The following is a 53,020-nucleotide window of genomic DNA, read 5'->3' as shown; positions in this document are numbered from 1 at the left end:
CCATCCAAAAATAAACAAATCAAAACATTATTTTTTTATAATTTCAATTTATTTTTACATTTTAAAAAAGTTTTTTTAAAAAATTAAAATTTTTTATTTTTTATTTTTTAATTAATATATTTTTAATATTTTAAAATATTTTAATGCGTTAATATTAAAAAGAATTTTTTTAAAATAAAAAAATATAATTTTTATATAAAAATTATTTTAAAATATAAACAAACATAAACACAGTATGAGAATACGGTATGGCTGATCACAGCTTACAGATCGCAGCCCTATTCTGAGCCGCTGGAATTTGGAAGGGGAGAATTACATTTCCTTTTAAGCAAAAATATCGCTAATTAAAAAAAGGGAAAAGGAAAACAAGAAAGCAAGCAAAAGATGGACCCACCTAGCATCCACGTGCTATCTCAGGTGCTCCCAGGCGCGCGAACATAGATTCCATCGTTTGGAATTGAAAGAGCCAGTAAAACTCAACTCAACCAGTTAAGCCCGCGCAGCACCAAACAAACAGCCTTGGGAATCATCAATCAAAACCCGCAAACTTTCCCCACCGAAACGACATCGTTATCTCACCTCGCATGCTCTCTTCTCCTCTCCATTCATCTCCCTTGCAAACCATAAAATCCTCACTATCTGCCTCCTCCACGGCAATGAAAGACCGGCCGCCGCCTTCCTCACACTGCGCCGTTTACGTCCCTCCACACTGCCGTCTCCGTTCCCTCGTCTTCACTCCCTGCTGTCACTCCTCTACTGCTCCTTCTCCTCCAATCAACTCCAAAATTCGCTACAATCACAGCGAGAGCATTGCTGTTTTAAGCCCTAGAAACTGTCCTCTTCAACAGCAACAGAGAAAAGGCGTCGCCGTCGCCGTCAATAATAAAAATGGTAATAAGAAATTGGCACCAATGTTAATATCAAAATTAGTTCTGTGTCAGGTTTTTCTTAAATTGGTTGTGATTTGGGATTTCTTTTTGTAGGAAAACAGAGAGTTACATGTATTTTATCAAATTTATCTCAATTTAATAGCCATCATCACTAATTTTTATACTCTGATTCCAATATATTCTCCACCTTCTTTTCACAAATAACATCTCCTAAGCTCGAACTTGTGTCAAAATGTTTGATTCGACCAAATACCCCTAATAACATATAGATACAGCTCGAACTTGTGTGTGTTTGTTTTAACACTAATGGATTTGTAATTTATTCCTAAAAAATAACCACACACATTATTCTTTCCTTGTTAAAGGTAATTGTTATGTTTTATTATGATGATATTTAACTTTACTGACATAAAATCTGTTTCACATAAATACTACCTTTGTTACCATGTTCATGATAAATACAATTTCTAATTTATTCCTAAAAAAAATAGGTACACTTTAGTTTTTACTAATAACCTAATTGTTTTTATTTTGATGACATTTATGATTTAACTTTCCTAAAGCAAAATATTTTTCACATAAATACTAAACCAAACCAAGAATATATATTTTTTTTAAAATTTTAACTATGTAAGAAAATTGTATGATATTTTTAAAATTATTGTTTAGGAGTTCTTAGGATAAATATAATAGAGTTGATTTATGAAAAAATTATAAAGACTATTAATTATATAGTTGAATATATACGTGCAAAGCACTTGGGATGAAAACTAGTTTAGAAAAAATATTCGTAATAAATATGATGTCCCAGGGATTACACTGGTAGACCCTCGTTAGACCTCTGTTCATGACACCACTTTATTGTTTTGATGTCAGAGTTAATTTTTAAAGATTTCCCTTTGTTTTTCCCCGTAGATAATATTTGGCTTATTTTATTATTGCATTGCTTAATATCTCAACTTAAAATTTGTTTCAAATTTATTCACATACTCTATTTACCTAGGAAGTCTTGAGAGAGCTATAATAGGGGGTCCTCCCATTGCACTGGAGTGAGTTTATTCCAGGCAAGAAGACAGAGAGTGACCTTGAAGTGTGCTTCTTGTTCGTTTTCTTCCCTTGGCTCCATTCCATCCTTTATAAAGTACAGGTCCCAGGTCCGCCCTTTCCTTTGAATATGAGCTCTTAGATAGATATCAGCATAGCTTCGTAATTAAACTTCTCGCACATCTGCTCTGAAAGCGAGAGCTCGAGATGCATTGCTTGGCTCTTCATTGGGCACTAGCACTCTCTCTTCGGTGTGAAGATAATTGTAGGTTCATTTTGCATTAAATTGGGTTGTTTATATGTTTGTCGGTGGAGAGGCTTTGTGTCCATACTGTTAACTAGCAGTCGTGGCGTGATAAGTTGTTAAAGGTCTGGAATGCACCTTGTCAATTGTCATGTGGGAGAGGTCAACTTGGCTTTTTTTTAACAATGTGGTGGACCACAAAGGAATTTTTGAAGTATCTGCCCTGGGTTGCGAATAAGATTTGGACAACCATATCATTAGTTGCAGCCCGTATTTGGAGCATCCTTGTGCTTGCATATAGTTTGTAAGTAACCCTACTATGGGGAAAAAATTGTCCCTCAAGCCCTTACTGGTGTGTGTTCATGCAGTCTATAATTAGGTATATAATATCCTAACCCAAAACCACTTCTTACAAGTGGATACTGGTCCAGACGTAAGACATGCTAACTCTCCTCTTCATTGGGGTTGTGAATAAGTCTGGATGATGCAAGGCCTCTGTTGCTCAAGTAAAAATATATGCAGAGAGTCAGAGTGCTTGCAAAGATTGTCCGAGATTCTAATGCACAATGCATTATTTATTATAATATAACTTAAGATGTTTAGATTTCTTTTCGAGGTCTGAAAGTCGGCAATTCTTTGTGGTATGTTTCTGTTTTTAAATTTGGAAAATCATTGAAGTGAATTTTGTTTTCTCGTTGCTTTTAGGAATCTCCAGAAGGCATCAAAATGCTTGAATTTTGTAAAACTCTTTCTGCTTACAAATAGAAGGATGCCATATTGAAAGCCATTTCACAAAATCAGGTTGGTAATGTACAGGTCTTTCTTTTCTTTTTCTTTTTCTTTTTTATTTCGTTATAAGTTGTTTGTTGGCAACTTCACATGGAAAACTATGGGCATTGATTAAGTTGAACGAAGGCATCTGTCTGTGTTTGTAAGCAATGAATGTATTCAGCATTATGGTTAAGAGCTCACACTTCGTTTATTATATTATTTTGAGTTTCCTTGTCTATAATCCACCTCTCCTAGTTAAAAACCACTTTTGAAGTTCATTGTAACAACTGAAAATGTGAGCTGCCTCGGTTGTGGATAAAATGCTATATTGGTATACAAATATAGGCAGAAACAGCACACCAAAAAGCCTTCAAAAAGTGATCATTTGACTTCTAAAACTCCAGGAAAGAGTTTGGCCACATGTCAAATGATGAAAGTCTGTTCAAATGGCTTTTAACTAATCAATATGTGCATATAAAAAGGTGCATTGTTTGGTTGAGTTGGTGCGGTATTGGGGTATTTCTATTGTTTATTGATCTTATGTAGACCTTTAATTTTTACCATTTCTTTCCCAAAAATATCTCCGAAGCAATGTAGTTATTTCCCAGTTGGCCTACTGGTTACTTGCTTGGGCTAGCCCACACTATTGGCTAAAGCAGAATAGTTATTCTATGGGCAACTTCTCGTTCAAGCCTGGGCACTCAATGGTTGAAGATAGTTTATCTAGCAGAAAGAATATGAAACTATAGCCTTTATAGTTAGTTCACGGTTAATAGAAAAAAAAAAGGGCAAAGGAACAAAATAATGGACATTTTTCATGTAAGTTGTAATACATAAAAGGAAGAATCTAGGAAAAGGGACGCTGGACTGTCTGCTTAAATATTTACAGTATGTCATATATTTGATCTGAGGGACGGGATGTGACTACTGGATCTTGGAAGAATGCTATTTTCTTGTTTGTTTAACTGATATTGCAACATTACCTTCAAATTCATGTTTACAAACCATGTTGGTTTTCTTTTATATTTTGTATAATGTAGTGAAGAGGAAGAGCTGGCTGTGTCCAACCAGGAAATTGTTATCACCTCTATCCTAGATGTAGATCTAAATTTCTCTATATTTTCTTTATCATTTTTTAAGATTTGTGTAACTTGTGCTAATGCAAAAAGATTTATTGATGGTAAGATTTAGTTTTATTCAATCTGACTATCTCCTGGCAGGTCGACATTTGACTATACTTCCACTGGAGCCTAAGCTTGGAAAGATGCTCATTTTAGGTGCCATTTTGAATTATCTGGATCCAGTACTGACTGTTGTTACAGGCCTTAGTGTTAGAGATCATTTCTTGATGCCATTGGACAAGAAAGATGTAAGTTAGCTTCCGAATCTTATGTTGTTCAATGAAAGTTGTATGCTCTGTGTGCTTTGATTAGGATAAAAGCAATTTTTTTTTCCTGAAGAGTCTTATTTGAAATTTTATGGTTGGGTCTGCTATTGGATTCAATGGGCTGCACATAAATGCATTGCACTTTTTTCTTAATAATTAATATGAATTGTGATTGAGCGCACATCTTTTTCCCTTAAGTTGTTTTGTCAAGATTGCACTTAGGCTCAGGTACTGCCAATTGGCATGCAAGTAGTTGTCACAATAGTGAAGTGGGAAACAAATGACACTGCTAAAATTGGAGTAAGTAAACATCTGCTCAGCTTCTGTCCTGATATAGATTTAGCATAGCAGTGACTGGCAAGGTAGCAGTTGGATTGCCTCCACTACTAATACTGGCTAGCAACCCTGCATCTTTGATGCTTTGGTTGCCTGAAGATATCTGAAAGCTCTCTGGAGCGTGTGACTGCAGCATAGTGATTCTGAAGTCTGATGTGCTTCTGATTATTTTTGCTTTTTATTCTTACAATTGGACATCATTTAATGTCTGTTTTGTGCTATGCAGCTAGCAGAGGCTGTGATTATAGTGACGAATTGGTGCTTGTCCAAGCCTATGAGGGCTGGAAAGATGCTGCGAGAGATCTTTCTGGTTATGAGTGCTGCTGGGAAAATTCTCTCAGTACAATCTTTGAAAGATATTGATTCTTTTCGGAAGGAGTTCTTCTTGCTCATGGATACCGGCCTTGTTGATGGCAACCCAACCACATGCAATTCATGTAGCCATGATGAGCATCTGGTTCGAGCAGTTCTTTGCTATGGCCTCTATCCTGGAATTTGCTCCATTATGGTGAGTCATTTAATCTATTTTTGTCTTCTGGTTTTTTGAACTTTTATATCATCTCCATGAATAATGACTGTATAGGTCACAATTTGTTTTTGTTTGAAATGGCCTAATTTTATAAATATGCTATTTAGATGATGTCGCGAGGAAAGAAGGATGATTACCTTAATTTTGTGTTATTTTCACAAATCATGTGTGCTGACTTAATTTCATGTGCAGCACAATGAAAAGTCATTTTCGCTGAAAACTATGGAGGATGGCCAGGTGCTTATGCACTCTGTAAGTTCCTTCTTCCTGATTGTTTCTCTTCTCTAAAGAAATGAGTGCAAGGTGCTCCGTGTCTTTTTTCTCTTGTAATTGCCTGGTATTTTCTCTCCTCAGAACCCTGTTAATGCTCCAGAACAAAAAATTCCCTATACATGGCTGGTTTTCAATGAGAAGATAGAAGTCAATGCTGTTTTTCTCTGGGATTCAACGACTGTTTCTGATTCAGTGTTGCTTCTATTTGGCGGGAGCATCTCTAAAGGGGATTCTGTGAGTTATTCTTAATCTTTTTAGAATCTCATGTTTGCTGGATTTGCATCACTGCATGTGGTGGTTCTCATCAACTGACTGTTTATCTATGCATATTTCTCCAACAGGATGGGCACTTAAAAATGTTGGGAGGTCATCTGGAATTCTTCAGGCAACCTGCTGTAGCAGAAATGTATCAGAGCTTGAGGAGACAGCTCGATGAGCTGATTCAGACCGAAGTAAGCTAACGCTGGATGGAAACTCGTTCACATATTTTTACATTAATTTTGAAATGTTTTGTGCTCATACTGTTCTATGGTGCACATTATTGTTTTATCACTGTTATCCATCCTCTCATGAAAAGTGACTCTTGAAGGGTTTGAGATTGTGAATTTCTGTTAATTTTTCATGGTGAATATGGACAGCTACTGAATCCCAGGATGGACATACACATGCATCATGAGCTTCTCTCTGCAGTGCGGTTATTAGTTTCATAGGATCAGTGTGATGGCAGATTTGTATCTGGTTGCCAAGTCTTTAAACCCTCAAAACCAACTGTTTTGGCAGCACAGCCTGCCTTAATTTTGAGGAGCAATAGTGGACCTGGAGGTGATAATTCTAAAGTCAGCTCCAGACATTGCTCACCAGGGCAGGATATGCTGCACCATCGTACAAGACAAAGCAATCGAAGAACAACCAATTTCGAGCCACCGTTGAATTCAATGGAATGCAAATTATGGGACAGCCTTGCAAAAACAAGAAGAGTGCAGAAAAGGACGCAGCAGTGGCTGATGGGTGGGACCCAGACAAGTCAAGAATACCAAGCACATGTCAATGTTGCTGAAGAAGAGCAAAAAGGATCATTACTAGAAAGCATTGTGAAGCTGCCTATAGACTGCTTTTTTGGAGAGCCACTAGCTGAATTGTTGGTGCCTAGCAATTCTGGAACACAAGGAAATGTAGTCTTCCTGTTATGTAGGTCCAACTACCCTTCTTCCTTCTTAAAGATGAAAAAGATGGTCGAACAACAATGTCACTTTAATAAACCTAATCTTATCTTGATAAAGGGTTATGGCCATTAGCTGTTGGACAGATTCTTCACTCCACCACAGGAGCTGCATGCTAATGGTGATAACTTGTGGGTGATTTGGAATATGAAAGAACCTGCATTTAGACATGGAGTTGAGCTGGATAGTTAACATTGAGAGGACTGGTATGGATTTCTCTACTCTACCCAGTTTATGCTTTTGCTGTTGGAGCCGCATGATTGATGGTGACTGAAAGCGTGATCTGAGACTGAATACGGTTGAGTGGTCTCACTACATCAATGAAACTACACACCGACTTTAGATTGGAATCAGAGCCAACCCCTATTTCGAGTCCATTATTCATTGTGATTGATTTGTGTATAGTTAGATGAAAAAAAAATTAGGATGTCTGGAACATCTTGGGGGTTGTGTATACGAATGGGTCCATTTTTTATACATGGTACCAAGCAACTTTCCTTGCTATGAAAGGATCCAGTGTACACAGACTTGTTATTCTGCATACATCATATTGTTCGTTTGCATGTCTGTTGTCTTTAAGTTGAAAGCGGAAGGATCCGGGTTTGTACTACAGGTTTGGTTTGTGTTGATAGGAATGAAGCCACCTTGTGGGGTCCTTAAAGCCTCCCCACCTTACTCAAATTCTGCGCATTCGAGGAGATTTTAGGTCGTGGTTGCTTGATCAATGCTTTGTGTTCGGTTCATTTAGGTAGATTGGATTTCTATTTGGAAAGGGTGGCTGTGGTGAAGTTCTTCCAGTCTCGGTGCTCCATTGTACACGGAGAACCGAGTAAGGGGGGAACTTGACTGTCATTATAAATGCTTTTTTGACTTGACAACAGGGGATTTGAGTCTTGAGATGACGATTGGTTACACAGCTGTAATTAGATGTTTTGAGTTTCGATTTGAATGTCATTGACTTCTTTGTCACCAGTCATCTTAATTTGATCGTTAATGGGTGACCACTACAATATCGAAGACCTCCTGTCTGGATTTTATAACGACAAGAAGGTACTGATAAGGGAATCTAAAAAAGAGATTAAGACTAATACACCGTCTATTATTTCTTTACATGTCGCAGACGTGCCATGCTTTTGTGGAACTCAGACCAGCGACGGACTGAGCTTGATCCAAGTCTCATTCTAACTGATCAAAACATGACTGCCTCGGCGCCTAAGCTTCCAAGTGAAGCCAGCACAGACTATTGTTAGGGAGGTCCTGTACTGGGGTCTGGCTTGCATGTCCGTGACTATAATAAAAATATCCTCCACACACACGTGACACACCCCACGGCATCTGTTGCATTTGCATGTGATATTGGAGATGAGCTGTTTACTGGGGACTCTTTGAGACCATCGACAGATCTGTTGATTCATATAAAAACTGTATTCTTTTCAGCGGGCATCACTAGAGATAAAATTAACTTTCCCAAATCTAAGCAAAAAAAACATAAAATAAAAAAGGAATCGTTCTTGACTTTTTTCTAAAAGATAAAAGGAAAATAAAAAATAAACCTGAAGCTCATCATCAACCGATTATTCTCCACCACTTGTCATGGGATCGATCTCTTGAATTGTATTATAAAATTACATGACCGTCCTCGAAGGGCGACATTGATTTTATTGTCGGTATAGGCCAAGGTTGATTAGGTAAAATAATTTTGAAAAGAGTGGAATCTGACAGCAAGACTACGAGACAGGTTGGGCGAGGTTTGCTCTTGATGTCAAGATGCTTTTCTCATCAGAAAAATTATTTTTTCCTTTAACTTATTAAATTAAATTTTGTTGGGCATTACAGGGGGAGGAAACTGGAAGTCAGAAAGTGGAAGCAAAGAAGTGTTATTGTCTGGAATCGCATCATCCTCAGAGAATGCACTTTGTTACTACAACTTAAGAGGTCTTGGTAGGTTAGTGCCCCAATTGACCCTATTGAATGTGACCCAAACCATGTGATGAAGCATCCTCGTCGTTACGCTGTAACGTTGCCGGGGTGTCGGGCCATTCGAAAATTGACAAAAGTTAAATGCCCGAAGGAACTGATATAAGTGTTAGGGGTCCCTCGATGTTTTGTTCCATGTCTTAAATTGTGTGGATCGTTTTCAATGGTTGCAAGAATGAGGAGCTCCTTGGGCCACATTTTGCTAGTTTGAAATCACAATCACAATCCCATGGCATGGCATTTTAATAGGCCGAGAAAGAGTTGGGATCATGCATGTTTCTTCGAAACTTTTAACATACGGGGCAGGGCAAGTGGGGAAGTTTGCTGGTAGATGAAAATATCGACGGTGATAGTATGGCCTCGTCTGTCCTCGGAAGGATGTGACGTTCTAGTTCTGGTTCCACATTGTTTAGCCCAGCTTTGCCAGGGGTGAAGAACTCTTTTCGTGTTTGTTTTGCTTTTCTGCGTAGGCGTAGTTTTTGGTGTAATATCAGAGCATTCTCTCTATTTTTGTGTGTTCCGTGAGGTTCTTTTGAAAAATTATCGATGACTTGCAGCCACTTTTTTAAAGATACACACACACACACCATACAAAATTTATGATTTTGTTTTTACAGAAATACGTGATGTTCTAATGAATCTAAATTTCAATTCAACTAACACTAATTCATCGGCACCTCTATAAATGTTATAAGCAAATAATCATAAGATATTATCCTAATGATCAGTGTGATGTGGTTTTTATTTGGATTAAAAGATGTTAACGAGTAAATTATTTACACGAGTCCTTCGATCCCTCATACCCAATTTTGTGCCCTTTTTTTTTGTAGCCTCAGACCCGACCTGAAAGCTATCCTAGCTTGATCTCTACATACACCGGTCCAGAGCTAGCATGGATTTTGTCTCGGCCTCACCCATAGGAGCTTCGAACCCAATCTTGACCGTCTTGGAATCGATCTCGGCTGCATGTAACCCCAGGTGGTCTGGTTTTGGTCTTGGCTCTACCTCCGGGTGCCTTGCATTCGATCGGTTGGAATCCAACCTTAAAAGTCTCAGAATCAATATTCATATTACCTTGATATAACTCCTAAATCACATGTTAATAGTGTAAAAAGTCAGTTTTGAATATCATTTTTTTTATTGAAAATAAATAAAAAACAAAAAGCGATACCAAAACATTATTGCTGTACATTATCTGGGTTCTTTTAATATATTTTTGTTAACTAGAATCAAATGAAGATCAAATTAAACATTTAAAACTAGGTGGTGCATGAGAAGTAAATGTTGAACTTAATAAAAGAACATTTTTAGTTTATTTAAAAAAAAAGAAAAAAGAGAGAGCCTTTAGAAGATAATGAGAGTTATTAATTATTGCTTCTAAAATGTGACGTTCTTAGAAAGGTTACTGCAATTCACTCAATTTTTGTAATTAGCATAATGGACTTAATTAGGACTTTGTAATTAGAAATTCCCTTCGCTGATTTCATTCATCTCGTTTTTTAGCATAACTTAATTTCACCTCAGATCATGGCCATAAATGCTAAGTAGTTTATTAATTAAGCTAGTTACACAACACATTTATGAGTTTTGGATGAAGATTAGACAAACCTTCTCAAGCATGGGGCTACTGTAGCTATGTCAGTATTTGTAACTTACGATCTAACTTTCGAGACAAAAGAACATGGAAGAAAATGCAAAGAAGCTTTAATTGCCGCGCCTAAGAAGGTTTCATGTAGAGGGTCATGGAAATAACAACAATAATAGTAATAAAAAAAAAAAAAAGTAGAAGAAGAAGAACTGAAGAAGGTTCATGGTGTAGGGGAACTCACATGTTAGGGACGCCGCAAATCCATGGGAACAGTCATGTGCTCTTGCATGGGTTGGAGGAACCTCCTTTTTATCCCATGCTGTCCTAGAGAGTTTCAAGAAAAATACGTTTCTTTTTCATTCATTAAGAAAATAAAGGAAGAACTAGTTTAATGGAAATGGCTCCTCGAGCAACCGGCTCTCCATATGCGATGCCGTAAAGTATTTCTTACAGTTAATTATAACTTATTGTCCTTAATTAGTAAAAAAATAATCAATCAATCAATCAAAGAGCTTTCTGTCAATCACAGACATCTCGTCCTTTAAACCTAAAATATATTCAAGATTTATACAATCTCTTTAAAAATAAATAACATTATTCAGGTAAAATGGCTAGATTATAAAACGTGGCACATTGTCTTGTTAAGTCTTCAATTAGATTTTTAACGGTCTAAATTCCTGAAGTTACGCTGCAGGTCTTTTTATATCCTCAAATAAACATTGATGTTTAAATTAAAGTACTTCATTAAAATAAAATCAACCAATTACTGTACCAACCTGAATAATCAGGGATGCACGTAGGTTTAGTTTCAAACGTCTGATTCTTAGACTTTTTTATTTTTATTAATTTAATTCAAGTATAATTGATATTTTTTCAACTTATTTATTATAAACTAGACCCGAGAAAAGATCGAGTGCCTGTTTAGCTCAGTGCAAGACCATGAACAAGACTCAAGCTCCCCGGATCTATTCCGTGGGTGAACCAAGGGCTACCGCACCACCACCAACTAGGTGGATTTTCTCTTCCTGGACTTGCTATATCTCTCACAGTGACATTCAAACCCTCTGAAAATGTATCAGGTCTAGCCGTCTAGGTATAGAATCAACAGTAAAAAGCTCCAGAATTATAATTGCTTGTGTAGGGTTAGATGGGAATTTATTGATATAGGTTTCTGATGCCTGGTAACATGACCAGCCTTGCCAGGCTATGGAAACGCATTTCTCTATCGAACAAGATTCTCAATTCCCGATATATGGTTCCTGTTTCTGGAAAGAAAAACATAATGGAAAAATATTCCTATCATGTCAAATCCAAAGCATTGAACTTATCATGCATCTTACAAGGCGAGAGTTAGCAGCACAATCATGCATGATCTCTAGCTGTTAAAATTAAGTTTTCATGGGCAGACGTGTGGTAAATACTGCGAAATCAGCAGACGAGTCCTGGTGAGTTTTTCGATGGAGAGGGAAAAAAAAGAGAGGATTATGTACAAGGAACCTTACCTAAGTGGAGGCACGTACCAAAATTGACCTGCGGTGGAGCCCCTTTCTATAATTACAGGTCAGTTTTTGATGCACAACAACTCAAGATTTCATTCTCACAGCTGGATTATTCTACCAACAATATGCTTTTTCTTTCTTCCTTCTCCTACCTTTTCCCCCCCCAATAAGTATTATCATATATTTTCAGGGCCGGAAGCCCCACATAAAAACACCGGACAGAGCTGCACACGGGTACTGTTCTCCTGGGAAGGGAGAGTGAGGGTGAGGAGTTAATACAGGAATACGTGTGGGAGCAATAATACAGTCTTAATTGGTGACACTAATTGTGGATGAGACTCTTGTGTTGACCAATTTTGTCTGTATGTGTGTGTCTTTTGTTTGGCATCTCTCTCGTGAGTCTTGTTGTCTCGGCAGTACTTTGATGCCTCCATGCCCCCCTGTCTTCAAGGTTTATTTTTTTTACTTTTTATTTTATTTAAAGTTCTATAGAAGTTATTATAAAAATTTATTAGTTTCTTGGATTGTGTTAAGTCAATATAGGAGATGTGTTTTTGAAATTATTTAAACAAAGAATTTAATATTGGTTGGTGTGTAAATTGATCTAAATATACTTCTTATTGTTAAATAAAAATAATTTAATGTCTTCGTTTCAAAATAGATACTACTGGTTCGCTAAAGAGTTAGTAAAAATAGTTGATGGAGTAGGATAAGTTAATTAAGGGATTGTTAAGTATTATTTATGGTTTTCATTTTTCATTTTTTATAGTTTTTTTTACATAGAAAAAATCTGTCTGTTTCGAATTTTTTTTTTAAAATAATCTTTTTATAGCAATTTCTGAAAACTACTTTGTTGGGATTTGAGAAATTTTGCCAATTAACTTCTATTTTTGTGAAACAAAAATAAAAGGTAACAAGAGTTAATTTTTTTTAAAAACAAAAACAAAAACAAAAACACCGAATAACTCCTATCGAATTAAAATGTTTTGTTCATTGTTTATTTATTTTTTATTAACAAAGCGAACTCCGGACTTGTTTTTAATACAGGACTTGAAAGTGTTAGTTTAAAGGTTTTTTTTTTAAAAAAAAAAAACACACGCGAAATTATATTATATTATCATTCTTTGGAATAAAAAGAAAAATGGTTCCCGAGTATAAATCTATTATTCTCTCCTGTCCCAAACAAACCCTTCTGAGTTGTCCCTTTTTGTCATTTCGTACAGGCAGGTCCGAGGGCAGGCTCAGCAGAGAGAGTAGAACAGCATTTTGACCTTACTGGTACATGTTCCTATTAATGGCACCTAAGCCATTAATGAGACCCCACCACTTTCTTTTAACTTTCGCCATCCTAAATTCTTGACTAAAGAGTTCATCATAGATTTTTTCTTTCTTGCTTTTGGACACAGTGCACTCTGTTTTTTTTACAGAGACAATGTTGTAATTGTTTAAGATTTATCGTGTGACTCTAAAAGACGGGTTTGATGGTATAAAAAAGTTTGTTTACTTTCTACTTTTTTAAGATTCAAATCTCAAAATCGATATTTGTCAAAAAAAAAATAAAAATTAACGTATCAGATGATGTGTTTTGAGATTTATTAAAAAAAATCTTGATTGATATTCAAATTGATTCAGGAATATAATCAGCTGTAAAAAAAAAAAGTCATTGGTTATCAAAAAAAAATTATGATATCTTTTGGATTGGTCCAGCTTATTTTTTATTAAAATTTAAATTTTTTTTCTTCAAATCATTTTTTTAGTGTTTTTACATTGTTTTAATGTGTTAACATCAAAAATAAAATTTTAAAAAAATAAAAAATATTATTTTAATATATTTTCAAACAAAAAATATTTTAAAAAATAATTTTCATCACATTTTCCAAATATATGTGTAAAGAATAGGTTGGTAAGGTATTCTGATTGTTGTAACGAGAGATTCTAAATGATGCATGCTAGGAAAAAAGTAAATTAACAATGTAAATATTGTTTTTTAGATTTTGCTTAGGTTACAAGTACATCGATTAAGACATGTTTTTCTATTATTTCTTGTGTAATTGCATATGTCACACCTGTACTATGCTTGACCTAATCATGATTTAACATTGTCAATTAGAGCATGTTTTTCTTCAATTTCTAAAATTTAACGTTAAAACAAACTTAACCAAAATTAAACACAATTTATTATACATTATCAATTGATGTTTACATGCTCTATTGCATTAAATCAAATGCAAATTAATAACAAATTAATATAATTTAAAGAAAACACTAAATTCATCAACTTATAAACAATTTAATAAAAATATATTTTGTCTTAATTCAGCTACATTTATGCTCTATTGCATGAACATGTGTGTGTATTTAACAATTATTAGCCGATTCCAATAATATATACAAAATTTATAATTTAGCAACTTAACATAAATTAAACAAACACACATAATTAATTGAAATAATTAATTCAACTTATTTTCATGTTCAACTATATCAAATAGACTCTAATTGATTGTATTCTTAACTAATTTATCATTGATTCAACAAACCTGAAATTCACCATAAACCTTAAATTCAATAGAAACAATTATTTGATCTTAACCAAACCAAATACAAATTAATAGTAATGTAGAATGTTTACCTTGCTTATAGGACAACAAGAAGGGCTGAGGCGGGGGCAACAAAGGGAACAATAGATTTTCAACATAAAAACATCAAAGAATGCTTAGAGATTAGGATGAGTTCAATTTTTGATTGTTTTAAGGGAAAAATCTAAGTGATTAACAGGTTTTTTAAGAGATAAATGAGGGCATCGATGGTTTTTTTTCCATGAGAGAGAGAGAGAGAAAGAGACAATGTCTATGTATTTTGCTAGTGTTCGATCTATTTAAATTTTAATTGATGTCATGCTTGTGAAAAGCGACATCTTAAGTTGTCACACTTTAGAAGTGCGACATATAGTTCTCATACTCTCCACCTAGAGGTAAGTGAGTCATCTGTCACATGTAGTATGCTTTGGTCACTATTGATGAATTTTCTTTGTGTAGTTCGATTCATCTCATCAATATATTTTTTATGGTGTTGGTGGTGTCATAATCGGAGTTTCGGTGTGCATCCAAAATCTCTTCATTTCTCTTTTCCTCTCTCTATCCTCTCTTCTCATTGTAAGTGCTCATTTACTTTTGAATGAAAAGTGTGACTCACTCTTATCATCATTAGCAATTTTCTTTGATGTTGTTAGATTCATCTCGTCGATATCCTTTCAATAGTATTAATGGTGTCATAATCAAAACTTCGGTATGCTTCGGGAGTCTCTCTTTCTTTTCTCTTCTCATTGTAATATGTGTCAACCCATTCATCATTTTTTTTTAATTACTATATTTTTCATTAGCAATGTTTTAAAATATTATGTTTCTCAATCATGACATATACCAAACTATATTGTTTTATATATAAAAAAAATTACTCATCTTATTTGGCCAATACTTTTCTAAATGATGTTGGTAAACTAAAATACCTTCCTTTTCTTCATATTTAAATACAACGTGTAACGCCATCAAATGAAAGACCACTCTACTTGCACCTACGAAGACTGTTTTTTACCTAAAGAAAATGCACATGACTTTTTTTCTTTTACCAAAAAAGGCTTCATGAACTTTCTTTGGACTCTAAGATGAGAGAGTACGTAGCTCGTTTTTTCGTTCAAATTCCCTCCTGCCTCTTTCACAATTTGAATCTGAAATATTCTCAAGAAAATATTATTACAGAGCTCTGCATTCAGAAAGAATTATAAGCTTACATTCATATTAGACTTGAGAGTGATATTATCCAACTTCTTTACTCAATCATGGAGAAATTAATAAACAAAGTTAATTATAGGAGTTGTATTGTCGTCATTCGTCCGAAACTAAATCGTCGAGTTCAATATAGTTCGTCAAGGAATTCTTTGTATTTGAAAAGATGCATGGCTCTCCATATATATATCTACATTAAACCCGTGTGCGTAATGGTTTTTATATAATGATGAACGTTATCTTTAATGTAAAAACCTTGTTCTAATAGCTAGGTTATGAGAACTTAGTTTAATAGATCACGTACCGACTCGTTTTATATATATATTCATTTATTTTCAATACAAGAGATTTAATTACAAATTATATGTACACAGAACAAAAAATCCATCATTTTTCTTTCAATTATACGACCCAATTTAGTGATTTTTACATTCAATAAACTAGGTTCATGTCTGGCAATACGTTCAAACAGAGTTCGAACTGCTCGGTGTCGGGGTTTTTTTTCCCCCGAAGATTTTTGAATATTTTCATGATAAACATCATAGTTAATTGCATTGATTTTCCGACGTCAGCACCCATGATTGACTTCTATATTAATACTAATCATTTCGCAGTTTTTTACTTTTTTTTAAAGGAGAAGTCAAGAGGACAATAACACTTCGTTAGCCCATCTCTTTTACGCGGCCAAGAGCCTAGGAATTAGGATGATGACCTTGTCTGGATCACGCTTGTTTTGAACAGAACATGCCCTTTCAAATGGACGGCGGAGGGAGCAAAGGCTACAGTAATAACAAATCAGTGGTCAAACGGAATCCGATCCCATCATCAATGCGATTTTGGATATCATTTAAATCATAAGTTAGTACCACTGCTGCTTTTTTTTTTTTTTTTTTTTTAGATTTGGATTGTGAACTTCATTTCTTCCCAGCACAGTGCCGTTATACTTCTCCCCTTGGAATTAAAGCCTTGTTGTTTTCGGCGGTGGGTTTTCCAGCAGCGGATATCACCTAAAATCCTATATACAACATAATACAGCTATATATTTTTTTTCTTAGCCAAGTATTTTAATATTCTTTTAAAAAATAAGATCATTATCGTTTGAGATTTATTTCTATTCTTTCTAATAAGTATATTTTCTGAAAATTAAAATTTATATTTTTATCTTTGTAAAAATATAACAGTATATTAACCGTTAAACCAACACTTTATTGATTCATACATAATCTAACTACGCTGACTAGTTACAAATATTGATAATGATATTATACATATTTTTCTTCCTAACAAATATCAACTTATGAGGAAAAAAAGTACAATTTCCTCTATTGTTAGTAGATTTTTTAATTTTTATGAATTCCTTACAATTCACTGGATTGTTTTTTTTAATTTATTTAAAAAAATATAAATATATTTAGTTATGAATTTTTTTAACATGAATTAAAAATATATAATATTACGTGAAAACTTTTAGCTGCTAAAAAATTAATTTTAACTTTCACTTATTAGTTCTAATTATATTACCTTATTTATTCAATAAAGTCGCTTTAAATATCTTTTTCAGCAAAACATGCTTTTAGTTTGACTCAGTTTTCTTCTTTTACTATTTAAGGTGAAAATATGCTTCTCTCATAAGTCAACATGCTAAATGAATTCCTGCTCACCTCATGTGTGTTCAAGAATAAAATAATACACCAGGGTTTCTAGCCCAGCGGCAAAGGTAAGGTTTTCTTGTTTCTGTCACCTGGATTCGAGCCCTAGCGTGCACGCCTGTCACCCCTGCGGTGTCTTCTACTGGGCTTGCAGGGTGTTCAGTAGGTCCAGGGATTAGTTGTGGTGCGCGTAAGCTAGCCCGGACACCCCGGGTTACCAAAAAAAAAAAGAATAAAATACTACTAACTACCTAAGTGATCTCATGTGTCTATATGAAATCCTTACTCGATGATATTTAGAATATAGACCGCCACATTTATCTTTCTCTAATTGAAAAAAAACCTTAATTAGCCATCTGCATTTTAATTTTCTTTTAATTATATAGAATTAAGTTCTTTGTGAATTTATTTTTAAAAGTTTATGCAAAATTGCTAGCAAATAGCATAACATATGAAATGTCAGATTTGCAGGAGATGTTTTCATAAAAATCACAGTAGATATTTTACCCGCAGTAAATTTCTTTCCCGAGTCCTATAAAATTTAATGTTGAGTGGACTCACCATAATAACTTATAAATGGTTATAATGTCTGGCAAATTGTGTACCAAGTGCACGGAATATTATGTGAAATTTAACTATGCAGACTTCCAAACATTGCAAGGAGTTGTCCAACAATAACAGGCAACCTCCACGTCTTCTAAGCCCGTGTCATGTCCCCTTTCCAGTTTCCACAGCCATCATGTAACATGTATCCTTTGAATTCAATTTAAGATTTTTTTAATGAGATTCTATTTCTATATTTTAATTAATCAATAATTAAATTCTAAAAATAAATAAGAAGTCAACCTGCTACAGTACCAACGAGAAGAGATTAATGGTAAAACTTAGTTCCAAACCAGTCATCCACCGGTCTTTTTTTTATTACTCTTTTCTCAGTAATAAAATAAACAAGATTAATTGAATTCAATTATATAATATTTATTTTCACAAAACAATTCAGGAGGAAAACAAGATCAGCTCCAGGGAGGGAATTGATTTGTATTTGCAGCTGGCGAAGTTATGATTGGAACCAATTATGGTCCAAAATATCCCCTTTTCCGAAGGCAGCTTCAAAAGTAGCCATACCAACATCATCACGAAATTAATAAAGAGGGGGAGAAGGCATCTCAACAAGGATTATGCCTTGGGCAGGCAAGTAAAGAATATCCTAGAGCTTGCTCGACGAGATCAGCGAGTTGTAATTTATTTCAGAATTCTAAACAAATTAATCAATCTCTCTTTTTTCAGAAATTATAATTTAATCCTCCAACACTTTAGTTGTTGATCGCTGATTCATCACTGTTAGTTTTTTTTACCTGCTAGCCTCACTATTAACCTACTGTAGTAAGATGTTTTTCTAGCCAAGCGGTGTTTGAAGTGCTGTCTAACTGTATTTTTTTAAAAGTTAATTTTTTATGTTTTAAATTTTTTATTTTTTATATTTTAAATTGTTTTGATGTGTTGATATTATAATTAAATTTAAAAAATATATTATTTTAATACATTATAAATAAAAAGCCAAAAAATAAGAACAAATTACCAATTTTTTCGAGATCTAATTTTATAAAATAATATTAAAAAATAAACCAAGACCAATAGTCAAATACAAAAAAAAAATAGAAATAAAAACGTTAAAAATTAAAAAAAAAAAAACTCGTTAATGAGTGAGTAGCATCTGCCATTCTCTCAAAGAGTCTCTGAGTTCGAACCTCTATTTTAGAAAGAAGGGCATTGAGAATAAAAAAAATATTAAATTGAATGATGGCTCAGTGCTCCATGAAACCCACATAATTATTCACATAATTAAATCACAAAGGGATTAGGCATTTTGTTTTCAAAGGTAGAGGTTTTGATATACTGCTTTATAAGAGTGCTAGGGATTAAAAGTTATAATTTTCTACGGTTTAATTATGTTTTTTAATAAGAAATATTTTTTTATTCAAATTATATATTTTTTAGGATTTTAGGGTTATTTTGATATTAAAAATAAAATTTTAAAAAATAAATAAAAATATCATTTTAAAACATTTCTAAATAAAAATATCATTTAAAAACAACCTCTGTAACAGTCTTTTAGGTAAAAAGTCCCCCAGCCCGGCCGTCCCTTTTATCCAAGAGAGAGAAAGCATATCTATCTAAATTAATAAAACATCTCAAAATCTATCTTTGACCATCGTACTCTCTCTCACTCTCTCTCTCTCTCTCTCTCTAACTTTGAACAAGTAGCAGATTAGTAATCGATTCTCTCTCATCGCCTTCGGCATCATCATCACCTCCCTCGCTCTTTTATTTATTAATACCAAAAGCCAAGCGTTTTCCCCTTGTGTTAACACCTCTCCCCTCCCCTCCACCAGGATACTCTATGCCTCTCTTTATCTCTTCTCTTCCGTTAATCATACCTCACGCAGATTCAGGTTTTATTTCCTGCCAGACAAAGACAGAGACCCACCCATATAGCTGTTTTTTTTGAATTACCAGTACTACCACATCTTCTCCTTCTCCTCCTCGTTTCTTTGTTCTTGATTTCGATTATCTGATCGGACGGTCACGATCTTGTTTATATTCTCCTGCAAAGTCGTACGGCCAGGGATCTTTCTTTTTGTCAGCCATTATTTTCTTACGTAAGTGCACAACAACAAAAAAATGAAAAGAAAAGAAACCCCGTTTTACCTTTTCAGACCACCTTTCTGTACATCTGTTTTTCCTCTTTCCCCTTTAAACTAAATATTTACACTTTTTTTTTTTTTGGCGATTTCAATCTTCAATTAAATAAAAATACCAAAACCCATTTCCAAAAACATGACCTTTGTTTTTTTATTTTTCACTCTATCAATATACAATAATATTATTCGCTGTTGTCATTTCTTCTCGGTTTCTGAATCTTACATAAATATACGTGCACGTGATTGTTTGTGCATATGTTCTTTAGAAATGGGGCGTTTCTTGTTTCTCTTTTCAAGGCTTTCTTGATTGCATGCAATGATTTACTTTTGAATTATTTGATACCTTAAGTTGTGATATAGTTCTGTATTTAATCATATCATATTTCTTTTGTGAATTTGCTTTTGCAATTTGAAGTGGCAGGTGTGTTTTATTTATTTATTTTTGGTTTTTGTTCTAACCATTGTTGATTTTCTGTAAATTCTACAGTGTCTTGTAACTGTCGAGATTTCTGGGTTACTTATGAAGACATTAAAAACGTTCCTTTAAAAAAAAAAAACATTTCAAAAGGTCTTTTTTTCCCATGAATTTTGGTTCGTTTGTAAAGATGGGGTATATCATTTTAGGGAGTAAAGATGCCTTTTATATGGTAGTTACATGACTACTAGGTAACTAACTGCCTCATATTTCCTGTGGGGTCTTATTCTTTGTACTATTTATTTATTTATTTATTTATTTTAATCCCTGATTTGCATGTATTGTAAGCTTAATAGCGTTGTAATAAAAAGAAAAAGAAAAAGAAAAAGGTTGTTTATTTCTCTCTAGGCCTTAGTTTTGACCGCTTGTAGTAACCTTTTTCCAATCATTAATGGGTTTTAATATTGTTACTCGTGTACATGGTTAATGTGTTCTCTTGAATATGAGATTTAGTTCGGTTAATTCTCTTAAAGTTTAATGCCTTGGATTTTGAATCCTGTAACTCTAAATTCTATTCAATCATGTTTTTAGAAATTTTAATTTTTTTTTTATAATTTTGAATCATTTTAATATACTGATATTAAAAATAAAATTTTAAAAATATAAAAAATTATTTTAATATAAACACAATATCTGCCACATTTTCAAATAATTACATGGTTAAGCCGTAGCAGATTTTTGAGACTGTAAAAGAATTAGATGAACTTCATTTCTGCCTATATTAGTACAGGGGCTTGGAGTTTTTTGACATGCCTTCTACACTGTCAAATTTATCCTTGAACCATCAGGCTTCTTAAAAAAAAGGAAAAGAGATGGATGATTAAAAGAGTTATGGAACTCAGCTTGAAGTTTGGATCTTTTTCAAGGCTAGTTGACCAAAGTTTCTTTATATTTAGTCAAACAACATAAGATGTAGTTTTGGAATTGGATACGCTGCTATTAGATCCCTACTTCTCTGTTTAATCTTCTGGTGAATCGATTACGTGTATAGAATATTGGTTTTTCAGATGAGAGCTTAGAAGAAATGGGTTGCGTTCTTATTTTAGAACGTCAATCAAAGACGATAATTACTTGTAGGGTAATCTGTGGGGCCATACTTTTATGCAGGATGACGTGGTTGGTATTATGCTTAATTACTTTCAGTGGAATATTTCTGAATTCTTGTACCTTATGTTTTGTAATGTTTTATGTTCCTTGTATCAATAATGTGGGTCATGTGTAGTAGTCCCATTGGAATTGAATTCAATCTTGGAAGAGCAAAACCATCATGTTTAATGTGGATTGGGGCCATGAAAATGAAAAACAGATTTGCCGTGCAAAAACTTCTTGTCTGTCTTTAGTTTCCTCATTTCATGAACTCCATTTAGGAATTTGTATTGTTTCCTGTATTGGTCCTAGTTACGGTGTCTAATCTGGACAAAATATATATAATCTTTTCAATTACATTTCCTGCTTCCTTCTTGGAACTAGCTGTTTAGAGGAAATCAATCGTGACGTGTTCCCAACTGTTGATCAGTGTTTGAACTCACAACAGAAGGAAGTCATATTAGCCTCTCCCTGTATTATGAAGTCTCTTACACGCATGTACTGCTGATATGAAGTGGAAGTTGTTGCTCATCTTTTGAATATTTTTTTCTTGTTTCCTTGCCGCTCTAAAATAAATAATTTACTGCCACATGCAATGGACTTGTTTTCAATCTTGCTATTTTTTTTTTCAATTGCTTGCAGTAGTTACTTTTTATGGGTAAAGAGGGACAAATTTGAATCCCATTCATGGAACCATTTTCTGTCTCTTACTTTATCTATGATTTTCAGCGAGCAAGTTGCATCTCCTAAGCTCTGGCGATCATGGAGCTGAATGGTCTAAAGAAAGCGAGGGGAACGGACCATCTTAATCAAACAAATGGTGATCTGGCATTAGCAAGTGTTGGTGCTGTAGATCCCTGGACTGCATGGGCATATAAGCCGCGTACTATTTCGTTGTTACTTATTGGTGCTTGCTTTCTAATGTGAGTGTCCTTTCAGATGGTTACTACAATTTTATTAGTATCTTAACCTCTTTATTCTTTGGTAAATTAAAACATAGTATTGTAGATGGTTTACTGTAGATACTTGACCTCCCAAGTGTTTCTAGTGTGGCTGAATTGTTCTCTCTTTGTAATAATTTTGTTTCTCTCAAAGAGCCTGTGGGATCTGCTATCATCATGGATCTTCTATCCCCCCCTCCCCCTGTCTATATGGAGTAAAGCATTTGCATCTATTAGTAGTCAAAATCACAAATTGTTTTGCAACTGTATTGGTGTATCCAATTGTTAGTCCTGGTTGAATGAGGGATGATGCACTTTGCTGTTACAGTTCCTTTCATAGGTCCGGAAAGCCACTCCAAATCAAGTTTCCCTGTTCACGTGAAATTCTTTGGCCTGTATCAAACAGAGGGCGATGCTCTTCATAATCTTAATCATAGGATTTTCTAAGTTTAACTAAAGAATGTTGTCCTTGGTTTCAGATTCTTGTTGTTCCTAGTTTGATTGTGGAGATTTGCTTTTTATCAAAATTAATTTGGTTTCTTTTATATTTGGGTGTAACGTATCAAATTGCTTTTTTCATATGATGGAGCCTTTCTAGAATCTGATTGATATTATTTTCTCTTGAAAAATGTTAAAGCAATTAAGTGTCAGCATATTATGGAGCATTTAACTTCAACTTTCACATCTTAATTTCGGACTGTCAGAGGATGCTTTCTTTTGGTTAAGCTGTCGTTGATATTGGAAATCTGCTGTTTTCTCTAAGTTTTGTCTCTTTCTCCCCTAACATCAACAAATGAATGAATCGATGCTCTGTGTGTATGCTTCTTATTAGTTTACCCACCGAGGGATGCTTTGTGCCTACCTAAAAGCCGTATGCTTCAGTTATGTGTTCGTCTGTTTTTCATGGGATATAGGAGATTTTCCGATAACTGGTTGCCGTCTATGCAGAAGATGACCGTGCATTTATTAAAAAAAAAAAGCCTAAGTCATGCATTGCTACTGTATTTGAAAAATTACCGTAATTCTTCACACAAGTTTTACTCATTGTCTCCGTATGTCATGACTAGATGGGCAAGTGGAGCCCTTGATCCAGAGATCAGCACATCTGGTGATGTTGTTACATCTGTGAAAAGGTTTGTGCATGCTTGTTAATTCTGTACTTTTGCTTCGATACTATGAAATTCAAGCTTATGTTAAAATGCCTGGTGTGCTATTTCTCACAGGGGTGTATGGGCAATGATTGCAGTTTTTCTTGGTTATTGCTTGCTACAGGCCCCCTCGACGTAAGTTGCAGGATTCAGCTGTCATGAAATTTGGTTTTATGTTGTTACTTGTTACTGAATGTTGAATTGTTAAGCATATCTTGTGGTTCTTTTGTCACTTGATATTTGAGAGTTTGAAGCTCTCTTGTAAGTGTTTGATTTATTTGTTGGGCTTTAGTGAACCAACAATATCTAATTATAGATAGTTACTTTTCAGGTACTTTTAGGTTTTAATATAACTTGGCTGTTGGCATTCTAATTTGAATGGATAAACTTCAAAACAGTGAGCTCTTAACACATGCAGATTTTTGTTTTCTTACAGGATTTTAATAAGGCCACATCCAGCAATTTGGCGCTTGGTTCATGGATTGGCGATTGTTTATCTTGTTGCCCTGACATTTTTGCTTTTTCAGGTTGGTTTTCTTTTTGTGAAATTAACTTCCCTTCTTGTGCATGCTTGTATTTTGGCATGTATTTAACCAGATGTTCTTCATTTCTTATACACCCTTCATGAACTAATTTTTTTACAGACTTATTAGATTATCTGTGCGATTTAAAGTATAATTACTGATTGAAGGTTTAAATTTATTCGTCGCAGAAGCGTGATGATGCTCGGCAATTTATGAAGTTTCTCCACCCTGACCTTGGAGTTGGTAAATGCTTCGTGACTTACCAAAACCATTGAAAGAAAATTTATTAGTTGTTGATGATTCTGTACCGCACTCGCATTACATTTGAAAGTTGTCTAACATCTCATTCTCATGTTTGGTGGGATATTGACATCTTGTTTGACTATCTCAGTTATTGTTTGCACTTTTTTATGCAGAACTACCTGAAAGATCATATGGTGCTGATTGCCGCTTTTATGTGCCTGAAAATCCTACAAGCAGGTTTAAGAATGTTTGGGTATGATCTCCTTTGTTAGAAACCCAAGCTGCCCCCCCCCCCCCCCCCCCCCTCTCTGATCTCTCTCTCTCTCTCTCTCTCTCTCTCTCTGTATTTACATTATCTGGATGTAACCGATTTCTGATTTCTTTAGTTCTTTCTAGGACACTCTTTTTGATGAATTTGTTCTAGCGCATATCTTTGGATGGTGGGGCAAGGCTATTTTAATCCGTAATCAGCCACTTCTGTGGGTATTGTCAATTGGATTTGAGCTGATGGAGGTTAGTAGCTAGCTCATACCAACATTTTCTTTTTAACTATATGTTCAATCTGCTCTGCTCCCCACTAATTCATTACTGGTATTTTCAGTTTACCTTCCGCCACATGCTACCAAACTTCAATGAGTGCTGGTGGGACAGTATCGTTCTCGATATTTTGATATGCAATTGGTTTGGTGAGAATTCTTGATCTGCTGCTCCTTTTCTTCTTATTTGCTTTGTCAAGCTGTACCATTTTAAACTGTCATTTTGTTGAAATGCTAATTGTTTGTGGCTATAAAGTCTGGTGATAGGAGGTTTCAGGTGTTTGAAGAAGTTTTGATGAAGTTTGTTTTGACTGGAGAGGAATTCTAGATTACTGAAGTGACTAAAATTTGGACTTCCACTTAGAAGTCACGCATCCAAATCTTTGGGAGGGGTGATATGGGAATCTAAGGATTTGAGGAGGGTTACCCCTCCATTGTTTAGCCTAAGGTTAGTTGGCCCCTGAATGAACCAAAATAAAAAACATTAATATCTGTCAAACGGAATGGTAGTTTGCTTGGTGGTGATCCAACTTTGTCTTTGCAAAACATTTAACCTTCATTTAAATATCTCACTGATTGAGAATTGACAAAAGGTCAGGTGGGGTTGAAGTTCTTTTCTTGGTATGCATGTCCTTATGCAGCATATGACCATTTAGATGCACGGGTTGGAAACCATCAACCTTGACCTTACCCCTGTCATAACATGTCAAATCCACATTCACTCCATAATTGGAGCACTGTATCAGGCTATTTAATTATTAATTTTTTTCTTCAGGGATTGTTGTTAATCATGGTTTCTTGATAGCACAATCTATTTAGTAAAATTTTAGTATATGATCAGTCAGGTGCACATGGAGCCCGAATAAGCTAGGCCGTTGAGCAGTTCAATGATGCAGTTCTAACTTTGCTAGTTAATATAAATGACTAAAAATTTTGAAGTAGCTTGATATATGCTCTATAAGGTTAGGCATCAACTCACTCATCTCCTGTGAAACATGATTGTATGGCGGTTGCTTCCATTTGTGTAACTGAAGGACCATATAATTGATGTAGAATACATTCAGAATATTGATGGAGCAGTGGTGATATTTTCTGCCTTCCAAATTAAAACTAATATCAAGGTTGACTCTAATTATTTCATTGTAGCTTATTGTGGAATTTTTTGGTTGTTTTGTAGGCATTTGGGCCGGAATGCATACAGTCAGGTATTTTGATGGAAAAACATACGAGTGGGTTGGTATAAGTCGCCAACCTAATATTATGGGCAGGGTATGTTTTGAAATTTCATTATTCTGTTGTCCCTTTTCTGGTTCAGTGTCATATATAAGCACACTTCTACTTGCTAGTAGTAGCACTATGGCAATATCAGGCATGCCATTTGGGTTAAGAACAATTTATCCGTCGTTGAAACTCTTCACAATGTTTATATATGCTGGTGCCAAGGAATTTTTAACAGACAACATTGAAAATGTTACTCATGGTAGGCCAAAGTTGCCATCCTTTTGAGGATGGAAAAGTAGATCAATGAAAGTTATTATGAGAAACATTTGTATCCTTGCACTGGAAGAAAAAACTCTTTTACGTGACTGTATCATCCTTAATCTGTCTGAAGAAGATTTGTTGTCACTTTTTTTTTTATCAGTGAACTATTGACTTAACAATCAAGTTCAATTGTGTCTGTTTTTGACATTTTTATTTCCCTATACAAACCAGAGATTAGTAAATGCTATTTGAATTTCAACCACCCCCGCAATTTGGCCATCCTCATTGTTTCTCACTATCGCTCTTTGCTTCCTTATTTGTTACTGTGATGTCTGCTTGATCTGAGTTCAAATAATTCCATGCTTTGAAGATATTTTTACAGTGTTAATGAAGACTGTTGCATGATTTGTAACCATGCAACCGTGATTGCTTGTATATCAGGTCAAACGAACATTGGGACAATTTACACCAGCACAATGGGACAAAGATGAATGGCATCCCTTGCTTGGTCCATGGCGATTTATCCAAGTTCTTAGTCTCTGTATTGTCTTCCTGATGGTAGAGCTTAACACATTCTTTTTGAAGTTTTGTCTTTGGGTTCCTCCTCGAAACCCGATGATAGTGTACAGGTTGATCTTGTGGTGGCTAATTGCGATACCTACAACACGTGAATACAATTCATATCTCCAAGACCGGTACTCTCTCCCCCCATCCAATGTTGTTCTGCTGGTTCTATGGAGGGTTGTCGATGGCTAAATTACTTTTATGCTTGTCCTTGTTGAATCTATGTCAATTCATCAGAAAACCCGTGAAAAAGGTTGGGGCATTTTGCTGGCTTTCCCTTGCTATTTGCATCGTAGAACTTCTCATTTGCATCAAGTTTGGACATGGTATGTTCTCTATTTATATCTTGTTATCTCTATGTTTCCACTTAGCTAAATTATGCAGTATTGGTGAAACATCCAAAATGATTTTCTTTTAAGCTTGGTCCTGCTGCAATTACTTATTGTTTTTTATTTCGGCCAGGTCTTTATCCTAAACCAATGCCTGTGTGGTTGGCCATCTTCTGGACATCTGTTGGAGTTGGCCTCGTAATATTCCTGATTATGTGGTCATGGAAAAGTTTGGGAAGGAAGAGACGATGATTTCGCTAGCATGTTACACTATTCTTTTATTCCTTCATGTTCTTATCGGTATATCCATCTTGTGAATACCCTATCACTTCATGGAATTGTAAATGCTTATTCTCTTAGGTTAGTGGATCTCAGTTCTCAATAGAGTATTCAATTATTTTATGATAGGTAGTTGGAAAATGCTTATAATGGCAGGCTCATGAGTTTCTAATTGCAGCAAACACCAAATTGGCAAAAATTTTCCTGCTTACCTGAGATTTGAGCAAATTTTTAACACCTAAGTTCTCCATGTACCTCGCAATTTTCAGTATGCAATGCAATGGTTGATGCCAATGGGGGCATTTTATCAGAATGTTTAAAATAAACGATGTATATTGCATCGGATCTACAGCATGCATATAAGCATTGGACTGTGATTCAACTGAAGTATTAGCAGCAGATATTTCGCTGTTTCTGTGGTTAAAGGGATTATTGTGGTTTGTTGTTGTGTAGTTAGTTTGCCAAAAGTGGCCTGGCAATGAGTCAGTTTCTTTACGATTTATGTTCACACCTGTTGACTGGTAATGAAGCCTATGATGCAAATAATTGGAGCTTAATCAGTTGAAGATGGAACAATTTTTGCTGTTCATTTACAACATTTAGGTCTCCTTTCTTCTTCCGAGTTCGTGCCAGTGTATTGTTTGCATCAAATGTGTATCTGTTCTGGAAATAGAAAAGAGCTCTCTCTTGCCCCTCAATCACTTCTCAGTCATTCTCAATGTTGGTTTTTGCAATCAGTAAGCCCTTGACATAAAATGCCAATCTTCTTCGAAAACAAGTACTTGAAGACTCCTCTTTTCTCCATCACGAGGGGAAGGATACACAACTCTCTGTTTGTTTTTTTTTTTGGTGTTTTTAAATCTTTAATAATCACATCACTCTCTTTACTTGATAATAATATCTTGCATTATACAGGCAGAGATGGAACTTTGGATTAGTCTTTCGACACAACCTAAAGGTATTTTCAAGGTATCTTTGATAGTCACAGCCATGTACATAGGTTTTTTCCAATTAAAACAATCCTTGATTTTTGTTGCCTTCTTGCTACCTTCCCAGAGCCTCACTTCATGCAATTGGCACCTTTATTGAGATCTCCATTCAGCTCTTATTTAAAAACAGGATCAGAATGTCAAAAGATTGGGTATTTGGGAGCTCTTTTTTCTTTTTCTTTTTTTGTATGTCCATATGCATTTCACTTGATAATTATTAGGCATGCCTTGTTGTATTGAGGATGTCTCTCTCACCCAGCAATGTTGAACAAGGATCAGCTTGCAAAATCCCTCAGGAAATGCTTCTTATTAAATGGAAAATGGCATACTAGACAGCTCAATATTAGATTGCTTTTTCTTCCATATGGTCTTTTCCTCTAACAATCTCTTCATTTTTAGTCTCTCCTTGGGTTTGAAGGAGATGTGTATATCTTAGAGGGACATTATCCAAGGATCCTAGTAGTCCATTGCCTTCCATGATTTCTGAGGCCAAAGAGAACCTATTGAGAGGACTCATGTCATTATTTTGTTTCAAACCACTATTAAGGATGCCGTCCTCGTCAGGTTCGCAAAGTGATTGAACTATATTTGAACCCCCATATTCCCTTCTGTACTCTAAGATGATACTGGAAAGTTGATGAGACTCCCAAAACAGGTCAGGGATAGTCTGTAGATGAAAGTGTTAGAGGAAGAATAAACATTTCAAGAAGCGTTTTCGATATTACTTGATCAGAGAGATGGTAGTGTTTGATGTTTACCTCCAACATCCATCTTACGTTCTTCATGTTGTTGACAAGCTGGTTCATGTCCAAATCACTCCTCTTGGGAAATTAGAAACCGGGGCAGTTGTTAGTTTATGTATATGGTGCTGCTTTAGTTGTAGCATTTGCGTTCCATGTTTGGTTTTGTGAAGTTCACCTTCAAGTTTGAGTTCACATATTTTGCTTTGCTGTCCAACTAAGAGATTTTCTCTGGGACATCTTCTTGGATAGCTTGTTTCTCTATAAACCAAGGTGAAATCTCAGCCATGACCTCCTCTGGCATCTTTGAGAGGCGCCTTGTCTTTTGGTTCATCATCACCCAAGTGCTGTTTCAAGTTGAAGTCGTCAGTACAGGATGATCAAATTAGAGGATGATACAGAGAAATTATGATTTGAGTTATGAAATCAACCTTGTTGCACGTGCAAAGACGTGACCTGTTGCTTGGCTTCGAATGAGCCAGTCTCGCCGCATTCCATTCTTCCCTGGCGCTCCTACCCATGTGCCGATTTCCATAATCTCTCCCCTGAAAGACTTGTGCATCTATTCATTAGTCATTACTAGTCGCTTGTAGCTTCTGTATTAGAAAGAGATTCATAGTCAACATCCCATATAGTGAAGTTTTAAGTCAGTTTTAGCGGTGAAAAAACTGTAGCTTATTTCAGAAAGGAACAGAAACATAAATAGGAAGTTTCCGTCCTTGGTAACTTGTTTAATTAAAGAACTCTAAACCTTAAATGATTCAAGTAGCTGGAAATGTCTCAAGCAGTTTTCATGACCATATGGGAAGCGGGGAATGGGTCTTCTTTTTTTCAAGAATAAAAAAAAAAAAACCAAACAATCTCTACTTTTCGCGGGTACATGATAAATGCCTACGGGAGAAATCCTCTGCACAGTTTCTCTGTTGTTGTGAGTATACCCTATTAGGCCTGAGCCATGCTATACAAACTGCTGATTTGATGAACAGGAAACCATGAAAACACTTGTTAACCATCGGGAAAAGGGAAATTTAGCATACAGAGACTTTCCATTTATTGTTAATCTACAAGTTTCTCTAAACAAGTGTTCCTAATGTTCACTGTGTGGTCAATGGTGGAAGGAACTACCAGATTGGGTATCGATCCACTTGGACTTGCATTCTTGAGACAACCCGTATGAGATCGTTCTTCATCATTTCATGCGCGGCACCAAATCCATTGCTGAGAAGTCCCGACACCCATACTTGATTCAATGCTGTTTCCTACATACTTGGGAACAATTCTAAGAATACTATTGACATTACATACGAATTCCCTGGCTATAGATTAGCGACGCGCCAAGGCATCGCTGAATTTATGCATGAGATGGATAAATTAACGTGTAACAAGTTGAGTTTATTATTACCTGGAGAAGATTACGGATGCTCTCGAGCGTAGCAGTTTTATCAGAACCAACTTCATAAGATCTAGTAACAACAGTCTGTCTGTACCCAACACCTTCTTCGATGATGAGGCCTTGCCGATGATAATCAACAAGCTGCTTCTTTGTCGGTATGTTTTGACGTATCTGCTCTTTGGAGATATGGTCATTTTGGACAGAAGCAACAAAGGTTTTTTGCCACCCCAGCAGTTTGGCTAAGTATATCAACCTTAAGGGACCTCGTTGGAGATCCAGTAATTTTGATTTTGTTCAGATTTTGCTTATTAGGATCTTGGTTGTTGCTGCCGGTTGAGCACCTGATAGGCAAGGGGATTGCATAGGAGAAAGAAGCCATTTGTTTTTTTCTCTATGTAAACGTGGAAAGTTTGGAATGAAATGGGTATTGAAATGCATTTATAGAATCAATGTAGAGGAGCTGTCAAGGGAAATTTTTCAACCTTTTAGGATGAATTTATGGAGCCTTGTTACAGAACTAGTGAACATATCAAAGAGAACCTTGTCTCTGCTGAAAGAAATTTGATCTGGGGATTTTTAGTAGTGATCGACCCGTGAAGCAGACAAAAGAGGGTAGTTTGGCATTGATTATTTTATAATTTTATGCCCGTGTTGTAAATGTTTTTGCCTGATTTATGTGAAGTTCGGGAGTTATACTGTCCCTAGAAGTTGGGTCTCTTAGTTTGTTAAGTTTCGAGCAGGACAAAGGATACGGTGGGAATAGACAGACAGATTCCATTTCTTCCTTTTCCTCGGTGAATACGTAGAAAACAAATAATTAGAACCTTCGACTATGATGTAGAAGAGAAGTCTCCTTTTCTGCTCAGAATTTCTCGTTATGAAAGACTCTTTTTATCTTAACAATCATCACTGGCTTTGTATTCCACGAGCCTGCAAGCTAGGAAGTAGAAGTGTTAGCACTCGACCTTATATTGGGAGGATAGAAATCAGAGGATATTCTCTATTTAGTTTCTTTTCCTTGTTTTGAGGATAGGAAGTGTGGAGAATATCACTCTATAACCTTTTTTTTCCAGAAAACCAAACAATTTTTTGGGTTTGATTTGATAGTTAAAGAGTAGCTTGGATACTATAGTCTCTTTTCGGTTAAAAAAAAAAAAAAGAAGTCTGAATTTGAGAAAAAATGAAATACTAGAATAAGCTAACGCATCCTTCCGCGTCCAGCAAGGTCTGCAAGAACCCGTCCTGCTCCTCCAGATACACGCATGCGCATGGCACCCAGAGAGTGATTCTTTTTATATGCCTCCATCGGGTATGAAACGAATAGAAGGATGTGAACGAGAGCAAAAGTCATTTACAAATTATTTCCAGACTCTTCTTGCTTTCTTTCCACTTTCCATCATCTAGGAGATCAACGTAGAAGGGCGAGAATAGGGAGAACAAAGAAAGAGAAACAAATCCCAGGACATCCCAACCTAGAATAGGATGATCACATCAAAGGGTAAAGAATAGGATATTTAAACAAAACAAAATCACATAGCTGATTTTGGTGTGAAAATGGAAAAAGTCTTGCACAAGAATTGCATACTACTCTTGGATCTCTGGACGTTTATATATTTGCAGTATTATGTACCAACATCAACCTCATTCCCATTGAAGCTTTGCAGCAGTCATAATGTCATGTAGTCTAGCATTAAAAAGTACATCATTCTTTCTTTTCTCCCAGATTTCCAGCAGCAGTGACAATCTTGAAATCAAACAGATACAACTTGGGAAGAAATTTGGAGCTTGACCTTTTTAAAATTCTGGAATTAAGGAATTCCTGATCATCAAGAAAAAGCTACATGGCAGTTAGCAGTCAATACAATAAGCAAAGTATCAGGGGATAAATAACAAATATCTAAGCTAACATTATCAGCAGCAGAACTAGCAATGAATTTCTAATTTTCAGCAAATTTGGTGCAATTGCCTTGAAACAAAACAGCAGATGAGAATTCCTTGTGGAAGCTAATCAGCCATCAACATTGTCTCTGCACAGCTGCTCTGCCTTCAGCGATCAATTAATTTTAGAAGAATGGCCTACCAGAAAATCAAAATAACACACTCATCAATCATTGCAGATTTCAACGGATAACAAAGAGAGGAAAGTGATAGAAATCAATGATTTCATGGCAAGAGTAAAACTGGATGCGAGGACACCCCAGCAAGCTCCAAATAATTACAAAAATCTATAACAGGGTTGACTGGTTCAATTTTTAAACAAATACATTGCTTTACCTAAACCACACGAAAAATTATGACATGACATATGCAGTTCTCAGAAACAGGTACTATTCTGGGAGTAACTTACAGGACAGGATCGATACGATTTCAGCCCCTCTTGTAGTTCAGCATACGAGACCACAAGCTTCACTTGACGGAATTCAATAGATTGACTGTGACCTCTGTTGTCTGTGAAACAAATTAACCCACGTTGAAGGAGGTGTTCAAATGCCTGCAGAAGTTAGGGTGAAACATTGTCAAAATGTGATGGAGCAGACGTGGTTGAACACCATAACAGGAGTTTCACTGAGATTTATACAGACCCGTAAGCAAACATTTTGCGCATAATAATCAGATGTCGGGAATGAATCATGTATGCTTTTGTACTCTGCCAAATATGAAAACCGTTTTAGTACATTAAAATGATAATACAGTGTAATAAAATGCAAGAAATGTTTGAAGTTGACCTTTCATTACTGAACTGAAGTTGTAAGAATTTTGCTCTCTAATTTCCAACCTTTTCATGCATACAAGGATGTAGAGTTCCAAGATGGAGCAATCTGCCAAAAAATGTTATGGTATCAAACTCTGCACCTAAAGAAAAAAATAAAAAAGACCAGTGCTTGCATCAACAAGACATAAAATTATACTTCCCATGCTTTCATGTGAAAGTATCTTTTCAAAAATTCATGCAGCAGTATTATTCACGGTTCTCTGCACTTTTTTATTCGGTGCTACCTGACATGTACACCTAAGCAAACTTGAATAAATTCCAAAATCTAAAAGTGGATCGGTATCTCATAAAAGGAATTGATGCATATCACACGTGATGCATTGCAGGATATAATATGTGGGGATGATGATTGGGTAATGTCAGCAACCAAGAGACAAGATAGGAGATAGGAGATAGCAGATGAGTTCCAAGAGCATCTAATAATTATGAAACTATCCATTCATAAGCCACCAGATAAGGTACATCTGAGCAAGAAATAAGTACCAAAGAAATTTCAAATTGGCAGACCTTTTATGCATTCCTGCTTTGGTTGCCTTTGGATGCTCGAAAGTGCATCTTTGAAGTTCTCAAGTGACAAGAACCCCGATTTCAATTCCATATTTGAGATGGCAATAAATCTAGCATCAAATGGTAAGTTGAAGAGGGTAAGTATTATAACCTCAAAAACTATTAATTCACAACATTCAATTTTTCCAGGTGCGAGAACTAACAGAAATCTCAATAAATGATTGGTGGTAGAATTGGAGTTCAGATAATTGCTGATGATTTCTTTGAATCTCTCGTCTGCTAAAATACTCTGTCAAACATCAAGACGATACATGTTTGAATATGAATTTACATATCTGAAGGGACCATGATACTATTATCTAATAAAAAGTATGCATCAGATAACATATACTTGAAGCTTTTCATTGAACTCAGCAGTGTAGTCATGGGCAAGACTTGAGTCCATTGGCAAAGATAGGATGTGCTCCAGCAATCTGCATAACCAGAAAGTGATAAACTGGGATTTTATCATGGCACTTCTAACTCATGCAATGGGAAAGTACCTTTGTACATCTTCCTTAGATGGAGGAAGAAACAGTAACTTCCTATGAGAAAACCGAGATCTCACTCTTTTTTCCAAAAGCTGATCCGCATCCTGCACATACAGCTTGACTTTTAAGGCTCTTAACAAGTTAAAACTAACATGATCATGCATAATCAATGTGCTACGATTGGAATTGACATTAATTTTCCACTCATCTATGCTTTTCTGCTTATTTTACTGCCAATTGGTTAAGTGCTACATTTAAAGATTACTACAGGGAGAAGAGCTTCCGCTTTCTCCAACAGAATTACAATTTTTCACACATGAGATCTCAAAAATAATTATGATAAGCATCTCTTTGCTAATGCTATATACTGGGAAAAAAAAGGAAGAGAACAATGTAAGGAAAAATAATTTAACATACCAATCGGCAACTAACACCAACAACAACAGCCTGAGATGTTACAGATTGCATCGCATCCAATAAGCTATAAAGTAGTCGTTGTTTCCCCTGAAAAGAGGAAAACCAAAAAAATATATATTAATTTGAGATTTCAACTGAAGAAAGCTTGCTATCTTTTGTGTAAGAAAAAAATCCTTATCCCATACAGTCCCTATTAAAAATTTCCAAGAAAAAAATTTCCTGCATGGACTATCATAAAACTATAATACTTAGCCATATTAAACTTGAGAGGTCAACTTGAGAAACTAGAAAAGATAAAGGATACCTGGGCAAATAGGTCAAACTCATCAAGTGCAAAAATAACTGTTTTATGTGCTAATCCACACTCCCTGGCAGCAAGACAACACATTTAGTCCAAGTTTGAGATAGTCCGATAGCTTTAAATGGCCTGTGAAAACAAAATATTAGAACTCACCTTAACATGGCTATCATAAACTGGGAGTTATCGTCAAAAGAAGCCTGTAAAAATCATCCCAAGATCAGGAAACCCAAATCCTTTCATCATAAGTCACTATTCTCAACAAAAACAGATTTTTGTATTACCATTTTTGAGAACAACAAATGATGCTCCATACATAGTTGTCTGGCAATTTCCTGAAAGAAAAATAACCATTACAAACATATTAATATTTACATATTTTAGAATTAGCATATCCTACAGCCCCACTTAGTCTCCAGAAAATCCATCGTCTAAGTATTTACATATTTTAATTGATTTGCTTGCAAAATTACCAATCATCATAAAAAAAATGGCTACTTCAATGTCCACAACAATACCTAATCAATGTATTATATATCAACAATGCATTTTTTCTTATTAACATCGCAATCAAATAAATACATCATGACACCATCATATTGCAAGATCTGAACGGTGTTAAGATTTAGGGGAGAAAAAGGATATATGACCTTGAAGGCAGAGTTGTCCTCACTATGCAATAGCCCATTCAATCTGATCTGCATCTCAAAAAGGTCATTGCGAATCTAAAAAAAAAGGAAAAAAAGAGATAATTGAAGAGAATAAAGAAAAAATAAACAAATTCAGTTTTAAATGCATACGACAGTGATTGTGTCGGGATATTCCTCCAGTAAGTCGCTGAGAACAAGCTCCAATACCTGATTAAATCATTTTTTAACACTATGTTCTCGATAGCAAATCTATAACAAAAAAAAAGGAAAAGAAAAGGGTAATGCATACCGCGACTTTGCCAGAACCACGGGGTCCAAGAAGCAGAACAGAATTGTTGCAAGCCTCCATGATCGAACTCGATATTATAAACTTCAACTTACTGGAAATTTATTCCACATTATTTTAACAAAAATTATTGGGAATTCCTAAAAGCCAAGACAATCAAACGCACCTGTAGTTGCTGTCAGGGGAATCAGAGAGAGGCTTGAAGATGAAATTAGGGTTACAGAGTCTGCTCCTTATCAGAATTTGTGCTTTCTGGGCTAGATTTTCGATTCCCATTTTGGGATTTATTTTGTAGCAAATTGAGAAAAAAAAAGGTACAGTAAGATGATGGAAATGGCGGGAAAGATTGAGAGCTTAAGGCTTAGGGCAAGGAAAGGTCCATGTATATATAAGGGAGAGTGTGGTGTAATTACGGATAACTCCCTGGGTTTTGGGTGGGCACTTGCTCTGGTGGGCTGGGCTGTTCCATGTAAGAGATCACATTTGTGAAAATTGAACTTCAATTTTTTTTTTATGTTTTGGTTTTGAATTTTTTTTTTTTTTAACAAAAATTGTTTAGAGCATCGTTTTTCAGTTCAGTAAATAGAAGCTTGTCCTACTCTCAAGTTTTTGCAATTTTATTTTCTATTATAAATATACACATGTTTAGCTTATATTGCTATTTTTTATAGGTATATATTTAAAGATAGGTCTGCATTATGGATTTTTGGTGTCATGGTATTATAGTGTTAGGTATAATTTTATACATGGCACCGCTAGAGAGCTTTTTTTTTTGTTACGTTAAAATAATTTAATAAGAATCCCTCTTGCAAAAATTTTAAAATCAAAATATTTTTAAATTAAATAAAAATAAATATTAAATCCATAAATTGTCAAATATAAAGACAAAAAAGGTACAGGATATATGAGTTGAGTTTAGTTGATCGGGTTTCAAAATTTTTAACCCGTCATCCAACCTGTAATATCTATTTTTTATGTTTTTGATGTATTATTATTTGTAATATTTATATTATCTGATTTTAATGGGTTTGATCGAGTTAAATAATACAATATTATAGATAGATTGTTTTTTTTAATACCTTTGATTCTAGGTGGTCTTTGTTAAGGGTTTGATAGTGGTATTTTTCCTCTAAGTTACATATTTATTATTATAGAAAATGCTAAATGGTATGGTGCTTTTACAGTACATATATATTGTTCATTCTCTCGCATTTTAATGTGGATTTACTATTTGAATTTTTTTTATTTTTTTATTTTGATCTTAAAAATTAATTTTGTATAATTGTATTTTTTTGGGACCAAATTAAAGGCAAATTAAATCAAATTTGTTAGTCAATGACAAGATTGAAATATAAGGGATCAAAGTGAAAAATGCACCACAAACGGGTGATAGTTTTGAAACTCTCACAAAAAATTTACTTCAATCCTCAAATCTCACATGTCATATCTATTTCGTCTCTGTTATTTTTCAGTTAAATTTTGAAATAAAAATTTATTTTTTCTAATTCTTTGTTTGAGAAATGAGAGAGCATTCACCAAATTCATGCACTTGAGAGAGAGAAATGTCGCATGCACCAGTGGGATCATGGCTGCTTATACAGCTATGAATCCTACCAGCTTACATGGAAACAAGGGTAAAATGAATGATCAACCTACTTGAAGACCTATTAAAAGAAATCATTTGGGGTGATAGCTGTTAGTGATTAGTGAATAATTGTTGAGTTGAAATGATGATGCCATAAAAAAAGTCATCTTGTAGCATTTGTACTTTTGAATTATGATTTTTTTTTTTCTTGATGAAAATCGTGTGCATAGCATATACTGATATGAACTACTCAGACCAACAATATTGCTGTTATGTTTGGATAAGGCATGCTTCCATTACAAAAGACTTTTTAATGACCCTGGGATTCGATATGCAGAATTTCCACGGCACAGGACTCGTAAAGATTGGGTTTTAGGATGTCTGAAATACAGTCGAAGCCTAGTCTGTGAAATTACAACCCCCCAAGTTTAAACTACGACTCAATTTAAGGATTGTCACAGATTCATATATTTTCCCCTACATCTCATGTCCGATTTCCCCTTCCCACCTGCGTACTCTGGCCGTTTTACCCATGAGCGGACTACGGTCTCGTATACTTCGGTTATTATCCAGGAATGTGCTGACCCCTTGTCTCTCTCAAATGCTACGTTTCAAGTTAAGCTACCAGGGTAGTAATTCAGAGCAAACCTTGATCGATAAGCAATCCTTTTTTTTCACTTTGGAAATGTTTTAATCGAATGCGAATTAGACAGAATTACGTACTGAAAGATACCAGAAAACATGTATTTGGACAAGTCTAGCTCAGAAACAAACTCTCTGCGAGCCCCCCCCCCCCCCCCCCTCCCTCTAACAGCTTAGCCTAGAGAAACATTCTGCATTATGGATTCTAATTCGCTGGTCCTACAGCAATCCAGCGTCACTTCCATTTGTTTCATTGAGCTTTTCAAATCATTGCATGCCTGGAAAATAGCTTCCGAAGGGCTTGTCAAACTTTCCACCTTCGACCGCACTTCATCAATAATACTAGATATTTCCTCCAAAGCTGCCTTCAAAGCTGGAAATTCTTGCGGGGGATAAAGAGAGGCTCCAAGCTCATCAATCTGCACTCCGATTTCTTGGCACAGCTTCAATAACTTCTCCAGAGTGTCCACGAAATTGCCACTGTCTTTAGGCTTTTCCTGTTTAAGCAAACCAGTAATAGTGCGGATGAGTTCTTTTAGGACTACAACTGTCTCAGTCATAACCCCAATAGCTGATTGAGCAACTTTCATCTCTTCAGGTGACAAGTCATTGCCTAGATCATCACTCAGGCTATCATTGTCATTGAGTCTAGTATCATCATGAGAAGCAACATCATGAGAAGCTGCTTCTGTTTGATTGGAAGGACCTGGTTTGAGCTCCTTCATCTCCCGAAGAACATCCTTCACTGAAACTGCAACCTGTGTCATTGCTCGCCCAATTGCTGTGATATTTGAAGCTGGAGTCTTCTTAAGAGCATCGCATGCTTCCCATACCGCACCAACTAATTGTGGTACTACAAGTTTGAAGTCCTTATTGCGAGATCCTGCCAGTGTTCATTTTATAAGGAAGAAATAAAGAGCATCAAAATCCATCTGTTTAAAAGGCATGACAAATCACCACACAATCATGTTGATGCATGACATGACCAAAATAACCTTGTAAAACTAGTCTACACCTGGAAACAAGCATCATGGTGGGAACTTGCATATTTTATTGTCAAGTTTACTTCCTGAGATCACATGGGACATCAAGTGATCAATCGCAGTTTATCTCATTAGAAAAGATTAAACATATTGAAAGTCTCATTAGAAAAGATTAAACATGTTGAAAGCCAACTCCAGTTTCGATAATTATTCTAGAGAACTCCTGCAATTTCTCCTTTGAACTCCTGTTTTTGTTTCAATCATCCCAAAATTGTTTGACTTGTTTCTTTAATTCCATTACTGGAATAAAATTTTGGGTCATATACACTTAGTGATAGTGTATAATCACAATATCTACGCTCGTTGTAATATTGTGTAATCAACACACTGTGTTTCCCCAACCTAAATAGCAAGTCATGTGTTGCAAGGACATTGCTGAGATAAAATAGATGCACTGATCTCTCAAAAAGAACACCACTGATTGGATCACACATGTATTCTTTTGCATAATGTGTTTGTTTAGAGCACAGGTGCGTTGAGTGCATTTGTTTGTGAAACAGAAAGAGATGTTACCATACGAGGAGACAGTTTCCATCATCAACTTAAAACTGCAGTCAACAACTTGCTTAATGGATGCATGGATAGCAGATGAAAGAGTAGGTCCTGCACCAACCATACTTCCATGAGAAAGCAGAAGCAGACCCTGCAATGTATTGAAGTATGTTACCATGTTTTCTTCAACTGCTTTAGCTTCTGGTGTTTCCCCAGTCCAAAGCATTCCAACTGCACCATAATAGAACCACCATCACATACACAAATCTGATCCATAATGCCATGTAGGAAAAGAGAAAGGACGGAAGCTAGCTCTTCTGAAGTGGAAACAGGTCCAAAATGTCATTCAGGTGACATGGGACAGATGACAGATGACAGATCAGAACTATGAACAGGGGGAAACTAGTATCAATGAGGGTGCCCCCCACCCCCCCCCCCCTCCCATTTTTCTAGTTTGTTTGGGTATGTTTTGTTTGTATTGCACCCCTGATTTTAATTTTTTTTAAGTTTAGTCCTAATATTTTGAAAATCTTTTAATTATACCATTTAAATTAAGACTTAGTTTGTATAAAACATATATTTTGCACCCCTGTAAATTGTGTATCATCACTTATTTTAGTAAAAAATCTACTTCAATCTTTTCAGATTGACACCCTCACTTCTTAAATTCTAGGTCCCCCTGACTACGAGGACAGTTTTGTATGGGCAATTTTCTCATCATGAGTTTAAAAACGTCAACAAGAAACAGCCTTAGTATGGCTATCATTCTCATCATGAGTTATAACAACCAAACTATATAATGTTGTAAAAACAACTATAAGATGGGATGGCAGACGCACCGGAACCCAGCCATAACATCTAAATACAGACCAAAAATCAACTTTTCAAATGAATATTCAAAACTAACTTACAGCCAGATACCTTAATGACAGCATACTCAATAGAAACAACCAATTTTCTCCTCTGGTTATCAGGCAATCCAAAAGAAAAAAAAGAAGAAAATTTGCTGTATTTCCTCGTATCATCCAGTTTCTAATTTCACCCACTTGCTCCTTTTCTTATGATCAAAATAGAACAAACCAAATTCAAATCCTTATGATGTCCCCAAACATCTAAGAACACCCAACAAAGAAGCACTGCTAAAATATGACAAGACAATAATTGAGATACTTTCAATAAGCAAATGTAGTACTATGAAAAAAAATGCACCCCATCTAAAAATTTAAAATTTAAAAGAAAATACATTAAAGAAGAGAGAGAGATGGAAGGAGTTAAAGAGTGGTACCGATAGTAGCTTGCTTGGAGACTTGATCACCCGTTTTAACAACATCATCCCAGCTCAGTTTATCAAGCGACGAAGCTGGTGTTTGATCCAACAGCTATTTATTATTCATAAAGAAACAAAATTAGCATACTATAAAAAAACTTCAATTAAAATCTGAAATGGCGGAAGAAAACCTGAAGGGTCTCGTGGATGGTGTTAAGGTGCCCACTCAGAGTTTGATTCAGACGCTCTCTCTCCGCTTTTCCCATCTCTCTCTCTCTCAATCAATCTTGTGGTTTTTGGGGGTATAGACTGCAGTTCTTCTGTCCGATTTATTTATACTCTACTTAACGGTGTCGTTTGCTTGACCCTAACAACTTCCCATGTTTTTTCCCCCTTCCCAAACTGTATCTACTGATACTTCTAGCCATCTTTAATTACACCTTTTTAAAGTAATATCTATTAAATTTTATTTTCTTTGACACAGCTAATAATATAATTGGTATATTTAGAGTATGTTTGTTTTTTAAGGAAATTTTTATTTTTTTATTTTAAATTATTTTTTTTAGTTTTAAATTGTTTTAATATGTTAATTTTAAAATTAAAAAATATTAAAAAAAATAATTTTCTTTTAGAAATCATTAAACATTGCTTGTAATTGCTAATGAGATTAATGTTGATTTTTGTTAAAGTAAATTGGCTGCTTGGAAAGCATCAGCATTGAATGCTAGAGAAATCGAAATACTTTTATGTATTTTTTAAAAATGGTTAGGATTGTTTTTTAAAATATTTTTTATTTTAAAATATATTAAATTAATATTTTTTTTATTTTTAAAAAAATATTTATAAGGTTTTTCTGCTTCATAAGAACAGGTAAAAGATAGGGTTCGTACTCTTCTTCAAGTTCACAACCCTCATACTCTTCCTCAAATTCACAGCCCTCAAGGTATAGATGTTGATGGCCGCCTTAAACAAGTCACCCAAACGAAAACAGTTCTTAATTGGCAAAGTTAAAATGTCATTGCTCAAAATTTTGTTATTTAAGGAATAGAATCTAAGATTGACTTGGTTCAGACTAATCTAAAAAAGATGATTGTCTCTGTTGATTCTCGAATTCTTCATTTCGAACAACTATGTGTTGAAATTCAACAAACGATCTCCACCATCCATGAGTATTTACTCCTTCAAGGTTCTAATGGCAGACATGTCGACCCTCAGAAGGAACACGAGATTCAGTCTCTCAAAATACAACTCAAGTTTTTTTAGGCTGAATTAGCCAAATCCAAATCTAAGCTTTTACCATTTCCTGAACCTTCACATACTAAGATAACCTTCTATTATCCAGACCTTTATTGGGCTAAACATTCTCTTTCCTACAACCTACAATCTCCACCTATCACGCCTCAACTATTTGAAAGCCTAGACATTGAAAAACTTTTCAAACCTCTATAAAAAAGAAATAAAGGGAAAACTCCAGTATTAACCACTTCCTAAAAAACCCAAATCACCAGCCCCTATCATCTTTTCATCATCTGATTCTTTTGAATCTAAAAAGCATGACATTGATGATCCATTCCAAGACTCTCAGGACCCTTATCAACTTATGATCCAATCAAACCACCCTTCCAACTGACTAGTTTTGTCTTATCATGGCTGAAAAGATTTACCTGTTACAGCAAGATTAGCTCTTCTAGATACTAGATATCTAGAGTATCAATATGCATGCATTGGATCTCTTCAAATCACGCTCAATTGTGGCACAGTAGTTGTCATTTTCTATCTCAGCTTCAATATAATTTTGGATGATCATCAACTTTATTACTTTTTGAAAATCCAACTAGAGATCACTAGTGCTAATCAAGTTTTGGATATCTATCAAGCCACTCTTTATTATCAAATGGCTTACTTAAAACATTAAAAAAATATTAATTAAAAAAAATAAAAAAAAATTCAAATTTTTTAAATATATTTGTAAAATAAAAAAACAAACAGAATATTTAGGTATTCAGTTAAAGCTATTCAGAAGCTATTATTGCTGCTACCGTAGAGGTGGACACCTATAGCTGCAATTTGATCCAGCCATGCCGGCACTACTGCGGATTTTTTACCATGCTAAAATTTACATTTGATCATGCACACCTCCCAGCAACTGTTTCTTGCCACCAAAAGTCCTTATAGCTTTAAGTACACCATGACACCAGCATACTAATAATAAGCATATCACGTCATGATAAATTAAAACTGCACGCTCTTTATCATTGTCTCATCATCAAATTAATCCATGATGAACATCAAATCTCATCTTCAATACAGAAGCTTTGGTGCCACAAAGACTGGGAACAAAGTTGCATAAGCTGCTAATCTAATTGTTGTCTCTTAAAACTGCTAGACACTAAACTTTGTTCGTCGCCCCTGTTCCTTCACGCGAAAGTGTTTTCTTCTGAAGATCTTTCCTCAAATACCCTTTCCCTTGCCTGCCTTGCCTGCAGCAATAAGACAACCCAGACATTTAAAACATCTCGATAGAAAAAGGTACCGATAAGGCTTCAAGATAGATTACGTCTGGATATCAAACCTGTTTTTCCCAGTTCGTACAACTTGTTACAAGAGACAGCAGAACTGTCTGCAAAATGGCACCGGCTTGTATGCCAATCCAAAGGCCCCTTGCTTTCAACTTCAACCAATAGCCCAGTATGGCAGCAACGGGAACCCCACATAGATATAATGCTGCAAGATTGATGGAAGCCCCTATATGCTGCCAACCACACCCCCTTGCAACACCTGCAGATGTGAGATAACAACGGATACTAGGTAGAGTTATGCCAATATTTATCTTCAGAAAAAAATTTGCTTGTCGATATAGAAGGTGAAATTCAACCTGAAAGCACCCCTTGTAAGCCATCTATTATAACAGACAGGCAAACCAGAGGGGCCATGTTGGAGACATAGTCCACCACTTCCCTCTCATTGCTGAAACTGTAACCCAAAATGTGCCGCGTGGCAAAGAGGGTTCCACTCACAACAAATAACTCTATTATTGCAAGAATCATCACAGAGTAGGCAGCAGTACGTGCTGCTTGCGGGCGCCCAGCTCCTAATTCATTTGAGACTCTAGTGCTACGTGCACAGATGAAGAAGAAACGAATAGAGACATGAAAAATCAATTGCATCATTCATCATTAAAAAAAAGAAACAAAGAAAGAAATCCTTTTTTCGATATAGAATTGAAGCGAGCTAGTATGCAGATCTACAGAAGTTATCTAAGTGTGTATCGCAGCACAAACCTGGCTGCTGCGCCTAGTCCATATGGAATTGAATAGAGTGTTCCGATCGTTGTTAAACTGCTTAACAAATTGGAGAGCAAATTATTTGGTGATATTCTCATTCACACATATCTTTAAAAGAAATGTTAAAAAAAAAAAACTAGAAGAAAGCATACCATACAGACAGGACTGAAGTCTCAAGTCGTGGATTTGATAAGAGCCCTGATAGCAGGATGACAATCTCATATGACCACCATTGCAGGCTACAAGTTTTAACAAGACAAAATTCATGAAAGGTTACATGCCTTCTGATATTTAGAATTACTGGTATCTTTATGTTAATTAGAGGGAGAAGAGAGAACGTATTATTTACCAAATCATCATTGCAGATGGTATAGCAAAGCGGAAGAACTCTCCGATTCCTTGGAACAGTTCTATAGAAATTGGGACGCGGGTTTTGGCACAGGCGGGAGAGTATTTAACGTATAATATAAGAAAAATTGCATTCAACCAATATGAAATACCGACAGCTAATGCTCCTCCAAGGTTTCTTAGTCCAGACTTGAATACTAAAAGCCAGCATAGAGGTATATGTAAAAGGAGAGTGACACAAGAGCTTACAAGCATTGGAATGATTATACTTTGCACTAGCAAGTATCGAGAAAGTGGCTGAAATATTGCATAAGCGAAAATGGCAGGAATGAGCCATAATGTAAACTGGCCAGCTTCGTGTGCAATTATGGGATCTTGGCCAATTAATATGAGCAGCTTTTCCATGTTGATCCAAACCAGAGATACAACGAGAGCAACTAAAATTAGGGAGAACATGGCACCATAAGTTTGGTTTCCGACTTTTCGATATTGTTGAGCTCCATAAGCTTGCCCACATAAAGTTTCCAGTGCACTTGCCATTCCATTCTGTCCGGCATATAATCCAACAACAACATTAATTTATGTGCACCATGAATTTGTTATGTTTTTTTCAGTTATTTCTCTTCATGGTAATAAAAGCTTAATGTGCAAGAAAGTCCACATCAATTTACCATCACAGTTTTTGCAATATCAAAGGTGTGGCTAGTGCATTAGTTGTGCGGCTTGTCAATTTCATTCATCAAGCATTACGTAGTGCAGTTCATGATTTAAGAACTAACTAGAGAAAAATATATAGTCTTGGTGGTTAAAAGAAGATCGTTAACATTCTATATTGGATTAATTGATAAACTGCTTTTAAAAAAAAAAACTATACAGCATGCTAAAAAGCCAGGAGACAAAAAGTGCCGAATCTAAGAAGGATTTGGGATCAGTGTCTTTGGGTTATTTGGTAGCGCAGAGAAGGATTTTTCTGGCGGGATTACTTGCATCCTATTGGGCCTCTCATCGATCAAAACGTTTTAGGACAAAGGATCATAAGGGGAAATGGCAATGCTATACAGCAAATGTATCTGCGATAATTTATAATGACTGGGTATGGCCTCCAACAAGATCTGTCCAGAGGGTCCATATTCAGCAATGTAAGCAGGATCGCATCCTTCTAAGTTGTTCCTTTTGGTTATGAAATTAATTAATTTATTCATCAATAAAAGAAACGAGGGGATTAAAATGGAAATACAGAAGAGACTTACTAGAAGACTGAAGCCGGTAACATTACAGAGAGAGATAGCTATGGCAGAACTAGAAAGAGCTAGCTCACCAAGATGACCCACCATCATATTTGAAATAACCAGCAACAAGTTGAGGGCTGTCGTAGTAACCACCATGGGTCCTGCTATGTAAGCTAGCCTTTTCGCTTCTTGAGTAAACTCACGCCATGTTTGAGCTATACCTTCTCCTCCCTCATTTGATCTCTTTTCTGGTAGCAGTAAACGCTCTTCCATGCTCTTTTTCGTGTCTTTTTCCATGGATGATGGATTATAAGTTGCCTGTCACGCTATTCTTAGAGATGTGGAGATTCTTTCTTCTACTTTTTGATTTTTCTTGAAGACTGGAGATTGACAGTTGAATATATATCAACCAAAGACATTAATACAGATTGATCGAGTTTCAGCATCTTCGGGGAAGAGAAAAGGGCATATTGAAAAAAGAATCAATATTGAAGTGCTGCTAATGCATTAAGGTGTTATTGCATTATTTCCTTGATTGTGCCAGGAAACATAAAGTAATTACAATCAGGATAAGCCAATCATTACCTCTACAAAGAAAAAGAATCAATATTGAAGTGCTGCTGATGCATTAAGGTGTTATTGCATTATTTCCTTGATTGTGCCAGGAAACATAACGTAATTACAATCAAGATAAGCCAATCATTACCTCTACAGCCATTCATGCGAAGATAGAGATGAATGTCCGGTTGAAGGTTTTGAATTCGAGCCTTTCAACTGTTAGCCACCAATCTTTTGGGAGAGTTCCCTCAGACTAATCATCTATCAGTGAAAATCAATGTTTGTGTCGAAAATAACAGGATGGAATTATGCCCGTTCCTTTATTTGTTACAGCGAGCTATGCTTCCTATATGACATTTAAAATATCATTAAAATCTAACTGTAAAGAAAAAATAAAGATTAATTTGGTCGATTCGTGATTTAAGTAATGTTTGGGAACGTGCTTCAACCTATATTTCTAAAAAATTAGAAATTTTTTTGTGTTTTACTAAAATGTAATATAATTTGTACGTTTTGGATCGTTTTGATGTGCTGATATCAAAAATAATTTTTAAAAAATAAAAAAAATCATTGATATGTATTTTGACATGAAAAATTATTTGAAAAGCATCCGTAACTACACTGTCAAATAAACTCTTAATTCGGTGGGAATAAGAATTGAAAATGGAAACAGTGCAGTCTTAAGAAATATGTTAATTAAAAACTTTTAATATAGTGTTTGAAGGCACATGCATGAACAGTGGGTCCATTTTACTGCGCTTAAAGTTGGAACCAAGGTTATTAGTTACGTTCAGGTTGGTATCTTATTTTTTCAATTCCAACGATATGTTTTGGTTTTGGCATGTTTCGGCTTGGATGTATTGTTTTTATAGATATGCAATTTAAAATACTAATTTAATAAATATAATTTAAATTTAAATATAAACTAACTTAAAATTATATCATTTAAATTTTAAATAAAAATAAAAAAGTTGAAGTTGAAACAATATGACTTGATTAGCTCGACGAGTTTAAAAACAACTTAAACGAGTGGTAAAAATATTATTTAACTAAATACATTCGTGATAATATTTTTAAAATAAATAAATAATGAGATTATGATATATTGAGCCGACATGTATCAATTTTTTTAATGAAATTATGATAATTTCTAAAATAAATTATAAAATTTAATTATCAATAAACTTGTTATTAGATAATAAAATTATAAAAAAATCAATTTAAAAAAAATATAATAAAATAACATTTTTAAATAAAAGTATGAATATGAATAAAATTATAAAAATATCGAGTTTCAGCATTTCTTCAGGGAAGAGAAAAAGGCATATTAAAAAAAAAAAAAAGAATCAATATTGAAGCGCTGTTGATGCATAGAAGGTGTCAATGCATTATTTCCTTGATGTGCCAGGAAACATAAAGTAATTACAATCAAGATAAGCCACTCATTACCTCTACGTACAGTCATTCATTTATAGATAAATTAAGATGAATGTCCGGTCGAAGGTTTTGAATTCGAGCCTTTAAAAAAAAAATAGTCTCTCTGTTAGCCAGCAATCTTTTGGGAGAGTTCCATCAGACTAATCATCTATTAGAGAAAATCAATGTTTGTATCGAAAATAACAGGATGGAATTATGCCCATTCCTTTTTTTTGTTATTTAGAGGATATACCAAGCTAATTAATCCCCTTTATTTAATAAATTTAGAAACGTGAATTAAATATAAATAAGAAAATCTTAACCTTACGTTCAAAGTAGAGTTTATAAATTAATTTGAAATTATGTAATTTAAATTTTAAATAGAAGTAAAAAAGTGAGAGTATAACTAATATGACTTGATTAGTTCAACGGGTCTAAAAACTAACAAATTTTCATGACATTTAAAAAAAAAAATATTAAGATGATGACATATTAGATCGACTCGGGTTAACCTAGATTAACCTTTCAAGTTCATAACTCAGGTTATGAGATTATGATAACCCTAAATAAAGCAAATCAAAACAAATTATAAAACTCAATTATCAATAAACTCGTTGTTAGATAATGAAGTTGAGAAAAAAAATCAATTGAAAAATAAAATACGATTGATTGACTTTCCTGAAAAAAATTACAAATTTGAACAAAATTATAAAAATATCATCAATAGTCTCACAAAACCTTTATAAACTCCAATTACCCTAAAAATTTTAACTGAAATATAATAATATATAAAAATATTTCTCATAAAATTTTAGTCCCGTGCAATATTCATATTGAGAGATAAAATCAATGTTATAAAACTAAATAATAATGTTTTAAATATATATATATATATATATTATTTGACCGAATTGGAACTGCTGAAACGTTCAGCTGGAATTTAGATGAAATTTTCAAAATAACCGAAAAAATAAAATTTATTCTGATTTATTTTGTTTATTAAATTGAAATGAAATATACCAGCTACTCTAAATAAAACAAAACAGAAAAGACAACCTTAATTTAAATATAAAGACTCGAACACATATGAGTCCAACAGAAACAGTACGGGCGAGTCTGTCCAATCACAAAAAGGAATCAAATTTAAAACTTCGTTGACGTGGACTAAAATTACCCATTTGCATGATCTCTCAATTATTTTAAGTTTTAACAAGTTACTATTCATACATTATATACGGTTAGCATTTGAAGTTAATTTTTAATATAAAAAGGCATCAATTTTATAAATGGTTTTTTGATATTATAATTTTTTTAATTAAAAAACAGAAAACTGACACTGACTCTTAATAAATAAATTAAAAAACAGAAACGATGAGTTAAATACTAAAATAAAAAATTGAACTTTCTAATAAAAACAAAGATAGAAGTCTTTGTAAATATTTTACTTTTGTTGTTCTATTTATTTTATCTTATAGTTAAATCTAATTCTAGAAGTCTTTGTAAAATTGGAATTTTTTTTTGACACGTCTCTTATATGAGCGAAAAAGTATAATATAACCCGGCAAAATGAAATTATATATATATAAAAAAAGTTTAATGACAGGAAAGAGAAAAAAAAAAGAAATTGATTGTGGAATGAACAGTATAACCATACAGTGCAGCAGAATATGAGCAAACCATGATTTACACTATTCACGCACCACAATTCTTCTAGTGTTTTGTTATACATGATCAAAATTCAAGCTATTATTATTTTTGTGCTATAAAAATGTTTTTACAAGTTTTTAATTTTTTTTATTTTAAATTAATATTTTATAGTATTTTTAGATTATTTTAATACACTGATATTAAAAATAATTTTTAAAAAATAAAATATTATTATTTTAATATATTTCTCAATAAAAATCATTTTAAAAATCAATTACAATTCACAACCACATCCGAAACAGGACCTATGATCTACTGCTGAACAGGAAGTAAAGGTTTCGTTAATCAGAACACGCATTGCGAGAGAGTTCTGTGATGCTTGAGTTACTAAAAGGGATCGGCGAGGGAAATTAAATATTTAGAAAATCTAATTCCATATCAATGTCCCAGGAAAAATATTATACAGGCATTATTTTAGTTTATGTGAATGAATAATTTAATAAGGTGACGCCACTTAATTTAGTTAATAGTTATTTGGGAACGTCGTAGAGATTGTCTTCGACATGTGGTTTGTCTGGTAGCAATTAGTGAGTCTGCCACTCACATCATTGATATTTAATGATTGATTTTACTATGCAAATACTCTAAACTATTTTTTTTTAAAAAGTTGTTCAGGGTTGGGATTCGAAGTAATTTAAACTGCTTGACCGACACTCTACAGTGGAGCACATGTTAAGTCACTAATGGACGTGACAGGAAATACAATTATACAATACTCTGAATTAGGGAATTTACTGTTTCTCCAAAGAAAATACTATGAATTATAACAGTAATTCATATGATTTTTCTTTTTTTTTTTGCTCATTTTTCTTTTTTTCTTTTTTTCTTGTTTTTTTTCTTTTTTTTGCAAAATGATTTTTTTTCAACTTTCTTATTTTTTTTATTTATTTTTTTTAAAAAATTATTTTTGTTGATTTTACCTTTTAAATATTGACCTAGTTAAAATTTTTACTTAATAATTTTTTTAAAAAATTATACAATACTCTGAACCGTATGGGGGATTTACTGTTGCCCCACACACAAAACACTGTGGATTACAAGATTCTTTTCCTCTTTTTTTTTGCTAATTTTCCTTTTTTTCTTTTTTTTTCTTTTTTTTGCAAAATTATTTTTTTTTCAACTTTCTTATTTTTTCATTTATTTTTTTTCAAAATTATTTTTTTTTATTTTACCTTTTAAATATTGACCTGGTTAAAATTTTTGCTTTGTAATTTTTTTTAAAAAAATAATGTGGATTGCTGCGATATTTTTCCACTTAGTTTTTCTATTTTATTTCTTTATTTTTCAAAATTATATTTGTCGATTTTTTTTTAATATTGAACTGATTGAGAATTTGGTTTTGTAATTTTTTTCTTTAAAACATTGTTAATTGCTACAGTGTTTCTCCGCATGGTTTTTTTTTCCTCCAAAATTATCTTTATTTTATTTTATTTTTTAATATTGAGCTGGTTAAAAATTACAGTTACAATATGTGAGGAAAACACTATAACTTTTTTTAAAAATTATTGTCCATTGCTACAGTGTTTTTTCTCATATGGTTTTTTTATAATTTTTTTCAAATTATCCTTTTCAATTTTATTTTTTTAATATTGAGTTGTTTGTGAATTACAATTACAAGTTATTACAAATAAGACTAAATCATGTGGGGAAGCACTGTAGCTTTCATCACAAAACACTGTGAACTGCTACAGTGTTTCCAACATGATTTTTTTTTCCTTTTTTTGGTGTTTGTTTTGTTATTTTTTTTTATAAAATTGTCTCTATCGATTTTTTTTTTAATATTGAGCTGATTAAGAATTTAACTTTGTAATTTTTCTTTTTTAAAACATTGTGAATTGTTGCAGTGTTTTTCCATGTAATTTTTTTTATGATTTTTTCCAAAATTATCTTTGTCGATTTTTTTTTAATATTGAGTTGGTTAAAAATTATAATTACAATAAAACTAAATCATATGAGAAAAGCGTTGTAGATTTTCTCACAAAACACTGTGGATTGTTACAATATTTCTTTAAATGTTTTTTATTTTATTTTATTGGGAAAAGTGTTATAGTTTTCCTCGCAAAACATTGTCAATTGCTACAACGTTTTTTCTCATGGGTTTTTTTCCTTCCAAAATTATCTTTGATGGTTTTTTTTTAATATTAAGTTGGTGGAGAATTTAGCTTTGTAATTTTTTTTTCTTTTTATTAACTGAAAAGCTAAATCATGTGGCGAAAGCACTGTATCTTTCATCACAAAACACTGTAAATTACTATAAATCATTTTGTTTAGTCTCTAAGTTTTGGATCGCCAACACAACTTTTTTTTCGTTATGAAATGTTTGCTTCATCATACATTTAATTTCTATTACTTATCTGGTGCTGGTTCACAATTATAACACTATCAAATACATTTGTTTTATAAGCTCGTGGCAGCGCACGGGCATGTCATCTCGTAAATTATTAAAATAGATGGAAATTTCCCAAGCCACTTGGTTATATCTATTGCCAAGGACCGGGATGATAATTACTGTACAAGTCCTGTTATTTTTATTTTTTTAAAAAAAAAATTTTTATATGTTTTTAGATATTTTAAAATGTTAATATTAAAAATAATTTTTTAAAAAATAAAAAAATAAAAAAAATATTATTTTAATATATTTTTAAATAAAAAATATTTTAAAAAATTATTAAAACCACAAAACACTCCACTGTAGTAACATCTCCACGAATTGCATGCATCTGCGTGGTTCCACAGGGACAGAAGGAAATAGGGGATCTACCCCTAGACTACTACAGTAAATACCATAGAGACAAGGGCAAAGTAGTTAAATTAACTGCCACTTGTAATTTTGTATTATTCGGAGACAAATGACTGAGGGATTCAGACAAAGTTATTAAACCTGGTTCGAAATTCGACTAAAAAGTTAGGTTATAAATTTTATAAGTCAATCTAGATCAACTTCAAAAAATTTTAAAAATATATTTAAAACTTTAATATTTCATATAAAAAAATAAAAAAAATTCATATAAATATAGGCTATACATATTATAAATAATGAAGTTTTAAAAAATATTTTAAAAGGTTTTTTATTTCACATTAAAAATAAATTATGTTAAGCTTTTAAATTAAAGTATTTAAATAAAAAAAATTATTCCATATTGAAAAAATAACTTTTTTATTTGGAACATATTATATATATACTAATAGGTTTCAAATCTCACGTTGAAAAAACATATATTTTCTCTTGAGAATATGGAGTATATATATTAATATTAATGGGTTTCAAATCCCATATTGAAAAAATATTATGTTATCCTTTTAAATTAAAGTATTTAAACTAAAAAGTTTTTTATCCTACATTGAAAAAACATAACTTTTTTCTT

At 34.1% G+C, this 53,020-nt stretch overlaps 4 protein-coding genes and 2 pseudogenes across 9 annotated transcripts; 2 read left to right on the top strand and 4 right to left on the bottom strand.

Moving 5' to 3' along the window:
* Window positions 1-4,053: 4,053 nt before the first annotated feature.
* Window positions 4,054-7,782, top strand: LOC133704997 (DExH-box ATP-dependent RNA helicase DExH5, mitochondrial-like; annotated as a pseudogene).
* An 11,619-nt stretch (window positions 7,783-19,401) lies between these two features.
* LOC133705856 (CDP-diacylglycerol--serine O-phosphatidyltransferase 1-like) lies at window positions 19,402-27,624 on the top strand. Of its 3 annotated transcripts, none has more exons than XM_062131258.1 (13): window positions 19,402-19,852; window positions 22,185-22,378; window positions 23,464-23,529; window positions 23,620-23,679; window positions 23,981-24,071; window positions 24,257-24,311; window positions 24,485-24,564; window positions 24,708-24,824; window positions 24,913-24,997; window positions 26,025-26,116; window positions 26,771-27,024; window positions 27,131-27,219; window positions 27,356-27,624. In XM_062131258.1, the coding sequence occupies exons 2-13, from the start codon at window positions 22,218-22,220 to the stop codon at window positions 27,472-27,474; spliced, it is 1,269 nt and encodes a 422-aa protein (XP_061987242.1). In that variant the 5' UTR covers window positions 19,402-19,852; window positions 22,185-22,217; the 3' UTR covers window positions 27,475-27,624. The 3 variants fall into 3 exon arrangements, with proteins under 3 accessions (XP_061987242.1, XP_061987243.1, XP_061987244.1); XM_062131259.1 differs by lacking the exon at window positions 19,402-19,852 and adding an exon at window positions 20,577-21,235; XM_062131260.1 differs by lacking the exon at window positions 19,402-19,852 and adding an exon at window positions 21,248-21,485.
* A 1,175-nt stretch (window positions 27,625-28,799) lies between these two features.
* LOC133705265 (palmitoyl-acyl carrier protein thioesterase, chloroplastic-like) lies at window positions 28,800-31,002 on the bottom strand (annotated as a pseudogene).
* Window positions 31,003-32,122: 1,120 nt separating this feature from the next.
* LOC133704964 (origin of replication complex subunit 4-like) lies at window positions 32,123-36,426 on the bottom strand. Of its 4 annotated transcripts, XR_009844166.1 has the most exons (17): window positions 36,251-36,426; window positions 36,088-36,178; window positions 35,949-36,005; window positions 35,799-35,873; window positions 35,433-35,483; window positions 35,305-35,348; window positions 35,155-35,218; window positions 34,851-34,937; window positions 34,446-34,537; window positions 34,295-34,376; window positions 34,107-34,192; window positions 33,904-34,013; window positions 33,350-33,442; window positions 33,206-33,270; window positions 32,971-33,114; window positions 32,590-32,699; window positions 32,123-32,442 (listed from the first exon to the last, which is right to left on the bottom strand). XR_009844166.1 is itself a non-coding variant. In XM_062130038.1 (16 exons), the coding sequence occupies exons 1-16, from the start codon at window positions 36,358-36,360 to the stop codon at window positions 32,670-32,672; spliced, it is 1,281 nt and encodes a 426-aa protein (XP_061986022.1). In that variant the 5' UTR covers window positions 36,361-36,426; the 3' UTR covers window positions 32,123-32,669. The 4 variants fall into 4 exon arrangements, 3 of the variants coding, with proteins under 3 accessions (XP_061986022.1, XP_061986024.1, XP_061986023.1); XM_062130038.1 differs by having other exon boundaries at window positions 32,123-32,699; XM_062130040.1 differs by having other exon boundaries at window positions 32,123-32,699; window positions 35,799-35,846.
* A 1,892-nt stretch (window positions 36,427-38,318) lies between these two features.
* On the bottom strand, window positions 38,319-41,432 carry LOC133704274 (uncharacterized). The gene is made up of 4 exons (XM_062129058.1): window positions 41,305-41,432; window positions 41,132-41,225; window positions 39,868-40,077; window positions 38,319-39,194 (listed from the first exon to the last, which is right to left on the bottom strand). Exons 1-4 carry the CDS (start codon window positions 41,377-41,379, stop codon window positions 38,485-38,487), a joined length of 1,089 nt encoding a protein of 362 aa, XP_061985042.1. The 5' UTR covers window positions 41,380-41,432; the 3' UTR covers window positions 38,319-38,484.
* A 1,909-nt stretch (window positions 41,433-43,341) lies between these two features.
* Window positions 43,342-46,869, bottom strand: LOC133704533 (protein DETOXIFICATION 12-like). Its single transcript, XM_062129380.1, has 8 exons — window positions 46,681-46,869; window positions 45,996-46,354; window positions 44,747-45,291; window positions 44,550-44,636; window positions 44,395-44,451; window positions 43,989-44,227; window positions 43,686-43,891; window positions 43,342-43,593 (listed from the first exon to the last, which is right to left on the bottom strand). The coding sequence occupies exons 2-8, from the start codon at window positions 46,269-46,271 to the stop codon at window positions 43,531-43,533; spliced, it is 1,473 nt and encodes a 490-aa protein (XP_061985364.1). The 5' UTR covers window positions 46,272-46,354; window positions 46,681-46,869; the 3' UTR covers window positions 43,342-43,530.
* Between the last annotated feature and the right edge of the window lie 6,151 nt (window positions 46,870-53,020).

The sequence above is a fragment of the Populus nigra genome, chromosome 10, assembly GCF_951802175.1.
Source record: "Populus nigra chromosome 10, ddPopNigr1.1, whole genome shotgun sequence".
Lineage (NCBI taxonomy): Eukaryota > Viridiplantae > Streptophyta > Magnoliopsida > Malpighiales > Salicaceae > Populus > Populus nigra.
Note: the sequence above shows the minus strand (reverse complement) of the source record. Positions and strands in the feature narration are given on the sequence as shown.

Bases quoted from the DNA above. Each gene is read 5' to 3' on its own strand.
- LOC133704533 (XM_062129380.1), bottom strand. From the start codon at position 46,271: ATGGAAAAAGACACGAAAAAGAGCATGGAAGAGCGTTTACTGCTACCA. The intron at 44,637-44,746 runs GTAAATAATACG...TAAAACTTGTAG, and splicing joins CCATCTGCAATGATGATTTG to CCTGCAATGGTGGTCATATG. The intron at 44,228-44,394 runs GTTTGTGCTGCG...CTGTGCACGTAG, and splicing joins GGACTAGGCGCAGCAGCCAG to CACTAGAGTCTCAAATGAAT.
- LOC133705856 (XM_062131258.1), top strand. From the start codon at position 22,218: ATGGAGCTGAATGGTCTAAAGAAAGCGAGGGGAACGGACCATCTTAAT. The intron at 23,680-23,980 runs GTAAGTTGCAGG...GTTTTCTTACAG, and splicing joins TTGCTACAGGCCCCCTCGAC to GATTTTAATAAGGCCACATC. The intron at 24,072-24,256 runs GTTGGTTTTCTT...TATTCGTCGCAG, and splicing joins TGACATTTTTGCTTTTTCAG to AAGCGTGATGATGCTCGGCA.
- LOC133704274 (XM_062129058.1), bottom strand. From the start codon at position 41,379: ATGGGAAAAGCGGAGAGAGAGCGTCTGAATCAAACTCTGAGTGGGCAC. The intron at 41,226-41,304 runs GTTTTCTTCCGC...AATAATAAATAG, and splicing joins CCATCCACGAGACCCTTCAG to CTGTTGGATCAAACACCAGC. The intron at 39,195-39,867 runs GTAACATCTCTT...GAACACTGGCAG, and splicing joins GGAAACTGTCTCCTCGTATG to GATCTCGCAATAAGGACTTC.
- LOC133704964 (XM_062130038.1), bottom strand. From the start codon at position 36,360: ATGGGAATCGAAAATCTAGCCCAGAAAGCACAAATTCTGATAAGGAGC. The intron at 36,179-36,250 runs GTGCGTTTGATT...ATAAATTTCCAG, and splicing joins TCCCCTGACAGCAACTACAG to TAAGTTGAAGTTTATAATAT. The intron at 34,538-34,850 runs GTATGTTAAATT...CTGTATGTGCAG, and splicing joins TTGGTGTTAGTTGCCGATTG to GATGCGGATCAGCTTTTGGA.